Raw genomic sequence first — 69,786 nt, forward strand, 5'->3', positions numbered from 1 at the left:
CCCTCTGGAAATGTGCTCCTGAATCACAAAGGATCCTCACATACCTGCAAAATGGGGTAACACTTCTCAGAACAGAAACAACAGCAAAAAAATAAGGACAATAATCCATTTGAGTTCAGTGTCACAGCTCTGTAATTCAGGATCAAAGCCAGCAAAAGGTATTGTCCTGTCCCTCTGGTTTCTCAGATGCAGAAATCAGAAGTGGAAGAGAACTGGTCTTTAAATGCAGCCCATCAACAGGCACTGGACTGTAACTCCCAGTACAGCACCCCAAAAAGAGAACTTCTCCTTCAAGCCCTTTTAAGAAAGACTTACAAAGGTAGACATACAAGAGTGAATTGCAGCAGAGAACTTCTTTGCAGCATGTTTCTAGAACACCATTTTGGATCTGGTGGAGAAACTTCATTCCAGTAATTTGGAAAGGACTTAAATCCCAACTGTTCTCACTCTACAGAACTGTGTGGGTCTCACCTAAAACACAGCAGAGAAAAACTGATCAAGTCACTGAAACCCTTCACACTCTTTCCAGAGGGCAATAAACTTTTTTTTCCCCCTCCTTACAGAGTTGGTTATTAATAGAAGCAACTCAAGACCTAGAGAGCATCAGAGCTGCCTAAGCTAACTGAATACAAATTGATCTTGCAAGAGAATACAACTTTTGTCTTCTGTTTCTTCAGCAGCAACCTCTCTCTGTTGGTTTCATTTCCTCCTCATGTCTGCATAAAGTAAATCTGGACAGAAAACAATGATCTGAAACCAGCAAGATTCAAAACTAAGGGAGTGCATCATGCCTTTGGAATACTAAGTTGGTGTAGTACCTACTCACTCAGTGTGTCATAAGCATCTGGCACCAAACACTGAGTTAACTTCAGAAGCAAGAAAGGAAAAGACTCCCAAACCTCCTCGTGGATTTCCTGACTCAGGTTTCCATAGCCCAAACAGCCTCCACAAGACAAGGCTCAAAATCCAAAGAGTAAAAAACCCACACCCTAAAATTTGCAGCTTTTTCCCCTCCCTTTTTTCCCCCCTCTAAATATGGAAAACTGAAATTGCAACTCTTCTCATTTATTGCTTACTTGAACTCTGTGTGTGTGTGTGTGTGTGGAGCCTTTAATAATGTGAGTTGGCAAGGACTGAAAATGTGTGGAAACAGGAACAATTCATCATTGCTCTATAAGCTTTTTTTGTTTTGGTAAACAACCCCCTGGTGGGTTAGAAAGTTGGCCTCTGAGGACAATAAACTGCTTGTTTTGTCCAAGCCAGCCTAATAAAAATCTCAGAGGTGTAGAAACAAACAAACAGACCAACCCCCAAGTGCAATGATGCAGACAAGTGTTCATTTCTGTCCAGCTGTAAACTCCCTCTAGAGACTGGGGGAAATGCAGGAGAGATGACAGGGGAAGTGACCAGAGCTGCAAAGGATGTGGCCATGAACTTCAGCTGGGGAAAACCTGCCTTTTGTTCCATGGTTTTCCTCCTAGAGAAAGACAAAGCCATGAGCTACCTGCCAGGCTTGCATGGAGAGGTATCCTCAATTCACTATGTGCCAGGAGACTCTTCCTGACTGTGGTATTTCCACACCTAACCTTAGGTGGGCAAACCTGGAACTTCAGAGGGGCAAACCTGGAACCTTAGAAGGGCAAATTTGGAATCTTAAATGGTAAAATCTAGAACCTTAGAAGGCCAAACCTGGAGCCTTAGAAGGCCAAACCTGGAACCTTAGAAGGCCAAACCTGGAACCATAAATGGTAAAACCTGGAACCTGAGAAGGCCAAACCTGGAATCTCAGAAGGGCAAATGTGGAACCTCACAAGGGTAAACCTGGAACTTAAGATGGTCAAATGTTGAACCTTAGAAGGGCAAACCCAGGACCTCAGAAGGGCAAATCTGCAACCAGGGATGGGCAAATCTGGAAGCTTAGAAAGGCAAACCTGGAACCTCAAAAAGAGTAAATCTGGAACCACAGATGATCAAATCTGGAATCTCAGAAGGGCAAATTTGGGACCTCAGATGGGCAAACCTAGACAAGGCCATCTGCTGAAGCAGTTTCTTAATAGCACTGGAGTATAAGAACGAGGAGTACCTGGCATGCCCTCACTTGGGCTGTCCAAACAGATTCATCTGAGATGAAAAGGGACAATGTGTTTTTCAAACACAGTGTGGCTGTTCATTTCACACATGCTTACCACTTCCAAGCAAAGGGTGACAGTAAGCACTTTGAAAACCAACAGGCACACAGTGTCTTTCTTGGGGGCGGGGGGGAGGGAAGAGGGGGGTCTTTTTTTAATGCAGATTAAAGCCTCCACTCAAAACCATTCGACACTGCTCAACACCGATTCCCAACGCCTCCTTTTGTTGTGTCATTTCCCAAGAGCTTCCCTCTGATTCCTCTCCCTTAACCAGAGGGGCTGCAGAAGCAAGAGAAGGGAAAAAAGCCACCCCTTGAGCTGCTTTAACTGTGGAAGAAGAAGAAGAAGAAGGAGAAGAAGAAGAAGAAGAAGAGAGTTACGTCGGCTGCTCTTCTCGAGAAGCGCGTCACAGCTTCCACGACGTCCTGACAAGATCTTTGTGGGGGTTTTGTGCATTCAGTCTTCAGTATTTTTCACAGAAGTGAGCATTCAGTCACAAAAAATAAGGTAACATCTGTTGCAGTTTCCTCTTTAAAGCGTTAGCTGACGAAGTGGAAAGGGGGGGGAAAAAAAAGAAATCCCTTCCCCCGCTTTCAGGTTTGTTCTTTTCGTTTGTTTGTTGTTGTGGTTTGTTGTTTTTTTTTTTCCTCTTTTTGTTTTTGTTAATAATAATAATTAAAAAAAAAAAATTAAATTAAAATGTACAGGACCAAACACAGGCACTTTCCAAAGAACAGAAAAACCAAAACAAACCCCACCCCCCCCCCCCCCCAACTCCTTCCCCCCCTTCCCCATTAAAAATGCTCAATGCAACCAAACCCACGGATTATTCGATAGTAATAGACGAGAGCTCCGTTTTGGGAGGGTCACCTGCGGCCGCCTCGGCAGCGGTGTTAGTCTTTGGCTGCTCTGGCACATCTTCTTCCTTCTCTGCCAACCCACCCAGAGACCCCAAGGGGAAAGTGCTTTCACAATTCTGAGTTGACGACACCTGTGAAATGACAGGCATTTGGACAGAAGAGTTGCTCTCAAAGCCATGCTCCCCTAGCTCATACTGCCCGAGGGTCTCTTCTTGTTCCTGGTTTAAGTAGTCCGGTACTAGGAAGTCACTAGAAGAGGGGCAAAGGACAGAAGAGAAATGTCATTTCTCACACAAACATCAGTGACAGCAGTTTCATCACACAAACTGTATTGCACAGAGAGACTCATTCCACGTGGCCCTGAAGTTCATCACTGCAACCTGCTTGTGCCGAACGGCACAGGGAATTTATTCCAAGGCATCTCGTTTCACATGGTTGTGCATCCGTATTTCCTACACAGCAACCTCTGATTGTTTTGATTGTTAGCACCTTGATGAGAAGGAAAGTTAATGGCTGGAACATCAGATGGCACTGACAACCTCATTGAAAAAAGGGAACGCTCAGCCTTTATAAATAGACACAAAAATGAGTTCAGCACTGGCAGAGATGTGGGTCTGTGCCAGGCCTGAGATAAAATCCACCCAAAGCACAGCAGCAGCACTCCTGACAGGGTGGACAGGCTGTGAACACAAGTGTGAGGTGAGGGAGCCAGGGCTCTGCTGAAAGCACAGTGGTGTTTGGGGATGCTGACAGGCCTCACGCTACCGTGAAAAGAAAGGAATTGAATTTCCTGCCCATTTCAGTCCATGCCGGACCTTAACTCTTACCGACTGAGGGCTGAGTGGATCCAAACAACATCTACCAAACTCCTCAGCAGCATCAGCCCACAACCCACATCAAATGTCTTGCACATTTGCAGCACCAGACATTTTCAGTTTGCACTTGAGGCGAGCAGGCATAGATCACACACAGGCACGTTTGTGTGCTTTGTGCTAATCCATTTCAAAGCAGCTCCTGGAAGTGACAAGCAGCATTCACTGCCTCAAACCCAAACTCATCACCAACTCGGCTGCTGTTTGAAATTCACACACAAATTCTACAGGCAACTGAAATCACATCCTGTAATTTGACAACTAAATGCTTAGCACAACCATGGCACCATCCCTGAAGAGTTTTCCCTCAAGTTTTGGCACAAACACCAAGAACTTGGTACTACGAACCAATCTCGCCTTGGAAAAGCTGGGACTGGTTTGCCTGCTTTGTTTTGCAGTTTGTTGGTTTATTTATCCTCCCTCCCCCTAGCCTGCATCATTCCTGAGACAACCAAAGAGAAGATGCTGAAATGTTTTGTAAAGGGGAAAGAGCACGATGTCTAGAAATCAGGAGGGATGGGATTGTAGATGCTGGAACATCTACAATACATTGGGTTTTGCTCTGGAGACAGATGATTTGCACCAAGCTGCACCCTCTCTACAGATTTAAGAGCTGGGAGAGCTATCTTCCTCCAATTTCCCTCACCCTTTTTCCTCTTTTTCTAGCTCGAATTCCAATGGTTACAAACATTTCTTTCAGTATGAGAAAACAGCTTTAGCCTCCTGCCTCAGAAGCCTTCTAATAGACCTTTAGTGACATTCATAGAATGGTTTGGGTTGGAAGGGACCTTAAAGATCATCCAGTTCCAACCCCCTGCCATGAGCAGGGACACCTTCTACTAGCCCAGGTTGCTCAAGGCCTCATCCAAGCTGGCCTTGAACACCTCCAGGGAGGGGACATCCAGGACCTCCCTGTTCCAGTGTCTCACCACCCTCACTGTAAAGAACAGAACAGAGAGAGTAAAGAATAAAACAGAGTGTGGCTCAAGAATGAATGAATTTTGAACTGGAATTAGCTGGCAACCTGATGAGAGGCACAGCAGGCTGCCCTGAAAGCAGGAAAAGATGACAAAAAGGAAAAAGAAAGGGGAAAAAAAGAAAGGAAAAAAAGGTGAAAAAAGAGGGGGGAGAGAAGTGGGAAAAAGGAAAAAAAAATAAAGGGAGGAAAGGCAAAAATTAGAAAGGGAAGAAAGTTAAAAAGCAGAAAAAAAGGAAAATAAAGGAAAAAATGAAAAAGGGGAGGAAGGGGCAAAGAAAAAAAAAGGAGGGGGAAAAGAAGTGAAGCAAAAAAAAAAAGGAAAACATAAAAAAGGGAGAAAAGGAAAAAGGGAAAGAGAGGGAAAAAATAAAAGGGAAAGAGGGGGAAAAGGAAAAAGGGAAAGAGGGGGAAAAGGAAAAAGGGAAAGAGAGCGAAAAAATAAAAGGGAAAGAGAGGGGAAAAAGAAAAAGGGAAAGAGAGGGGAAAAAGAAAAAGGGAAAGAGAGGGGGAAAAGAAAAAGGGAAAGAGAGGGGGAAAAGAAAAAGGGAAAGAGAGGGGGAAAAGAAAAGGGAAAGAGAGGGGGAAAAGAAAAGGGAAAGAGAGGGGGAAAAGAAAAGGGAAAGAGAGGGGGAAAAGAAAAGGGAAAGAGAGGGGAAAATAGAAGGGAAAGAGAGGGGAAAATAAAAGGGAAAGAGAGGGAAAAAATAAAAGGGAAAGAGAGGGAAAAAATAAAAGGGAAAGAGAGGGAAAAAATAAAAGGGAAAGAGAGGGGAAAAGAAAAGGGAAAAAGGAAAACCTAGAAGGGAAAAATGGAAAAACCTAAAAGGGAAAATGGAACAAAATAAAAAAAGGGGGGAAAGGGAAAAACAAGCAGGTTTCCCTGGTAGGTTTTTGCTGTGCACCTCACCTGCTCTGGAAGTAGTTTGCTAGCTCTGACGCTTCATGGTTCAAGCTCCTCAGGTGCACGATTAAATTCCCAGAGTTGGTGAACATGGCGCCGCATGTTTTGCACTCGTAAATCCGAGGCTTGCGGATAATGTGCCGGGAAACCCGCATGTGGTGTTTATATTCCCCGAAGGAAGTGAAAGTGGCACTACATATCTGGCATCGGAAACAGCGTTTACCTTCGTGCTTCAGGCGGTGCATCTTGAGGGAGTAAGCTCGGGTGAACTTTTTCCCGCAGCGGTCACACTGAAATGGTTTAATGCCTGCAGGAAAGAGAGCGGGGGGAAAAAAAAAACCAAACCAAAAAAAACCACACACACACACACACAAAAGTAAGATACCACCTCCCCCCCCCACCCACCGCCCCCACCCACCACCCCCAGAAAGAAATGCGACAGGGGTTGCAGTGAGAAGGCAGCGGGGCGATCAGAAACGCCTGCCCGGGTTCTGATGGAGGGAGAGAGGAGGGGTGGGCAGGCAGAGGGAGGCGCTGGGTTAGGAGGGCAGCCCCCGCCGAGGGGTACGGAGGGCAGCCCCGGCCGAGGGCTACGGAGGGCAGCCCCCGCCGAGGGCTACGGAGGGCAGCCCCCGCCGAGGGCTACGGAGGGCAGCCCCCGCCGAGGGCTACGGAGGGCAGCCCCCGCCGAGGGCTACGGAGGGCAGCCCCCGCCGAGGGCTACGGAGGGCAGCCCCCGCCGAGGGCTACGGAGGGCAGCCCCCGCCGAGGGCTACGGAGGGCAGCCCCCGCCGAGGGCTACGGAGGGCAGCCCCCGCCGAGGGGTACGGAGGGCAGCCCCCGCCGAGGGGTACGGAGGGCAGCCCCGGCCGAGGGGTACGGAGGGCAGCCTCGGCCGAGGGGTACGGAGGGCACCCTCCGCCGAGGGGATCCTCTGCCAAGGGCTAGGAGGGGGTCCCCCGCCTAGGGGTAAGGAGGGGATTCTCTGCTTAGCTTTAAAATGGCACAAAAAGAAGCAAGAGAGCTGTTGAGGTTCAGAGAATTGGAGAATGGTTTGGGTTGGAAGGGACCTTAAAGATCATTCAGTTCCAACCCCCACGTCATGGGCAGGGACACCTCCCACCAGCCCAGGTGGGTCATGGACTCATCCAACCTGGCCTTCAACACCTCCAAGGAGGAGGCATCCACAACCTCCCTAGGCAACCTGTCCCAGTGTCTCCCCACCCTCACTGGAAAGAATTTCTTCCTCATCTCCAGTCTAAATCTCCCCTCTTCTAGCTCAAAGCCATTGCCCATCAAGAACTGTTGAGGTTGGGAGAGACCTTTGAGATCATGAAGTTCAACTGCTCACCCATAGCTCACAATTTAGAGCAGGCTGAGGGGAGGCCTCACTGCTCTCTACAACTCCCTGAAAGGAGGTTGGAGTTGGTCTCTTCTCCCTGCTGTCAGGAGGAGAGGAAATAGCCAGAAATTGTGCCAGGGGAGGTTTAGGTTGGAGATAGGAAGAATTTCTTTGCTGCAAGAGTGGTCAGGGATTGGAACAGGCTGTCCAGGGAGGTGGTGGAGTCCCCATCCCTGGAGGTGTTCAAGAAACCTGTGGGCATGGCACTTGGGGAACATGGTTTATTGGCCATGGTGGTGTTATGTTGGACTCCATGATCTCAGGGGGCTTTTCTAGCTGCCCCAATTCTACGACCCCATGATCCCACCGCTACTAAACAATTAGAAGAGCGCTCCACAGAACCGCCTGCCAGCAGATTCCATAACACAACCTGTCTGTAAGGCTTACACATCGTCTCCCCACAGCTTAAAAACCCAGCGCAGGCCTCTGTGGATTACACCGCGGCTTAAGATCCTGAGCCACAGCCAAACAGTATCCAATGCAGCCATGATCTCAACCCATCTTTGAACTCTTTTGATCTCTGCAAATTCTTGTGCCAGACTGCCTCCCAACAATGCAATTATCAGCCTGCCCTTAATTGCAACGTCTTTTGCTGGCTGCCTTTGGCCTCTGAGAAGGGTTCTGGCAGGGGGACTGTGAGCACAAGGACGCCCCTGTAATGCAGCAGGAGTGGTGATAAAAGGGCGAAGCAGCAGCCTTTATATCGCGTGGGAACCTTGCTCTACAAGAATCTTCAGCAGCTCTGCATGGCTGGCAGCTCTCTCAGACACTTTAGCTTCATGCCTCTCATTTCTTCTCTCTTTTTAATTCAAAAATTCACATCCCAGCCCATTTTTTGACTTCTTGCAGGCACTAAAACTCCCTTAAAACACCAACTTTGCAACGTGTTGGAGTGCCTGAGAGTAGGGAGCCACAAAAAACCCCTAAAACACCAACTCTGCAATGTGTTGGAGTGCCTGAGAGTAGGGAGCCACAAAAAACCCCTAAAACACCAACTCTGCAATGTGTTGGAGTGCCTGAGAGTAGGGAGCCACAAAAAACCCTGAAACACCAATTTTGCAACTTGTTGGAGTGGCTAAGAGTAGGGAGCCACAAAAACCCCTTCAAACATTACTTCTGCAGTGTGTTGCAGTGGCTGAGAGTAGGGAATCACCAAAAAAAAGCCTTAAAAACTACCTTTGTAATGTCTTGGGAGTGCCTGAGTGTAGGGAACCACAAACAAACCCTAAACCACCAATTCTGCAATGTGTTGGAGTGCCTGAGAGTAGGGAATCACACAACCCCCTTCAAACACTACTTTTGCAATGTGTTGCAGTGGCTGACAGTAGGGAATCACAAAAAAACCCTGAAACACCAACTTTGCAACATGTTGGAGAGGCTGAGAGTAGGGAATCACACAAACCCCTTCAAACACTACCTCTGCAATGTGTTGGAGTGCCTGAGAGTAGGGAACCACAAAAAAACCCTAAAACACCAACTCTGCAATGTGTTGGAGTGGCTGAGAGTAAGGAATCACACTAACCCCTTCAAACACTACCTCTGCAATGTGTTGGAGTGGCTCAGAGTAGGGAATCACACAAAGCCCTTCAAACACTACCTCTGCAAGGTGTTGGAGTGCCTGAGAGTCTGGAACCACAAAAAAAAAAACCCTAAAACCCCAACTCTGCAATGTGTTGGAGTGGCTGGGAGCAGGGAATCACACCCAAACAGAACTACTCTAGCATAAAATAAGTGACTCACTAAAAAGTTAAGATCTAATAAAAAAGCCTGAGCTGCAGAGAAGTGTGGAAAATCCAAAGGGGAGGCCAAGACTCTGGAATATGGAGCCCCATTCATAAGAGGGCTGTCAGGGGATAAAAAAGAAGGCTTTTTTTTTCCCCTTCCCCCCTAAAGGCTGAATGTTCATCAGCCCAGGCTGTTAATTCCACTCTGCTTTCCTTAAGTTCAAAGCAGGAGCTGAACTTTTAATTGGGGCTTTTATGCAGAGCAAGCTGTAGTTAAGGTGACACCAAAACTCCTCGTTAAGCATGTGAAAACAAGTTAATATCCTGGAATATTGTCTTGGGGAGCTCAGCCTGCTCCTGCTTTTGTGCTGTTCAAGGGCATCTATTTCCTCTGATAGTTTGAGGAAAATCTCTTCAGTCATTTTGCTTATTTGAAAACACTTCCAACATTGACAAGGTTGGGGAGTTTCTTTTGCATGCTAATTACTCCAAACCAGCTATTCAGACCTCTCCCAATTCTGCCCAGGGGTTGCCTGTTGACAGCTTGGCCAGAGCTGCTTCGCTGAAGCCTGTCTGGCTGCTGTCAGTGAAGACTTTAAGCACCAGCTTGGGATCATTTCACACCTGATATGCCCACAAAGTTTGTTGTTTTAAAAGTATTAAACTCATCTTTATGACTGCTGGCCTAAACACATTGTGGTCATTTTGCTTGAAGGGATTTGACAGCGAGGTGCTGACAGTGAAAAAACCAAATGACACCTTGCCAGGTGTGGTCTGCTCTGTCCCAAAATGGTGCAGCAGCTCTGTGCAGGTAAGAGCTGAGCTCAAACCAGGAGATTATAGGATCACAGAATGGCTTAGGTTGGAAGGGATCTCAGAGATCAACTACTCCAACCTCCTTGCCATGGGCAGGGACACCTCTCCACTAGAACTGGTTGCTCAAGGCCTCATCCAACCTGGCCTTCAACACCTCTAGGGAGAGGGCATCCACAACCTCCCTGGGCAAACCATTCCAGGGTCTCACCATCCTAACACTGAAGAGCTTCTGCCAAAGATCCAGTCTAACACTACTCTCCCTCAGCTTCAAACCATTCCCCCTTGTCCTGTTGCTAGACACCCTTATGGAAAGTCCCTCTCCAGCCTTCCTGTAGGACCCCCTCAGGAAGGCAGCTCTAAAGTTCCCCTGGAGTTTTCTCTAGGCTGAACACCCCCAGCTCCCTCATCCTATCCTCACAGCAGAGGTGCTCCAGCCCTTGGATCATCTTTGTGACCCTCCTCTAGACTCGCTTCAACAGTTCTATGTCCTTCTTATGCCAAACCATCAGGCAAACCAGGAGTTGTTGAAGCATCAGGCAAGTGATCAACCTTTTAATATTCCCCTCACTCACTAAAATGTCAATGCTGGGCCAGATAATGCTGACAAGTCTTGATAAATACTGACAGCAAAGACATTAGGAGTTCATTCTTTGGTCAGAAATCAAAATGAATGCAATGATTTGGGGATGAAGTCTCAGAGGAGGCATTTGCATAAACCTTTTGCTACCTGTGGTACCTAAATTGATTATCAAAGCAATTCAGTTGTCCTGCCATCCCTCCTGAAATGGAGATCCAAAGGCATGTAACATTCTTCCATGCAAGGACAGAAGATAGAGCACAGCCTCTGATGGCTGCAAGCCTCTAAAACACAGCAGACAACTACAACAGGTGAGAGGAAGGATTTCAGTCTACCCCACTTCTTCAGCACAATAACAAAGCAGAGCAGACTTGACTTCATCTCAAATCTTTCTCCTGCAAATGAATTATTCTGATGAGCTCTAGGCAATCAGCTATTTTGCAGTCCACACAAACCCTAATCATCCATGAGCAGAGCTATCAGTCAGGTTTGATGTATCAAAACAAGCCTTCAGTGAGACACAGCTCTAACCCAAGCTTTCTGAAATCAATTCTCAAGTGCTTGGCAGGTGATTAAGAAACAGAACTGCATTATTCTAGCTGCTGCACAGCGAGCTGGGAGCCTATGGAGGAGTTAATTCCTGGAAGGAGGACTGGCTCTTACCTGAGTGGATAAGCATGTGTTGTTTTAGGTTCTGAATGCGAGTGAAGCGGACCCCGCAGGTTGGACACTGAAAAGGTCTGTCTGGACCGTTTGGGCTGGGTCTCTCTGTGCTGCTGGTAGAAGGAGCAATGTAGAGTTGGTAGGGATACTGAACGTTCTCCAAACTACAAAGAAAAGATTCACTGATTTACAAGCAAGCTAGAGGGAACCAAAAGCACCAAGCCTTGTCCGTGGAAACCTCAACCCTGAGCACTTTGGTATCAAACCTGCTGCGTCCCGTGAGCTCTGCTTCAGCTCGGCCTCCAGAGCAGCGCCCCTGGCCTGGCATCTGGAGGCTCCTAGTCACTGACATTGCACAGAACCAGAGAATAACAGAGTCACAGACTGCACTGGACTGGAAAGGACCCTCAAAGGTCACCTTGTCCAACCCTGCTGCAGTCAGCAGGGACATATCCAACTGGATCAAGCTGCCCAGGGCCCCATCGAGTCTGATCCTGAATGTCTCCAGGGACTTCTGGTTCTGTGGGCAACAAGTAATAGAATCCTAGAACCATTTTGGTTGGAAAAGACTTTTAAGACCATCATGCTAAACCACTCTCTAGCTCTGCCAAGGCTGTTGCTAAACCATGTCCCTCAGCACCACATCTCTGCCTCTTTCGAGCACCTGCATGGATGAAGATTCAACCACCTCCCTGGGCAGCCTGTGCCAGGTCTGAGCACAGCAGCTGCAGAGCACAGGCATTTTCTCAAGCCCAGCAATGATTTACAACCAGCAAACAGCCCCTTGAGGAAAGATTTAGAGAACTGAGCAAATTGGAAAGGAAAGGAAAGGAGCATTTTGCAGCTTCAGTGGTATTTAGAGACGAAATTAAAGCTGATTCATTTTCATTTCAACCCAGGTTCCATGAACAAACATCAGGCTCCACAATTACATATTTCCACATTTAAAGTATTAATCTAATTACTCAGTATTTGCTCCTTGTCTGAGCCAGTCACCTCGATGAGAACAGCTGTGTTCAAAAGCAGCACACAGCCTGTAATAAAGGAACAATTTAACTTCCAAAGTGATTTATTTTCAAGTGACTAATTGCTCCTCCATAGCCTCTAGCTGCAAAGTCTTTAAGGGAACCACAGTGTTATAATCCAAGTCCTCTGGCAAGGAACTCACTTCACTAAAGGGCACAGTGAAAGAAAAACAAATCTGCTGGTACAAACATAACAACAGCAGGAGTTTGGTCTCACCTGGGGTTTCCCTTCCCTCAGCATTAAGGGCTGTATCTTGGGTTGAAATAAGACATTTCAGCTTGCTCACAGCCTGATGGCAGATCAGCCCTCACTGGCAGCAGGGAACTGCTCTGACCCTGAACACTCCACAGCCAGGACAATGCAACTTCAGTTCTGCCAAACTGTCACGTCTGAGATGCGTTGAAAAATAAAGCACAACAATGGCTCCTGCTGCAGACAGGCAGGAAGCCTCCTGAACAAATCCTGCTGCAAGTCTGCTTCTACCTTCAGCCCACATTGCTGGTTTCAAGGTTAGGCTGAGTCTGTGGGCTTCAAAGATTCCCTTGAAACAAGCACTCTGCACTAATTCACTTGCCTATGCATCACACAAACATCCAGAGCACAGGAGGTCAAGAACTAGGACCATCTCCTTAACTCTGATACCTTAACTGTCTTGATCTGCCCTGGAAATGGGTGTCAGTACAACTGTGAGAACTGAGTACCTGAATGCTGAGGGCCTTGCTGGCCCAAGTCCCACTTGTAAGATGTATCTGGAGAGAAAGCACCAGGTATCCCTCAACAGACATAAGATACAGGAGTTCCCTGCAGGAGTTTAGCATCACTCTGCCTCCAAAACACAGAATGATTTCTGGTCTCACATGGAACTGCAATAATACTTGCTCTAAGGAAGAAATTTTATTGTCCTTCACATCTTTTTATACACAGTGGGGTCCCAGAGAGCTGTGGAAAAAATCAGATGCAGACAGGCTTGTTGATCTTTGCTGAAGGGAATATTTGCAAGAGGGAAGTTATCAGCTCATATCCTGGCCCTGGCAGTTCACTGCCATTTATGGGTCTAAAAAAGCCATGAGCTGGCTCACCAAATGCACTTGAAATAAACAAAGGTGCTTTTAAAGGCAAGTGCTGATCTGTCTAACCAAATTTCTGCCAGTCTCTGGCACTCCTGTTCCTCTTTCTGAGCAGAGAAAGAACAGATTTTTGGCCTAGCTGGATGTGGAAACTCTTGTGGTGTTGCCTCTGGAGGTGGTGTGACCATAACACTTTCCACTTCACCACTGAAAACTCCATCAACAGAGACTAACAGCTGGGGCTGTTAGCCAACACATAAATAAATGTAGATGGCCATAAAGACACAAACATGGTGTGCTCAAACAAGGAGGACATTTGGGGGTTGCAACATTTAACTTGCTCTATGGAGAACTTCCCCTTATTCATAGATTCATAGGATGGAGTGGGTTGGAAGGGACCTTGAAGATCATCTAGCTCCAACCCCCCTGCCATGGACAGGGACACCTCCCACCAGCTCAGGTTGCTCAAGGCCTCATCCAAGCTGGCCTTGAACACCTCCAGGGAGGAGGCAGCCACAACCTCCTTGGGCAACCTGTTCCAGTCTTCCCACCCTCACTGTAGAGAATTTCTTTCCAAGAATCTTCTGGCAACACACTTCTTAAGTCCTTCCTCCCTCATTCCTGCATTAAGAGACTGTAAAGAGGCAAAAGTGCATTGTGCTCCTAGAACTGTCTAAGGAGACACAGAAACTAGGGGAGAAATGTGGAGCCACAGCTCTCCTTTTGTTTCCAGCTGTCTCAGGCCAGCTCATCCTCAAAGGCTTTCCTGGTGAAAGCTTCTCTGAAGCTGCAACAGAAAGAAGTGTGCTGGGGACAACCTTCCTAGAAGAAATTGGGTTTGTTTTTCCCCTACATAAAATCTTCATGATGAGAAAGGCTGCTTAGAGCAAATGAAAAGGAGATCAAGAGCTCTCCAGCTTCAGGTGTCTACCCTGGTTTTCTCCATCCTTCCAGCACAAGCAAGCTGAAATACCTATTGGTGACATAACTGTGTGGCCCTGAGTACAGGGAGGAAATCCCATTTGAAACACAATCCTATTTTCTCTGCCCTGCTTCCTTTTTCCCCCCCTCACACACACTTTGTTTTTCATGACTTGCAGTTTGGGCTAAATGTGGCATTTAACAGTTGAGATTTGTCTAACATCTCAGGGAATTTCTCTAACAGCCAGATAAAGAGAGAGGTTTAAAATGTTTTCACAGGAGCACTGAAACATTCTCCTTGCAATTTTCCCTTCTTTTCATCATGATTATATGCACAGTTAACTGTGCAGAACTGAACTGACAAATGGGGATGCCAGACTGCTCAGTTTTGTTCTCTCTTTGTAAATAACTATTGTTTTAGAAAGGGGGATCAGAGAGATCTTTTACAGCAGAGCCTTTACTGCTCCTTTTCTTTTTTAGTGCAGCCACAAACTGAGCCATGGCTGAATTACAGATCTGGGCTACAAAACTGTGCTCCAGCCCAAGTGTGAAACAGCAGAGAAAAGAGAGATCAGGCTTTGCTCTGAAGCAGTACTTTTAACCCTCAACAGATTCCTGGGGGCCTATTAAGCTGACAAAAATTACACACAACCTGCTGGTTATGAAGCACTGATTATGGAGAAGGACAAAAGGAATGATTTATAGATTCATAGAATGGTTTGGGTTGGAAGGGACCTTAAAGATCAGCCAGTTCCAACCCCCCTGGGCAGGGACACCTTCCACTAGCCCAGGTTGCTCAAGACCCTGAGCACCTCCAGGGAGGGGGCATCCACAACCTCCCTGGGCAACCTGTTGTAGTGTCTTATGTCTTAATGCTTCATTTGATTAAGAATAGAATGGGGATGGGGATGGGGATGGGGATGGGGATGGGGATGGGGATGGAATAGAATGGAATGGAATGGAATAGAATGGAATGGAATGGAATGGAATGGACCGGACCAGGTTGGAAGAGACCTTCAAGATCATCGTGTCCAACCTATCATCCAAAACCTACCACCCAAACCCTGTATGCCCCCAGTGAGTGACAAGCCATATTTACTTGCTGAAGTGCCCAGCTTGTGCTGGAAATGAGGATTTAAAACTTCAGGGCTTGAAGGGCTGTCAGAGCATGTCAGAACTGTCCCATCCTGACAGGCACACACACATCAAGCGTGTCAAAGGCAACTTCTCAGCACTTGCAAGCACCATTTGATACAAGGAAGCGATTCAGGCAGCCTTGGCACTTTCATTTGAATTGATAAATCACTTGGTAGAAAATTTTAGTTCTGGAAGCCTAGAACTGTCATAAATTCCCCTACCTGTCAGCTCCCTTATTGCTATATAAACAAATGTGCAAATTCTGTTACTCTGAGACCAATTATTTTCCAACCTGAGCACAAACTAAGGCAAATTCTTTCCTTCTGTACATGGGGGAGAGCTTTTGATGGGAGGTTTCAGTGTGTTTAATGGATTTCTCTATGTCTTGAAGCTTCCCTGCTGCAGCTGGTGCTGGAGCTCTGCACTTCTTGCCGTGCTTCACTGCTGAAAATATGAATGCCACTCGATTTTAGAGCTACCCCTTTAAAAACCTGGGCTGGTTCTAACGTGCTCCTACTGCCAACTCACACCTGAAGGGCTGGGTCATTATTTTTATACTGAGGTTTGTTAACAGAAAGAGCAAATATTCTGCTGTCATACCAGGGGGGGGAAAAAAAAGGTAAAAGTTTTATCTAGGTAGTTATTTTCCCTTCAGATTTAATCCTACAACAGGGCAGGTTTGAGATGGAAATGGCAGGGAAGATTTTGTGAGCTATCAAGAGTGCAGCTCTCCACAGTTATCTCCATAGGGGATTTTCACTTGACACAGTTTCTGGAGCAACTCCCAAAGGCTCCCACTTCTCCTTGGACCCACTTGTCTGACAAAAAGCTGTGCAAAAAGTGACCTTGTCAATACTTACAGACACCACAAAAGCAAAGAAATCAAAGTCAGCCCAGCTCTGTGCACCCTCCTGTGCCACTTGCAGGTAGGGTGCTTTGCTCTAACAGAACTGCAATGTGCCTTTGACCAAACAGACCCATTTTAGCTCAGCCTTCTCCTCCAGCCTTCCCTTATAAGGGATTCTCTTAATAAATCACTCATCTCAGCACAGTAAAAGGCTGCTAAATATTTACAGGAAGAAACACACAGCATCTTGGTAATAAGCTACACACAGAAGGTTTGGGAGAAAAGATTTAAGGCTGCTGGGTGCTTTATGGCAATAGCAAGGTCTGGTGAAGCCAAGACCAGGCACTTGTTTTCATTCTGTTGCTTTTCATAGGTTCATAGAATGGTTTGGGGTTGGAAAGGACCTTAAAGGTCATCAAATTCCGACCCCCTGTCACATGCAGGGACACTTCCCACTAGATCAGGTTGCTCAAGGCCTCATCTAACCTGGCCTTGAACACCTCCAGGGAGGGGGCAGCCACAGCCTCCCTGAGCAACCCGTTCCAGTGTCTCCCCACCCTCACTGGAAAGAATTTTTTTGGGTGGCTTTAGGTGAACTTTAGCATGCATGCAACCCCCACACCTGCTTCACAGCAGAGATTTTTATTATTATTTACTAAAGAGCAGTGATGAAGAAACAGCAAAACCAGGAGCAGCTTTCTTCACCAGCGCTACCTGGCAATCGACAGGAAAGAAACAGCAACAAGTAAGCAAATTCTGACTTTTCATCACCTACATTCTTCTGGAGCATCTGAGCCTTCAGGCACTGGCTGTACTTTGATCAAGGCAGGGAAGGAGATGTACAGAGAGCTAAACATTCAGGCATTAAGGCTGGGTGGGCTAATTGCAGCCCAGCACTTGCTGCAGTGGTACATACCGATCATCATCATCTGCATGAGCGTTAGCGCCAGAGGTACTCTGGAGTGTGGGCAATCCCTCCGTAACTCCCTCATCTATAGAGCCTAGGCAAAGAGAAAAAGGGCAATTTAGTGTGAATGGATGATCATCAAGGCTGCAGAGGGGACAGGCAACGACACAGAAAGCTTGCTTCCCCAAATCTCTGAGAGCTGCTGCTTTCTGGCTGCCAAGACACTGCGATTGTCTCGAGGAAATGGTTGGGAGAAGCCAGAAGTGCTCCAACTCAGCTTCTCCTCTGCACAGATTAGCTGCTAAATGGACAACAACTCAGTACAGGCTGAATTGGCACACCTGGAAAATGGAGAGAATCTGTTAAATGCAAGCAGAGCTTTGAACAGGCACCCAGTACTAACACAGTAAATATTACCTTTGCCTAAAGGGACTGGTTCAGCCATTTTCCACACTTCTCCAGCAACAAACACTTAAATCCTGCCACACTACATTGCTTCTGTGCTCCACATCTTTCATATCCATCTATCTACCTATATTTGTTGATAATGTCTTCATAAGATGCTGAGACAGGAAGTGCCCTCTGAGAAATCAGAAATGCAACAGGAAAGAGACACAGAAAACCATGCAGAGCTCTGCTCAGCGTGTCAGCATTTAAACAAACACAGCTCGAGTGGGGTTTGGAGAGAGAGTTTCAGGTGAATGCAGCACTAAACCAAAGCTACAACCTCCATCACCTGCTGTGGCTGCTGCTCAGATGGGTTTCCTTAATCACTGCTTGCAGTTTGGTGTTCAGCTCTTGTACAGGTGTCTCAAGCAAAGCTATTCTGGCCAGATGTCACCACAACAGGGAGGGAATTTGGCAGTGCAGGATTAAAACAGAAGTGATGCCCACACCCTGCCAGCCATACCCCTTGATGAAAAAATCCTCTGGTTTGGTTAGGTGTGAGCCTTTAGATAAACAACTTTTTGTTCCCTCTTTAAGCTGAGGGCAGAGGTCAACCTGGATCACCTCACACTCCCTCCTCCTCTGATGGGAGATGATAAGAATTGATGACTAAACTCTGCCCAGTTTCATAGATTCATAGAATGGGTTGGGTTGGAAGGGACCTTCAAGATCATTCAGTTCCAACCCCTCTGCCAGGGGCAGGGACACCTTCCACTAGACCAGGATGCTCAAGGCCTCATCCAATCTGGCCTTGAACACCTCCAGGGGTCATTCACAACCACCCTAGGCAGCCTGTTCCAGTGGTAAGGAATTTCTTCCTGATCTCCAGTCCCAATCTGCCCTCTTCCAGCTCAAAGCCACTGCCCCTTGTCCTATCACTACAAGCCCTTGTATAAAAACCCTCCCCAGCTCTTCTGTAGGTACACTCTTTAGGTACTGCAAGGCTGCTCTAAGGTCTTCCTGAAGCTTTCTCTTCTCCAGGCTGAACAGCCCCAACTTTCTCAGCCTGTCCCCATAGAGGAGGTTCTCCAGCCCTCTGATCATCTTCATGGCCTCCTCTGGACCCACTCTACCAGGTCCATGGCCTTCCTGTGCTGAGGGCTCGGGAGCTGGATGCAGTGCTCCAGGTGAGGTCTCACCAGAGTAAAATGGCACAATGAGAACCTGTCTTCACAAAAAGAACACCCATAAAGGCTGTCCCTGTAAAGAACAAACCTCAGTGAAATGCAAGACTGTCTTAACATGACTATGTTAAGGGGCCAGGGATGGGAGGGAACTTGCACCTCCAGCAGTTTCAAAATACCACTAGAGAATCCACTCTTTTCCCCCATTTTATTCCAAGATAACAAACTCAGTTTGGAAAATCCAGCAACCCTGCCATCTCCCAGATCACCAGAGCTCATCCCATCTGGATGCAGCAGGAAATACTCCACTGAAAGCTAACTGAAAAATAAGCCTCATCCCTGGAAGTTTAAAGCCCCATCCCTGAGGGTTTTTAAGGCCAGGCTGGATGTGGCTCTGGGCAACCTGATCTAGTGTGAGGTGTCCCTGGCCATGGCAGGGGGGGTGGAAATGGATGATCCTTGAATCATAGAATCAGTAAGGTTGGAAAAGACCTCAAAGATCATCAAGTCCAACCTGTCACCCAACACCTCATGACTACTAAACCATGGCACCAAGTGCCACATCCAATCCCCTTGTGAACACCTCCAGGGATGGGGACTCCACCACCTCCCTGGGCAGCACATCCCAATGGCTAACAACTCTCTCTGGGAAGAACTTTCTCCTCACCTCCAGCCTAAACTTGCCCTGGTGCAGCTTGAGACTGTGTCCTCTTGTTCTGGTGCTGGCTGCCCTTCCAACCCTAACAATTCTATGATCCTAAGCCCAGCTGCTCTTAGGTTTAATTTTCTGCCTTCACCCCTCAAATGGAAGCAGTGTTAATGAGTTATGAAAATCTCCTCTCAGACACAGCTATTGTTGTAACCCTAATGACTTATTTATCGAGGCCCTGCCTCATGTCTCCTTCTGCAGCACAAAGTGCTTCCAAATATAATAAATTGCAAATGAACAATTCCTGAAATTGCCCAAAGAGTGAATAAGAGCTTTTGCAGGATCAGAGAGAGAGGCAGGAATGCTTTTACACAGGGACTATAAAACACTGAGATAAATATATGCAATTATAGGAGGAAAATACGTTCAGGGAAGAGAAAGCTGTGCTTGAACATATTTTGCTGTCTCCACTTACTGTTCTTCCATGACTACACAAGGAAATCCATCTTTGGGAGGCAAAAAGTGCTTTCTAGCTCCAGGAGTGTGCCTTGTCATATATTAGGTAGATGTGAGCTGTGCTGAAGCAACCAACAACCAAGAGCACTGCTTCTCTTCATAGCAAAGTGTGACTCCAAATGACTCTGAGGCCAGTTAAAGTTGTGCAAAGGCAACTCCACATGAATCCAGAGCCAAAGAACAGATTGGTACTTTGAAGACTTTGGCCTGGCACATTTTGTCTTCTCTCTGTTTTAAGGCTTCATGGGTTCACAGAATGGTTTAGGCTGGAAGGGACCTTAAAGATCATCTCATTCCAACCCCCCTGCCACGGGCAGGGACCCAGTTTGCTCTTTTAAGCTGCTTGGGGATGATATTTATAGCAGGCAAAACTTCCTCCTTTCCCTTGCCATGCTATTTTAAACTCCCCCTAATCATTATTTCTACTTCTATTTTGCCTGTGATGGTACAACTATGATGAGGAAAGAATCTGCATCTCTGGTCACATGGTTGTGGTGAGACCTTCCTGAAGCTCCTACTACAATGAGATTAAACCTGAGTCAGACTCAACCTGGTGTTGAACAAGGGCCACTTGGGGAAGCTGCCCAGCAAGCAAATGATATCTGTGAGTTTTTTAAACTATGCCTTAGTTTGGTAAACTATGTTTAAAGATTTATATTTCCACTTGGAGTCTGCTTCTCAGGGAAGGTAAACAGCCTCCTCTTCAGTAAACAAAAGATCTTCATACCATCTAAGTGCCAGCTGCTGTACTTTGGCCACAACAACCCCAGGCAGTGCTACAGGCTGGGGTCAGAGTGGCTGGAGAGCAGCCAGGCAGAAAGAGACCTGGGGGTGCTGGTTGATAGTAGGCTGACCATGAGCCAGCAGTGTGACCAGCTGGCCAAGAAGACCAATGGCATCCTGGCCTGCATCAGGAACAGTGTGGCCAGCAGGAGCAGGGAAGTCATTGTGCCCTGTGCTCAGCACTGCTTAGGCCACACCTTGAGTCCTGTGTCCAGTTCTGGGCTCCTCAGTTTAGGAAAGATGTTGTGATGCTGGAAGGTGTCCAGAGAAGGGCAACAAAGCTGGGGAGGGGTCTGGAGCACAGCCCTGGGAGGAGATGCTGAGGGAGCTTGAGGTTGCTTAACCTGGAGAAGAGGAGGCTCAGGGGAGACCTTCTTGCTCTCTCCAACTCCCTGAAGGGAGGTTGTAGCCAGGTGGGGGTTGGTGTCACTGGCAAGCTTACTGAGGGTGCCTCAATCCCTTCATCCAGACTGCTGATAAAGATACTCAAGAGAACTGGTCCCAGCACTGAGCCCTGGGGAACACCACTTGAGACTGGCTGCTATCTGAAGCGATCTTCACTCCCCACCACTCTTTGGGCCTGGCCATTCAGGCAGTTTTTTTTACCCAAAGGCCCAGCCTTAGGCTGACCAAACCAAACAACTAATGCAGGCTGCTGGGCTCCAAGTATTTACTTTATTGCAGTTTATTTAATTAACTGAAGCACGCAGCATTTGAATGAAGGAGAGCAGGACATTTGCCACTCTTCCCATCCTCAAACAAAACAGGCTTTATTAACTATCTTTCAGTAAATAAACTCTGCTGAGTGCAGGTCAAGCCACTTAACTGAAAGAGAAATAGCTAAATAGCTGACTGAGGGAAAATGTTGGTAATTGAAGTGGAAATCCTGCAAAACTTCTATCTTCTGACTTACTAAAAGCCACTCAATGCAGCCTGGGCAAAGAGGATTGTTATAGTAACCTTTAGGTGTTACCTATGCACAAACAAGAGCCTGCTAGAAGAACCCAAAAACTGGCTTCAAATTGTCTTGCATGGAAAAGTAAAAGGTTTCTCTCAGCAACTGGCAGCACTTGAAGAAGCAACTTGAGAACCAAATCCCACAGACACGGAAAGATTCTCAGTAAGATGACTGTGTGGTTTTCCTTTCGTCTGGGGCATTAAGATGAGCAGTGCTCCACCACTCATTTGGACCATCTCACAAAGGCTCTCTGTCATGATTGCACAAGGTTTTATGTCTGATGCAAAGCACCATTCCACCCCTCTGTGGCTTTCAGATCTGTGGTTGCTGCTCAGCTCTGGTCATGCCTTTCGACTAATAAAGACAGAATTATTCTCCCCAGTCAAGAAAGCAGAGGTAGAAGGGGGCTCACGTATTCATAGAATGGTTTGGGTTGGGAGGGACCTTAAAGATCATCCAATTACAATTCCCCTGCCATGGGCAGGGACACCTCCCACCAGCCCTGGTTGCTCAAGGCTCGGGCTTGAACTCAAGGCCCTGTCTCACCCGGTTGTCCAGGGAGGTTGTGGATGTCCCCTCCCTGGAGGTGTTCGAGGCCAGGTTGGATGAGGCCCTGAACACCTGCAGAGAGAAGGCATCCATAAACTCCCTGGGCAATCTGTTAGAGTGTCTCACAACCCTCACTCTAAAGAATTTCTTCCTCATCTCCAGTCTCAACCTCCCCTCTTCCAGCTCAAAGCCATTGTCCTCCATCCTATCACTTATGAACCCTTGTCAAATGTCCCTCCCCAGCTCTCCTGGAACCCCCTTGATGTACTGGAAGGCTGCTCTAAGGTCTCCCTGGAGCCTTCTCTTCCCCAGGCTGAACAGCCCAAACTCTCTCAGCCTGTTCCCACAGGGGAGGAGGTGCTCCAGCCCTCTGATCATCTTCATGACCCTTCTCTGGACCTGGTCCAGCAGCTCAGTATCTTAGAATACATAGAATAAACCAGGTTGGAAGAGACCTTCAAGATCATTGCATCCAACCCATCAACCAATCCAACTCACCTAAACAACTAACCCATGGCACCAAGCACCCCATCAAGTCTCCTCCTGAACACCTTCAATGATGGCGACTCCACCACCTCCCATCTTTCTCATGTCAGGGGCACTGCTGAATAAGGAGATTCCCCAACCTCTCTGAGTTACTTTAAGAGCTCTAATTTCTATCCCCAAACCGAGGTTATCATGTAACATTTCGTAGAAGAGGGTGAAAACGAAGACCATTTCCTAAAGCAAAGCACAAAACCCCACCAAGCAGATCTCCCTCAGTGCACACAAGCCTCTTCTGCAGAGGTACCAAACCCCAGCCACGGACCTACCTATAGAGGAAGACTGTGGGCTGATCAGGAGATCTTCCTGCACTTGCTCACTTCCTGGGACCGTCTGCTGGTCGCTCAGCGAGCTCTGGGAGGCGCTGACGGGCTGGGACACCTCCTCGTGCACCTCCTCGTCGCTCAGCCTCTCCACCTTGACGCGCACGTCCTCTTCCATGACGAGGGGAGAGCTGTCCTTGGTGCTCTCACACGCCACGTAGTCTGCGATTCTTCGGCCGGACTCGGAGGGCCCAGGCATTTCCAACGTCCTAGAGTTCTCCGCCTGCTTCACCTTCTCCGACTGCAGCCTTCGGTCGATGCCGAAAGGAAAAGTCCAGGGGAAAGCTAAGGACGAGTCCACGGGCTGATTTCTGGACTCTGGGTACGAAGCCGCAGGATTCAGCACCTGGGGGGAGCTGGTTTGCGTGTTGCACTTGAGGGGGCTCTCGGGGGACATGACGATGTAGCTTTTGCGCTTGCGGCGCGACTCGCGGCACACGGGGATGGCTCTCTCCACCACGCTGCACTCGGAGGAGACCGGAGAAAGGCTGCCGTCTCGAGAGGTGAAGTTGCAGTTGGCACTGTTCTCCTGCCCGGCCTCCAGCACCTTCTCCTGCTGGCTGTTGGGGGTATTCCATAAAATGCTGGACTTCATGAACTCCGAGCAGGTGCTGGCCACGCTGAACATCTGCATGTAGCTGGCCGCAGCCAAGACGTCGATGATGTTCTCGGTGTTGATGGACAGCGTGGCCGTGTAGGCGTACTCCAGGAGAGGGATGAACCCCGTCACCGTCACGTGGTGGAGGTCTAACACGCTCTTGCCCTCATCTTCCGCTTGGCCAACGAGTTTGGAGCGGAAGAAGTCACTGCAAGCTGCCAAAACCACCTTGTGCGCCCTGAAGATCTTGTCCTGGACGCGGATGGTGATGTCGCAGAAGTGGCCGTCGTTGCGGAGCATGTTCAGCTTCCCCAGCATCTCCTGACTGTGGGCAGGGGAGTTATGAGTGAAGGTTTTAACACCCATCTTTTCACCTTTCTGCTAGCGTTCTTCCCACAGACGAGAGATCACAGGGAGCCTGGAACAAAGAGCAACACTGTCATTGGCATCTCTGAAAGCCAAACCCGCGTGGCTGCACGGCTGCACGTCTCCGTACGCACAAAATCCAGCTGAATTCTCAAGGGCCAGGATGTTCTAGGATCCAGCCTGGGCCAGGCACTAACTCCAGAGAGGTGCAATGACCTACTTGTAGTTTTCATTACACAGATCAAATTCTCTGCCCTCTATCACCAATGTCTTCCACATCGCTGCTACTGCTCGCTCCAACCCGATTCCTAAGGCGGCTTAGAGCAACCCCAATGCCTGCAGTACTCCAAAGCAAGCAGGTTCGAAACCATCACCTGTATTTTTATTTTCTGGGGTCAGGAAACTATTGCTTCCAGTTCTAAAACCTCACAGACTTTGTTGAATGTTTCTTCTAAATGGGAAAGACATTAGCTTGGGTTCACTTACACATGTGCAGGAACAAGTAAATCTCCCAGAGAAAGGATTTAATACCAGAAAAGCCTTGGAGAAACTACAGCATGGATTTTCAGAGAACAGAGTTCAAGCTAGTGAACAGAAACCACCAGTTGCCAATAGTTCTGCAGGTACTGATTGCCTAAAGCTGCTTTTAATAAACAGCTTTGGACTAGGATGAGAAGTTCCTGGAAATCCCTTCAAAAACACAATGGATTGCGAAGCTCAAAGGAAAAGTTTAGATTTATATCCAAGAGAGGCAAATTGATGTTGTAGATGTGATAAGGAAGGCAACTTTTGCCTTCTGGAAGCAAACCTGTCATCTTGGAGACTGGCTGTCTCCCATGTGTGGAGCAAAGGGATGGGTTTGGTGCAAGGTCCCGAGGGAGAAGGCCTCACTCCAATTACTTCTGAATGATTTCACTGTAAAGGGAACACCAGGCACCATGTTTGGCCTTCCCCACCTCAAGCTCCTGTGGAAAGTCTTCTGTGATCCACATGACTCACACAATGAACAGAATCTACCAACACCACCTGGGTGAAGCTGATGGTTTAACATCAACTGCATCACTGGGTTTGGTTATGTCCTGGAGTCGGCTTCTTCACATCATCCCTCTCCTCTCCCTTACATGTGCACAAACACAGCACGCTGGGCTGTGCAAGCTGGTCATCTGGAGCCATCCAGATACAATGAGCACTGCACATCTGCAACAACTCTCCACCTGCCATATGAAGAAAGGCTGAGAGAGCTAGGTTTGGTCAGCCTTGAGAGAAGGCAGCTGAGGGGAGACCTTATCACCATGGACCAGTACAGAAAGAGTGGCAGCAGGAGGATGGAGACTCCCTTTTTACAAGGAGTCCCATGGAAAAGGCAAGGGGTGATGGGGACAAGAAGAGGAGGCTCAGGGGAGACCTTATTGCTGTCTACAACTCCCTGAAGGGAGGTGGTAGCCAGGTGGGGGTTGGTCTCTTCTCCCAGGCAAGCAGCACCAGAACAAGAGGACACAGTCTCAAGTTGTGACAGGGGAAGGTGAGGCTGGAGGTGAGGAGAAAGTTCTTCCCAGAGAGAGCTGTTAGGCGTTGGAATGTGCTGCCCAGGGAGGTGGTGGAGTCCCCATCCCTGGAGGTGTTCAAGAGGGGATTGGATGTGGCACTTGGTGCCATGGTTTAGTAGTCATGAGGTGTTGGGTGACAGGTTGGACTTGGATGTCTTGAGGTCTTTTCCAACCTTGTTGATTCTATGATTTTAAGTTACTGCTGGGGAGATTCCCTTTGGACTCTGGAAGACATGTTTTTCCCTCCATGAGAACAGTCAGACACTGGAATCATCTCCCAAGGGAAGCAGTGGGGTCCCCTCCTTTGGATAGTTTTAAGACTCAGCTTGCCAGGGTGCTGGGCCAGCTCATTTCAACTCCACTATCACCTAGAAAGGTTTGAGGAGACAGATCCTTGGGGTCTCTTCCAACCTGGCATTCTGTGAGTCTGTGAAAGCTCAGCAGTCTTAGCACTGTTTAAATGGCAGCTGTCAGAGCCCACCTGGTTCCACAGACATTTACACTCAGCTTCTTTTTTTCCCAAGTCCTTCACTTCTGATACCGCAAAACCCTTGCAGACAGAGGGGAAATATCTGAGGGAAGAGATTAACTAACACTTACCAATATACATCTGAAGTCTGAGTGAAACTGTAAGGGCCACTTGGATCTAAAATGAAATTTCACACTACTGCAGAGGAAGAAGTGAAGCAGAAGCAAAACACTCCCTTCAGTGAAAGAAAAACACATCGACCTCGAGAGGCATCTGAAGATCCAGACTGTTTGTTCTCCAGCATCAATCTAATGAAAAGCATATTTAATTGATCTCAGACCAAAAATCCACACTAAAAGCTTGTAACAGCATATTCAAAAATGGCCTTGGGATACCCTTCCTGCTGAATTCCCAGTCGAGGCAGCAGCTCCTTGGCACATCAGAAGACCAGAGCGCTTCTGTTCGGCAACCGCCTGCAGAAGGGGCTCTGCGCTTGCAAGGACTGTCAGCAGTGGGTTTGGTGTTTAGAAACAGTACCAATGCATGGCTAGAAACAAGGAAAAAAATGTAGGCAAGCAGCCCCTTCAGTTCTTGGACACTCCAAAGACTGGGGGACTTGAACATCTCTCCTATGAAGAAAGACTGGGACCTGGGGCTGCTCAGAGCAGGCTGAGAGGGGATCTTGTGGATGGCTATAAATATCTGAGGAGGGAGTATCAAGAAGAAGGGGCCAGGCTCTTTTTGGTGGTGTCCTGTGATAGGACAAGGAACAAGAGGTACAAGTTAGAACACAGGAGATCCCAGCTGAACATATGGAGACACTTCCTTACTGTGAGGGTGCTGGAGCCCTGGAGCAGGCTGCCCAAGTTGGTTGTGGAGTCTCTTTCCCTGGAGACTTTCAAAACCCTTCTGGATATGTTCCTGCGTGACCAGCCCTAGGTGATCCTGCTTTGGCAGTGGAGTTTGGACTCGGTGATCTCTAGAGGTCCCTTCCAACCCCCACCACTCTGTGACTAACCCATTTTTCCTTCTTTACTCATCTGAAGAGTAGAACTCATCCCTCCAGTCCCTAAGCGCCAGAGCTCTGCTCACCACTTTCAAACCGTGCTCTGAACCATTCCTTGCCCTGCTTCCCCCTTCCTGCCTGCCTCTCCCCTTCTCCTGGCCTCCTTTCCCCTTTCATCTTTTGCTTCCTTGACCTTGATCTGGTTGCAGAATGTACAATCAAACAGCGGAAGGCAGCGATGTGCAATAAATGGATTGAAATTTATTACAGCAGCAGCAGCGTGCCTGCCACGAACGTGAGCTGCTGCTCTGCTGAGTGCCTTCTGTCAAAGGCCCTTCCCCTCTCCTTGCACTGACACCACCATTCCAACAAGTGGCTCCTACCCACACAAAGGGCCTATGCACATGCCTGCTCCTTTCAGAAGGATCAGCAGGGGTGGGCTGAGGAAGGGGGGCAACAACATCACTGCCTTCCAGTTAATGAGGCTGTAAAAACATCAAATATTTTTAGAAGGTAATTTAAACAATATGAGAATATTTTCCACATGAAAAGATGAGAGTGCTAAAGCTCAGCCAGGTTATAAAACGGTTCAGCTCTCTTTGCTAAGTGGCACAGGGCACTTTTATGGCTGGCACTAAGTCACAGCGAGGCAAAGGGGGTAAAGGGCTGCAAAATTACAACCTCACCTCGACTCTAAGGTCTTTGGAGCACCACTGTTTCTAAAGGGCATCTTGGCGTGCCTCAGTGATTAGCTGATAGCCCAGGCCAACAGTCATTGGCCTGTGAGGTACAGGGCATATGCTCAGGAGTGATTAAAGAACCATAAATTACAACTGAGCAGACCTGGTCCCTTGGCACTGTTTGGGATAGGGAGATCACGATGCACACATAAAGTAAGATTGTAAGTGGGTTGGAGCTGGAAGAGTTGTTCAGTTGTTGTCCAGTACCTGAAGAGAGCTACAAGAAGGCTGGGGAGAGGCTTTTTACAAGGCCTTGTAGTGATAGGATGAGAGGAGCTTCAGTCACCAGCCCTGGAGGTGTTCAAGAAGCTGTAGATGTGGTGCTTCAGGACACAGTTTAGTGGTCAGGGCAGCTGGGTTACAGTTGGACTTGATGATCTTAAAAGATCTTTTCCAACATGAATGATTCTATGACCTGGATCACCTTAGCCCTATGCTACACAGGCATCAGCACTCCTTTGTCCCTCCAAATGCTCATCTTGTTAATATAATGAAATTCATGATTGCATTGGAACTGCTCTTAGGCCTGTACTTAACTTCATCTTTGCTGTTTCTCTTTCAGACTTGAAACATGTGAATATCTAAATGGGGATCTGTTTGCCCCTACAGCAGCTGGCCTAATAAAAGGTCCTACCTCCAGCTATAAATCTTCACTTGCATCACTTGACTGAACTGCTGGCTGCAGCTGCCAAACTGTCCTCCTTTCAACAGCACCTTCTAAACTTTGTTTAAGAGGGTATTTTAAGTCAGGCCAGTAAACCTAGCCTGAACTCAGCCCACCCCTGCCAAGCCTGATGGTGTTTATGAAAAAGGGAGGGCAAACACAAGGGTTCTGTGCTCACAATGACGTCAAAGTGCAGCAGCTCTCTTTGGTGGACTGGAATCTGTGGAATGCAAACCTGTAACCTTTAGCTGCAGTGGGGGAATGGCCCAGGGAAATGAGCCATCCAGATAAAACAGGCAGAGTTTCAGCACTTCCATTTCCTCTAGGACAGCAGGCTACGAACTGCAAGTGCACAAAGGAGCCAGTGTCAAGCGAGCTGCCGCACGGAGGCTGCTATGGCCAAACCTGAAATAGACGCTGAGCTGCAGTCTATAAACAGAGGCTGATGTGATGCTAAGCCCACAGAAAAAACCCAGCAGAGCTTTCAGTGCTGGAGCTAACCTGGTTCAGGACCCAAACTTTTATTCTCCAAACCACTCCCACTGAAATTGCTGAGCCCCTTTCCTCCCAGCTTCACGGAAAAGGACAATTTTCAGTCGTTTTCTGTTTGAAGGAGTTTGGAGGGGGAGTTTTGTCCTTGGACAGGGCTCTGGGAAGACCTCTGTCTGCCCCAAAAGAATCACTGACAGCAAGATAAGTAGGCCTGGAGAACTCCACTTGGGAGCTTTAATGGCAGAGCAATTTCACCAAGCAAGATGAAGACCCAAACTCCTACAATCCATCTCTTTATTGTTAGCAGTAATATTCCCTCTCGCAGTAGAAGGCTCATAAAAGAGTGTGCTGAGCTTTTCCTGTGCACTCCAGAAGCACTGTGTTTGACAAGCTAAGGCCATTTATTTTGTAAAAACTGGGGGTTTGGCACACCACCCTTGACAAGTTCACATGCCAAAGCTTTTGAGGCCATTGACTTCATCTGCCATCAGCACGGCTCACAAAAAGCAGTTGTTAGCTTCTTTGTACTCCGCATCCTGCGGTGGCAAATTGTTTCACCAGCAGCCAACCCTTCCCCCGTGAAAAATACCTGGCAAAGAGACTTTTCAAAAGCAGATCTTCCCAAATTTTAGGTCCAGCCCAGCAGGAGCTGCTGCAGAAGGCTGGCAGGCAGATCCTCATAGATCTCTTCACTTTCCCCCAAATTAAATCCCCCAATAGTAATAATAAAAACGCAAGAGCTTTAAATATAACATGCCAGGGTATGAAGGATGATGTGTGAGGGCACAGCAAAGTCCTGGATGGCAGTTCCAGCACTGACTCACATCATCATTGCTAGTGAGAAGGATTAATCTTTCCTGTGGACAGCAAGAGGACTCAGATGATGGAAAAGTGGATCTGCGTGACGCAAATCTGCCAGATGCATTTTAATTCTCAGAGCTGGTGGCAAGCAAGGGGACAGCAGTGGGGGGCCAAAGCCAGCAATTTGTGGGCCAAAATGGGTTTACTGTGAATTGAAGTGACAGGTGAGCACTACAGAGCCTTTCTGAAAGGGTGACATTAGAAAAGAGAAGAGGCTCAGAGGAGACCTTATTGCTCTCTACAACTACCTGAAGGGAGGTTGGAGCCAGGTGGGGGTTGGTCTCTTCTCCCAGGCAAGCAGCACCAGAACAAGAGGACACAGTCTCAAGCTGCTCCAGGGGAGGTTTAGGCTGGATGTTAGGAAGAAGTTCTTCCCAGAAAGAGAGATTGGCCATTGGAATGTGCTGCCCAGGGAGGTGGTGGAGTCACCATCCCTGGAGGTGATTAGGAAGAGACTGGACGGGGTGCTTGGTGCCATGGTTTAGTTGATTAGATGGGGCTGGGTGATAGGTTGGACTTGATGATCTCAAAGGTCTTTTCCAACCTGGTCTATTCTATTCTATTCACATTTCAAGGGGAAGTTCAGGCTGTGATTTTTACAGCAGCAACAACAACAGGCTCACAGCAAGATCCAGACTGTCTTAAACTGGTTTGCATGACTGGACCTTCAGCTGAGAGTTGAATTTAGAGGGAGGTGATACTCCTCCTCTTTGAGACGCTGTGGCTCCCAGCCACTTCTCTCCCCTGCAATTCATCTTTCAAAACTTAGGGACTGGTTTTGGCAACTGAGCTTCTTGAAGGGCATTCTGACACACAGATATCCAAAGATTCACCTCTTCTGGCTTTCAGTTTTTACTGTTATTAGCATCAAAGTGTAGGATAGACCAGGTTGGAAAAGACCTTTGAGATCATCAAGCTTTGGTCAGCAAGGGAATGGCTTTAAGCTTGAAGAGGAGAGATTGAGACTGAAGATTAGGAAGAAATACTTGAGAGTGAGGGTGGGGAGACTCTGGCACAGCTTGCCCAGGGAGACTGTGGCTACCTCCTCCCTGGAGGTGTTGAAGGCCAGGCTGGATGAGGCCTTGAGCAACCTGGGCTAGTGGGAGGTGTCCCTGCCCATGGCAGGGATGCTGGAACTAGATGATCCTCAAGGTCCCTTCCAACCTATACCATTCTATGAATCAGAATGAAGAGGAGGTACATTTAAGTTCAAACCCAACCACTTCATAATAGTGGATAAATGACAATGTGGACAGTTCTGTGAATCTATAAAACCAATGCCTCTGCTGAACACAGCAAACTCCAGCTCTCCACATGCCAGAACAAGTGCTTTACTCAGTGGAGAGGAACCTAATATGCACCAGGTATGAGGCTAGTGAAACAGCTCCCCATTTCCCTGCAAATACCAAAAAACCAGTCACAACCTTTCTCAGCTTTCTCCTTGGCTTTCAGCATGATGAGCCCAGGGCCTGGCTTGTCAACCTCTCTCATGGTTTTGCAGAGCACTTTTTTGTACACTATGGATATCAAGCCCAAACAGCACAACCCCTGCTGTTAGAACAAGGCAGACCAAGAGCAGCTCAGCAATATTTGTTTAGCTCCAAACACCTCCACTGGATTGGTTCTAAACTAGAAAGCTCCAGGTAAAAAGTGTACAACATGCAGAGCTACCCAAGCTTCCTTGTGCTACAAACTGCCTCAGAAAAGGAAAGCAAGATGATTTTTCTTTTTGCTGGATACATGGAGAAACCAAACATCTACTGCAAGGGGAAAAAAGAAAGACCATGTCTACTACCTGTATTTTAGGCTATTATAACCAACATGAACCAGATCACAGAGCTGCTGTTCTTGCAGCATGAGGTCATAAGACAGGGAAAGCTGTAAATCATTAGTTAAACCATCACTGGGTTTCAGGAGTTGCTGTTCCTACACAGAACATGAAGCACAACGTGTCTCAGGGATTTTTTTTTTCTCCTTGCTTTGTTTTCCTGATTAGTCATTTGCATGGAAATGAAGAAGTTGGCTGTCAGAACTCAGCAGTCATGTTCTGACAGCGTGGCAAGAGATGGGAGATAAAGAGAACCTGGCTGCAGGCTGAAAGGATGAAGCAGCACAGCCTACAGAGGAGCTTAAGAGCACAGCACAGAGGGGAGATTTAGGCTGGGTGTTAGAAATTCTTTATGGTGAGGGTGGTGAGACACTGGAACTGGCTACCCAGGGAGGTCATGGATGTCTGCTTTCTGGAGGTGTTCAAGGCCAGGTTGGATGAGGCCTTGAGCAACCTGGGCGAGTGGGAGTGTCCCTGCCCATAGCAGGGGAGATTGGAACTAGAGGATCTTTGAAGGTCCCTTGCAACCCAAACCATTCTATGAAACCATGAAAGGAGTGCACCTGGATCTGTCCATACCAAAGCCTCCATAAACCTCCAAAAAACTTCCCAGTGGTGGAATACAACAAGACACAGGACCTATCTATTTGGCCCCACACACCTTCCAGCATGTCCTTTACAGACGATCTGTTTGAACCCCTCAGCTGTGTCCTGGAACTCAGAAAGGAGCTCTCCCAAGCCCTGCATCTGGCAGAATGAAGAAGTCATCTGCCTGTCTGTAATAGATCACAGATGCCAAGGCCACATTCATTAACTTCATCAGCAGACACATCCTTGCAGCACACTCTGGCTTATCATTTCCTTGTGCAAATGACACTTCTAGATTGATTCTTGTCCCTTATCAACTCATATACATACAATCATGGCCTACAGGAAGCAGCCTGTGGGACTTTCTTCTGACTGATCTCAAGCCTGTAAAAGGATTTAATCCTACTGTAAACCTCTCTTAATTGCTGTGGCAGGACCTGCACACCTCTCCCATCTTGGGCAAACAAGAGACAAATGAGGGTTGTGGTCTCGGTCGTGGATGAACTCAGAGCTGTCATGAGGCAGCTCTGTGGCAGATCACCCAATACACAGCCAAATCACTGAATCATTAACTGTGGAAGTGTCACAGAGCTGGAATTCAAATCAGAGCAAAATTCATCCTGCTAAACTGTCCCACTGGCTTCTGGGCAACGAAAGCTGGTCTGTACAACAACATAAACCACCACGGCCAACAGCAGACCCTCCTGAGCGGCAGGAGGGGCTGAGAGCTGACAACAGCTTGCAGCCAAAACTGCTTGGGAGCCACTGACAGACACACCAGGAGGTGTGTGTGCAGGCACCAAGCATGCTAGATGAAGGCAGCAAGAAGATGAAAGCATAGCTACAGCTCCTTGCCTAGATAAAACCTGGAGATTAAAGATCATGGTGTAGGTGTGCACAACACATTCCCACTCCTCTCATTAGAAGCCCAATCTAGAAGTGTTTCCATGAAGACACTGCTGTGACTGCAAACATGCCAAGTGGGACTTTCATCCTTGAGGAAAAATTTCTGGAGGAGCAGGAGCTGATGCAGGACTGCTCAAAGGTTGTCTCATGTGGGTCCTTCAGGAGGAGATTGGACATGGCACTTGGTGCCATGGTCTAGTCATGAGGTCTGTCGAGACAGGTTGGACTTGATGATCCTTGGGGTGTCTTCCAACCTTAGTTATACTGTGACACTGTGATCAGTCCTGGGACCAGGCTTGCTCAGCATCTTTGAGGGTGCCATGGACAGTGGCATTGAGTGCACCCTCAGCAGGTTTGCTGATGACACCAAGCTGTGTGGGGCAGCAGACAGTTGGAGGGAAGTCATGCCATCCAGAGGGACCTGGACAGGCTAGAGAGGTGGGCACAAGCCAACCTCAGGAGGTTCAACAAGACCAAGTGCAGGGTCCTGCAGCTGGGTGGAGGCAATCCCAGGCACAAATCCAGGCTGGGCAGGGACTGGCTGGAAAGCAGCCCTGAGGAGAGAGACTTGGGGGTGCTAGAGGAGAAGCTCACCAGGAGCTCTCAGTGTGCACTTGCAGCCCGGAAAGCCAACCAGATCCCGGGCTGCAGCAAGAGAAGTGTGGCCAGCAGGGCAAGGGAGGGGATTCTCCCCCTCTGCTCAGCTCTGGGGAGACCCCACCTGGAGTACTGCATCCAGTTCTGGAGCCCCTATTCCAAGAGGGATCTGGAGGTGCTGGAAGGTGTCCAGAGAAGGGCCATGAGGATGAGCAGAGGGCTGGAGCACCTCTCCTATGAGGACAGATTGAAGGAGTTGAGGCTGTTCAGTCTGGAGAAGAGAAGGCTCCCAGGTGACCTCATTGTGGCCTTCCAGTATCTGAAGGGGGCTACAAGAAGGCTGGGGAGGGACTGCTCAGGATCTCAGGTAGTGATAGGACTAGGGGGAATGGAATGAAGCTGGAGGTGGGGAGATTCAGGCTGGAGGTGAGGAGGAAGTTCTTCCCCATGAGAGTGGTGAAGCCCTGGAATGGGTTGTCCAGGGAGGTGGTTGGGGCCCCATCCCTGGAGGTGTGTAAGAGCAGGCTGGATGAGGCTCTGGCCAGCCTGATCTAGTGTGGGGTGTCCCTGCCCATGGCAGGGGGGTTGGAACTAGCTGATCCTTGTGGTCCCTTCCAACCCTGACTGATACTATGTGGTGGAGCACACCTGCCTGAACGCCTGGCAACGCTGACACGGGGTGGAGTTTGTTGCTGCAACGTTTAGCGCAGAAGGCTCGGCTGATTTGAAAACACAAGAGGTGTTTGGGTCTCTCAAAAGATAACATGATTAGAGGTGTTTGTACACATTTGCAGGAATCTGCCTGAATGAAAACAATCTGAGGAAGAAGAATAAGAAAACAAACAGAAAATGGGGCAGACAGCACCTGTGTTTACTGAAGCTTAAGGCTGGCAAACTGACTGGAGAATGCGAGAGAGGAAATGAGAACTTCATTAAAGTGTTTGACTAACATGCCACATGGAGTTAGGAGTGAAAAGGAGGAGATGAATAGCCAGGCTGCACCCAAGGAGCTGGCTGAAAAGAAGTAATTTATGTACTTGAAGTAACAGGTTAAAGAATTTACCTGTGAAGTGCCACTGGGACTTGTTGCAGCAACGAGCTTTGAGTGTTTCCCTAGAGACACTGGCTCCAAAAACGCTGATGAAAAGGTGAGGGTGTTTCGTCAGCACCACACATGGAAAAAAAGGCAAATGACTGAGAACTGGAGCCCTGGGAAGAACCAAAGCCATGGGAAACCCAGCAGTGTGAAATGAAACCTCTGGCATGATGCTAGGGAGCCAGTAACAGGCTGGAGCTCTAATCTGGGAGCTCATTAGTTAAGAGGGACTTTGGAGTGGGATCTCCACCCTCTTCAATTCAATTGAACAGCAAACTGCTAGGCCCACAGAACAACCAGGCTCTTAATACCTCATTTTTTGGTCATCTGCTTGTCAGTAGCTATTTCAACCTCATGCAAGCTTCTCAAGAGGGCTTTCTGGTGTGTTTTTCTGGGGGTGTGCTTTTCCTCTCTGTGTAGCTCTGTCCATAAAGTAAACTCTGCTTAAATCTTTCAGAGCATCTGTCTGCCCCAGCCATCCTTGCAGCTAAAAAAAACATGTAGCAGCTAGAAGTGAAAGGGCACACATTAAGTGCAGTGATCAGCAAGGCAGCTCTTAATCTCAGGATCTAATTAAAAGAAGAGATTACAACAATCAGGGCAGTACAGTAGTCCATGCTGTATGGAAATGGTTGAGTTGACGCCACTGACTGCTTTCATGCAAGGCCAGAAGATGTTTCTTGAAGTCATTTATATATAGAGGAAGAGAGATCTCATGGTCTCCAAAGGCTCTGTGCCTTTCCACCTAACTGGCTCCACCAAACTCCTTCAGCTGAACACTGAAGATCCAGTACCTGGAGTGGGCTGCAGAAAAGCTGGGGAGGGACTTTTCCCAAGGGCTTGCAGTGATAGGATGAGGGGCAATGGCTTTAAGATGGAAGAGGGGAGACTGAGACTGGAGATTAGGAAGAAATTCTTTACAGTGAGGGTGGGGAGACACTGGAATAGGTTGCCCAGGTAGTTTGGGGATGTCCCCTGCATGGAGGTGTTCAAGGGCAGGTTGGGTGAGGTTTTGAGCAGGCTGGTCTAGGGGAAGGTATCCCTACCCATGACAGGGCAGGTGGAACTAGATGATCTTTAAGGCCCTTTCCAACCCAAACCATTCTATGAATCTGCCTGGAGAGAATTTCATCCAGCACCTTTGCACCATTCCAGCAAAGAACTTCAGGAACACAGTCAGGTACAACAGTCTGGCTACTCTTTGCTCCTCACAACAAGCAAGCAACTCCACTCATTTTCACAGCCTGCATTTTGTTCCCCCCCCACCTCAAGTCTTGTTTTCCCCTCCTCACCACAGAGTCCTTCAAGTTTTGCTGTGACCATTTAAGTCTCAGCTCTGTCAGAGGACTGAATGCTACCAGTCACTAACTAACTTCAAAGTACCCAGATTTAACTTGTTGCCTTTTTGAAGCTGCAGTGCACAGCATAAACTTGATGTGCCCAATATAGCTTCTGCATGGTTGAATGAGCGAACCAGAGGCAGGCTGCCTTCCCCAGCCTCCAGCACTTTGAACTTTTCACTGCTGGAATCTTAGGTTGGTGCTCCACAGAACTGCAAATCCTCTGACAGTGCTTAAAAGTGAGGCTCATTTAACAATATGAGCAGCCAACTGCTAAAAGGTCTTCTTCTATTGAGTTACAGTTATGCTCCCAATAAAAATTAACGTGTGGACTTCAGCAGGCAGAGGGGATTGAGATGTTTCTCAACACATTCACTGCCCTGCCATTTCTGTTTTCCACCATGTGCTCTGAAAAAGCACATGACTGCACAATGAGCCAGCCAGCTGAACAGTGGTTTGCTCTGAAAGCACAACCTAGAGATGCTTGTGAGGAGGACAGCGAGGCTGGGGAGAGGCCTCGAGCACAAGCCCTGTGAGGAGAGGTTGAAGGTTGCTCAGCCTGGAGAAGAGGAGGCTCAGGGGAGACCTTATTGCTGTCTACAACTACCTGAAGGGAGGTTGTAGCCAGGTGGGGGTTGGTCTCTTCTCCCAGGCAAGCAGCACCAGAACAAGAGGACACAGACTCAAGCTGTGCCAGGGGAGGTTCAGGCTGGAAGTTAGGAAGAAATTCTTCATAGAGAGAGTGATTGCCCACTGGAATGTGCTGCCCAGGGAGGCGGTGGAGTCACCATCACTGGAGGTGTTTAGGAGAAGACTTGATGGGGTGCTTGGTGCCATGGTTTAGTTGATGAGATGGTGTTGGATGATGGGTTGGACTCCATGATCTTGAAGGTCTCTTCCAACCTGGTTTATTCTATTCTATCTCCCCTCACCCCCCTGCTATCACCCCCAAGCTGCACCTCCCACTGTATTGTGCACCAGGCTCTAATTTTTGTCACTGTCTCCTCATCTTCCAGAAACAAAGGCCTGTAACAGCATCTCACAATCACTAGGCCTGTGACAGCCAAATTTGGCTAAGTGCTAGTTGTCACCAGTTGGGCACAAAGCTTACCTGTCAACCCAGCTGCTGCTGGAAGGGCTCAGGTCGGCTACCACAAATCAGAGCTTTCCTTCCCTTATTTTTGTTTTATTATGTTTTTTAATCACAGATTAGCTACACCTTAATGAAATGCACATTAACCACTGGAAGGGGTGAAAAGGCAGATCCAGACAGCATGGACTGGGGCCAGCTAGTCAAGGTGTCACAGACACATAAACAAGCAGCCACCTTTCCAAAGGAAGCAGCTCTGAAGAATCCTGAACAAGTTTAAGCAGAGCAGGAATGTGCTTGTGTCATCACCCTTTGAGCTCTCTGTGTACCCTTTATTTTCCTAATGACTCACTGATGCAGATAAATGCCTAAAAGGAGTTCTTCTTGGCCCCCAAAATCTCAAAATCCTTCTGTTTACCCACAAGTCACGTTATCAGGTGAGCAGGAACTACTGAGGCTTCCTAACTCTCTGCCTTTGCACAGCCAAGCCTGGACTGGCAGAATCAGATCCATGGCTCAGGCTGGGGAAAAGGAGAGTTCTGAGGTTTTCAAGCCTTTAGCATCTTGACTAACACTGCACAGGAACTCCTTGGGGTAGCTCTTTCTTAGCAGGGACATTGATCCACTTAAACCCAAAACACTGAAAGAAAACTGCAGGAGCTGCCAGGCCTGAAGAGCTGCAACGCTGTGTAAATATCTGCCCAGGTGAGACCAGCTTGCCCCTTAACCCATCAGCTCTTCCCAAACCCACCCAATGATTTCCAGGCCTCTTGGGTCTCCTTCATTAATAGAACCATAGAAAGGTTTGGGTTGGAAGGGCCCTCCAAAGGTCATCTATTTCAATCCCTCTGCAATCAGCAGGGGCATCCTCCACTAGAGCAGGTTGCTCAGCGCCTGGCTGAGCTTAACCTTGAGTGTCTCCACAGATGGGACCTCAACTACATCCCTGGGCAACCTGTGTCAGTGGAAGGAAACCATGGCATCTTCATGCTTCCAAAAGGCTTAACTGTAGCAAGCACAATAATTTAGTGTTACCAAGTGCTCTTGGTAATAGCCAAATGCAAACTGCCATTCTCAGCTACCATCTGTAGCTAGATTTATAACCCAAGATTGTCTTCTCTGTAGCTCACTAAAATAGCTCTCACTACAACTTCTATGTTCATTTGTACTGCAAATATCACCTGTTACACACAAGAAGTGTTTGTAATGCTCTCACAGATGAGCTGCAAGTTGTCCCTTCATTAGAAAGGCCTCTGGATGCTCTGAGAAACCTGCCCCTTACTCAGCCTTGAGGAAAGCAAACAAATTATGTGGTCAGATCACCTCAAAACAATGCAGCAGAGTTCAAAGGGGATAAAGAAAGTGAGGATGAACAGCCTGAGGAGACAGATGCACTAAATAGCCTGAGAAAGGGGGGGGGGGGGAATGAAGAGAGAAAACTGAGAACAGAGAGATCTATAAAATTGCAAATGAGATGGTGACTGGAAAGAGAGGCTCGGTTCTTTCTCATACTACAAAACAACCAGGAGGCACTCAATGAAATTACCGTTTGTTGGGTGAAAAAACCCATAAATAATCCCAAATCCAGGAATTCTTTTGGCCCCAGCTGTGGGAGTCGTAGCACAGCACAGCGCAGAAGCTACAGCTCAAAGCTGTTCAAAGGGCCTGGGCACATCCCTAGGCAACAGGTCCACCAGGCACTGTCAAATACATCTGTCAGCACAAAGCCTCCAGCTCAGGCCACCTCCAAACCCTCCCTGCTGGGAGATGTGTGGAGGAATGATCAGTGTGCTCGCTGTCCACATCTGCTCTTCCTCTTTCCCCTAATGATTTACTTCTGGCCACTGTCACAGCCCACATGCTGAGCCCAACAGACATTTTGCAGTCCTTATTATCCCATCCTTCACATCCTCTGATAAACCTGTTCATGTGAAATAATTATTCCCTGGCTCGAAAGTGGAATACATTAAAGGCAGGCTATCCACAAATAATGCACAGTTTGAGTCACTTCCTTAACTTGATTAAATGGAATGTAAGGACTAAATGAAATGCTGAGCCTCTCCAATTCCTCTCCTTCCAATCTGCACAGAGGAATGCCATTTGATGGGGCTGGCAGTTCATCCCCCTTACCACCACCATTTCATTCAGGTGCGTCGCACAAAGCAGGGACCAGACATTTGTTTTCATCCGGTGACACCATTAGAAGAATCAATTTGATCTTCAAGGCAAGTTAAGGGTAATGGAGCCCTGTGTTTACTCAGCAATAAGCACACAACTATTTAATTAAATCTAGATGCACCTTTCAAAGCAGCAGCAGCAGCAGCAGCTGCAATGAGCCAGGCGTCTCAACTTCTTACACCAATCAATGGTTTCAGTTTGCTTTTCCCCCTGCCTCAGAGGGGCTGCACAACACAAAGGTGCTGCAGGCAGAGGCACATCTCCCACCCAGCTCTGCTCCTGCAACCTCACCCAAGGCTGGGGGTTTTTTCTCTTGCTGCAGGAACAAGCAGTTCTGTGGCTGCCCCTTTCCAGCCCCCCGCGATTCCAAGGCTGATGTCATCTTTCAGGCGACAGACTGTGAAGGAACGCGCTCTGCAGCCGGAGCATTGCATTTAGGAGTCAGCACTTGACACGTTGAAGCATTTGGAATTCCTGAAGTCTGGCTGTCTGCACAGTTGCATAATTTGAGCAGGGATAACCTACTTATAAGCGGGCAAGAGAGAAGAATGTCAACAGACAATCCCTGCTACGTCAAGGGACATCTCCTGCCTCGTCACGTGCGAGAGCATCGCTGCTGGCACGGCGCGACTGGCTTCTCCTTGAAGCTAGTGGGTAACCGTGCCTTCAAGGGGTGAGGTTACACCTAGCACCAGATCTGCTCACAGGAACACCCACACACCTTCTCCAAGCCCATTGAAAAAGGAGCTGACCAGATGTCACAGACAACGCCAGCAAAACACCAGAGGTGGAGCAACCAACACGAGCCCAAAGCACCCAAACCTTTCTCCCCGTCAGTCCCACGAGCACTGATCACCTCACTGCTCTGGCCACCCACAAGGAGGACACCAAAATGAAAAGCCTCCTTCAAGCAAGTCCCAGGATGCAACTGAAGAGAACGTTGGGAGGCTTGTTTAACTTCACACAGGATGGGGGAAGCTGTGTTTGCTTTTGATCCTCTCTGCAAACAGCTGACCAGACCCTCCTAACAGCAGACATTTGCTGCAGACACCACAGAAGGAAACCACCCCTTTTAAAAGTTGCCAGAGTTTATGATTAACCTCCTGTTGCAACAAACATGGCAAGGATTCAGTTTCACTCCCTGACTACTTCTCTTACGTACTGCAGAACAAATACATAAGGACACTCCTCCCCCCCCCCCCCCCCCCCCCCCCCCCCCCCCAGCACTCCAAACCTCCCGGTCACAAGAGGAATTCTCTCGCCCTGTCAACAAAACCAGCACCAAAACTTCAGTGTGGGAAAGGCAGCACGCTCCTCCCTCCTGACCAGTCAGCATCCACCTGGGGAAGCTAAAGCAGGGCTGGAAATTCCCTTCCTCTGGAAAGGGACCGCTTGGAGTGTTCACACCAATTAAAGTTTCGGATTAAACCCAGCTGTTTAAATAGAAGTAGTCCCCCGGGAGGGACACTTGCAGCATTGTAACTGCTCTCTGGTATAAACAGTTTTACATCAATGGAGGCATTTATACTGGCAGAGCTGTAAGCCAGCAGGTTAACACTTGTTCAGCCCCATCTCCTTAAATAGATGCACTTAAACCCAGGCAAGGTCTCCAGGTGCATGGCACCTCGGAGCTGCTTTAGATGCAGACGTCAAGCTGCTGTAAGAGGCCTCGACGGCAGAGGAAAAGCACAACACACTCAAAACCACCTAAAAACCTCCTGAATGCCAGTTTGGGACCCAAAAGCCATTCCCACAGGGTGTCACCACGCAGGGCCTGCAGGCATACCCCACGCATGACAAACAACACGTCAGCTCGTTGATGAAAACACGCAGCTAGGCACCAGGAATCACCTCAGGAGGTGAATTAGGTGACCTCCACCTCAGGAAAAACTCAGTGTACTGGGCAGCCAAAGGATTAACAAAATACAGGTGTAAAAAGGGGAAAAGGAAAAGCTTCCTGTCAGGCAGAAGCACAGGGAGAAAGCAGGAGTAAACACAACAGAGATATTCCTCACACGGCAATAGCAAACCAAGGACCCCATGTGAGGGAAATAATGAAAGCAAGAGACTTCTAGAAGCATTAGAATAGATCTTGGGCTGGCCAAATTATGTGTACAACTGCAAAAAGAGAGATTAAATGCAGTTTAAAGCAGTGGTTTCCAACGTGAGACCTGCACACACCTAGGAAGTACACAGACTGCTTCTTTTGGACTCTGGTGGACTCTCAGCAAAGCAAACTCAAAAGGCAGAGCAAAAACCAAGGTAGGCTTAACCTGACCGTATCAGCAGGCCACAGGAAGAAAAAGGGTTGAAAGTCTCAGTCATGAAAGATGTAACAGGCAGGAAGAAATAAGAAATGGGTAAGAAGAGGTGACCTCTGTGGCACGTGCAGCAAGGAAACACCACGGGCTGGGGGCAGGCACCGAGACAGCTGCCACTGGGCGTCTGTGGGAACATGCAAGAAATGAAAGGACAAAGAGTGAAAGCCTGCTCCCTGCCAAGGGGTAGGAGCAATGCCTGTCTGCCTCTCAAAAGCCACCAGTGAACTGCTGTCTGAGCCTGTCCTGAGGTGTGCAAACAAGCACAATGTGGCACGCACCAGCTTTTGGTGGGCAGGCAGTAGGCTAATCCTGGTCTGTGCATACAGAGATGTAGGAGGAAAGGCACTCAATCCTCATCAGCGGGCAGGAGATGAATGAGAGCTTGGGTGAAAGGTATCTGCATCTCTATTTGGGCAGGGAAAAAGCCTCACATTTTGCAGCTTTTGAGCTAGGAGAAAGCCTCCTGGGGTGCATTTAACAGGCCACGGTGGTCAAGCAGGGAGCTATTTCCCAGCAGACCTGCGTGTGGAACGAAGCGCAGCGGATCTGGGAAGGCTGTGGTACCCTCACCCTGTGTGTACGAAAGGAAGCGATAGGCTCTTGGCAAGCAAGAAGTAGACCAGACCCACCTTCCCTCCAGCATCTGCCAATGTTTATGTTTGCACCTAGGAAAATAACCCCGAATATATGGAAAGGGAGCAGAAAACCAGGCAGCAGCTCCTGGCAGATGAGCGCTACGCTATTCGCATCATGTGTGGCCATGGGTGCGAGCAGAGGCACGGCAGACCCTGGCAGATGGGCAGGGAAGAATAAGCAGAACGGGGTGTTGCATGGGGGGGAAAAAAACAACGCACCAAAAAACCACCACCAAAACCACCACAACAAAGGGCCAGCAAGCCTTGCCTAACAGCTACTGGGAATCCCGCTTTTCCTCCCATCAGCCCGCAGTGGAAAAGGGAGGCAGCAGGTATCCCGCTGGGATGCAGGAGACAACACAACTCTCCCCCTCCTCCTCTTCTCCTGCCTCGAAACTACACGTTTGCGTGTGCCCAGACAGCCGAGTGCACCCACGGGCTCCAACCGGCAACGCAGCTCCCTCGGGGTGCGCGTAAACATCGCGTACAACGGGCAGCACGACCCCAGGGGAGGGAAGCAAGGCAAACCTCTCCCCACGCCTCCACACTGGCCCGGGGAACCCACCCGGGGGACCCGGCCCCCCACAACGGGCTTCAGCCGGCATCGCAGCTCCCTCGGGATGCGCGTACAACGGGGAAGGAGGGCAACCCCCCCACCCCCGTCACAAACACAGCCCCGGAAACCCACCCGGGAGGCACGGGGGTGAGCCGGTCCCTCATGGGAGGGGGACACACGCTCAGCGGGGACGGGGGGCGGGGGGGGGAGAAGAAGGGGGACGGACCCGCGGGGTGCAGCACTCAAAGCCCTCCCCCAGGGTGGGCGCCCGCCCCTGAAGGGAAGGTGGGGGGGAAGCCAACGGCCCCACCGCCACCATACACACCCAGCCCCCTCCCAGCCTCAAGCGTCACCTCGGGCCGCGCTCTCCCGTTACCTGCGGTCGGTGGGGCCGGCTGGGCCCGGCGTGCGCGGGAGGCCGAGGGCCCCCCCCCTCTTATCTGGGACCGCGCCGGGGTCCTGTTTGGGCCATCACGGTGGACCGGGAGAAGGAAACGGCGGAGGATGATAATGATGATAATGATGGTGATGATGATGAGGCCGAGGAAGAGACCACCGCCACCTCCCCCTCAGGCAGAGGCAGAGAGGAGGGGGGGTGGGGGGGGCCGCGGGCGAGCCCCCCCGCGAGCGGCGTGCACGCGGCGGCGCGCGGGAGGGGCGTGGCGGAAGTGGCGGAAAAAAGACGGGGGGGGGGGAAGGGGGGAAACCGGGAAGGGGAAGGGGGAGGGGGGGAAATTCCCGGGTGTCCGAGCTCCCGCGCGCCGCGCCGCCCGGCCGGGCACTTTGTTTGTGTCCCACAATGCACCGCGGCGGGGGCGGGGCCCGCCGGCGGCGGCGGGAGGGGGGGAAACACACACAGACACAACCCGGGGTGTGCGCATGCGCACTGCGCAGCGGCGGGACCGGCCGAAACGGGCACCCCGCGGAGGGCAGCGCCCGCGATGGGGCGTTCCGGGGTGGGCACGGTCCTACCTGCCAGCCTCGCTCGGGATCGGTCTTCTTCAGCGTGGGTATTCCAACCCCGGTGCATGCGGCCGGAGCTCAGGGCCGTGCCACCGTGCATCTCGGCTCCCCCGGTGCTTCCGTGCATAGCCCGGGGCTCAGGGCCGTGCCACCGTGCATCTCGGCTCCCCCGGTGCTTCCGTGCATAGCCCGGGGCTCAGGGCCGTGCCACCGTGCATCTCGGCTCCCCCGGTGCTTCCGTGCATAGCCCGGGGCTCAGGGCCGTGCCACCGTGCATCCCGGCTCCCCCGGTGCTTCCGTGCATAGCCCGGGGCTCAGTGCCGTGCACACTGTGCATCCCAGCTCCCCCGGTGCTTCCGTGCATAGCCCGGGGCTCAGGGCCGTGCACACAGTGCATCCCAGCTCCCCCGGTGCTTCCGTGCATAGCCCGGGGCTCAGGGCCGTGCCACCGTGCATCCCGGCTCCCCCGGTGCTTCCGTGCATAGCCCGGGGCTCAGGGCCGTGCCACCGTGCATCCCGGCTCCCCCGGTGCTTCCGTGCGTAGCCCGGGGCTCAGGGCCGTGCACACTGTGCATCCCGGCTCCCCCGGTGCTTCCGTGCATAGCCCGGGGCTCAGGGCCGTGCCACCGTGCATCCCAGCTCCCCCGGTGCTTCCGTGCATAGCCCGGGGCTCAGGGCCGTGCACACTGTGCATCCCAGCTCCCCCGGTTCTTCCGTGCATAGCCCGGGGCTCAGGGCCGTGCCACCGTGCATCCCGGCTCCCCCGGTGCTTCCGTGCATAGCCCGGGGCTCAGGGCCGTGCACGCTGTGCATCCCAGCTCCCCGGGTGCTTCGGTGCATACACTAGCGGGACCCAGGATCGTGCGTATCGTGGATAACGTGCATCCCAACCACGCCGGTGGTCCGGTGCATGGACAACGGTGATCAGCAAGATGCACACCGTGCATCCCAATCCTCCTGGTGCTCCGGTGCATACACCCCTGGGATTTAAAATCCCTCCCTCGGCGATCCGGTGCATACCCCGGAGCTCAGGACCATACGCACCGTGCATCCCAATCCACCCAGTGCTCCGGCGCATGGACCCCCGGGGCCCTCCCGGCCAACACCGTGCACATTATGCATCCTAGGTGACTCTTCCTGCACAGCCTTCCTTCCTCTTGCCTCCCTGACCTTGCACTTCCAGAGAGAAAACCTCTTTGCTCACACCCTCGAAGGCTCGCTACCTTCTCCTTATTTTATCGTCCATGTGCAGGAGCTGCCTCCTCTCCATCCTCCTGCCTGTAGTGGTCTCCAGGGTTCGGTTAATTTGCTGTAGCTCAATCCTGCTGACTCTTCTCTTTGGCAACCCCTGTTTTGCTGTTTTATTTTCTCCTGGCATCGGTAGCCTCCAGACCTAGAAGCACTTTGTCTGGTCCTCAGCAAGTGCAGTCCCATGGGTTATCAGGAGAGGACGTCGGAGAAGGTAATTTAGGAGAGGAGCTGCCCTGAATCACAACATCACATTTGAAATGCCATTGCCCAGGAGCTCTAGCAACCAGACCAGGATTTGACTGGTATCTGTGTGGAGAAAGGCAGACAGGGAAGAGCAGAGGGGTTGTAAGACCAGGATGGATGAGCTGAGCAGAGAGTAAAGGCAGAAAAGGGACATCACAGAATCTCAGCACCATTTTGGTTAGAAAAGACAAACCTTTCAGATCAGCGTGTCCAATCACTATCTAATTCTACCAAGTGTGGTGCTAATTACTGCCCTGAGGCATGTCAGGAGGAACATTTCCATCCAGATTCATGGCTGGAGCACCAGATGCTGGTGAGATCTTGTTGGTTGTTTCTGTTCTGGGATAATAAATTCAGCCCAGAGCTGTGGAGGGTGTTTTACGAGCTAAGCTTACAGAGCTTGGCTTGTGAAGTGTAGCAAAAATGAGGCTGGAAGAGGGTACAGGTCCTGTCTACAAAGACATGGGAGGTATGAAGCAAGGGGAGAGGAAAGGTGGTAAATCAAAGAACACCACTAGTGCAAGGACAAGGGGGAGCAACTATCCAGCAATAACAAGCTGGAGATCAGGAGAGCTTGAAGGGAGGAGGTTTAGGAACAAAGGAGCAAACCACCATTTCGACATGTGCCTGGTGGTGTTCACCCATGAAGGAACAAGCCTGTGGCATCCTACACCCTCTGGAGTGCCTTATAAGAAGAAATACACTGATAAAACATAATTACCTCTGACTGGGGGGCAGCAGAGTGCTGCTAAGGATTGACCTTAATGATTTCCTTTTATGAGGCTAGAGAAAAGTATCTCTTTACCCACAGGTCCCCATTGTCTCTAGGGTACCATTGTGGATACAGTGGCAGGATGACTCCCAGAAGGGTTTTTTTTCCCCTTATCCTACTGTTCTATCCTCCCCCCCCCCCCCTTTCTTTTTTTTAAGTTAAATGATGAAGGTAAAGCAGCTATGATTAATTAAGGGCTTTCTCCTACCCACTAATATGCCCCAAACCTTTGGCATTGCTTGAAATTCCAATTATCCAACTCCAGCCCAGCAACGATAACAAAACCGCTCGAAAGGAAGGTGGGGGGGAAAAGCCAGGGCAAGCTACTGCCTTAATGAGCTGAAGCCCAGGACCTGGCTGTATGAGTGCCAGGAGAAGTCATCGAAAATGAATGTCACACCTGGTTATAAATAGGGTGGCATGTGTTGCTGTGCCCATTAACAGAGTGACACGTCCCACAGCGATGGCTTAACCCTTTCCCCTGCCCTCCCATGGCTGCCTCATTTCCTAGCTCCATCAATTGGCTGGAAACCCCCAGTGGAGAGAAAATAAATCTGTTCATTATCAGGCTCTGCATTCACCCAGGCTGTTTCCTTGACCATGGCAGAGGGGAGGTTGGAGCTAGGTGATCTTTAAGGTCCCTTCCAACCCAAACTATTCTAGGAATTTATGATTCTGTGGTTCTAGGATTCGATGTTTAGCAGCTCAGCCTCTTGGTCCCATGCTAAGAGATCCAGATTACCTTGTGATGAGCCCATGATTATTCCAATGGGATAGCTCCAAAGTCTTCATTGCTCTACACCATATTTCAGCCACCCTGTGCTTGAGGACATCACAGAGAGAGAGAGAGAGAGAGAGCATCAAGTTCCTGTTATCTTTGGTTATTATATAGTTAAGTGAAGGAGGCAGCATCCAGGAAGGCTGGAGAGGGGCTTTTCATGAGGGTGTCTAGCAACAGGACAAGGGGGAATGGTTTTAAGCTGAGGGAGAGTAGAGTTAGACTGGATCTTAGGAAGAAGTTCTTCAGTGCAAGGGTGGTGAGACTCTGGAATAGGTTGCCCAAGGAAGTCGTGGATGCCTCCTCGCTGGGGGTGTTCAGAGCCAGGCTGGATGAGGCTTTGGGCAGCCAAATCTAGTTGAGAGGTGTCCCTGCCCATGGAAGAGAGGTTGGAGTAGGTGATCTCTGAGGTCCCTTCCAAACTAAGCCATTATCTGATTTTAGCCTATTTTGGCTCCTGATAAACTGCAGAATTCTCTCACAATCTATAGGTTTTTATTTAAAGAGAGGAGCTTGGTGCTCCTAAGCAATCTGCAAAACAGAGACCATAGAATAATAGAATTGTTTGGGTTGGAAAAGACCTCTAAGACCATCGAGCCCAACCACTAACCCAACACCCCCACAGTGATCCAGAATTTCTGGGGAGTAATCTCTGCTCCTTGGGTTTTTGCCTGTTCTGTCCTCTAATGTTGTGGTTTCAGCATCTGAAAATTGAATTAGCCATTCATTTATAGCTATGAAAACTGGAGATTTAAAGTAGTGCTCTGGGGATGGGGATTAAAAACATATTGCATAGCCTGAGAGAAGGGCAAACAGAGAGACACAAAAAGGTAAGAGGCAGGAAATCCTTTATTGAAGGGGTGAAGAAGGCAGAGTCACAGACTGGTTTCAGAATTAAGAACAAATACAAACAAAAAGCTAAAACCCCCCAAAAAAATACATTTCCCCCCTCCTCCCCTCATACAATGAAAGTCCAAAGCTTAATTTGGGTCGGGTTTGTTATGCTTACACAGCTCAGTTGGCAACTGCAGCCTGGTTTGGGGAGGGGTACCAGGAACAGGGGGGAGACACCAGTCACAAACCAGAGTGGTTAAAGGACGAGCAGAGACATCCCTTTTTGGAGTGGGGATGTGGGAGCAGCATGTTAAAACACAGTTTTGGTTTGGTTTCTTAACTTATTATTTCTTCTTTCTTTCTTCCTGACCTTTTCTTTTCCTCCCCCTCTCCTTTCCAGTCAGCTACTGTACAAAAGCAAACAGAAATCTGTAATAAATACCTAACACAAGAGGCTCAGTACATTGCTACAATCCTTCACTGAAGGGAAACATATACATATATTTATATATATATATATACACACACAGAGATATATCCTAGATATATAACCTCTTAAATCAGCATAAAGGCTACGTGGTTCTACAGGAAGGCTAGAGCAGGAATCCCACTGACCAGCACCCAGGCCCCACACCTCACCCCAGCCTTGCCATCCTCCTGATGCTGGAAAAGCAGCCCGTGGCAGGGAGGTTTTGCATATAGGAAGGGAAGCTTTGCATCTAGGAAAGGAGGTTTAGCATCTAGGAAGGGTTTGTTTAGGGAGTTTTGCACCTAGGGAAAGGGAGTTTTGCACCTAGGAAGGGTCTCTTTGGGGGCTTTTTGCACCTAGGAAGGGTCTCTTTGGGGGCTTTTTGCACCTAGGGAAAGGAAGGTTTTGCACCTAGGGAAAGGAAGGTTTTGCATGTGGGAAGGGAGTTTTTGCACCTAGGAAGGGTCTCCTTGGGGGCTTTTTGCACCTAGGGAAAGGAAGGTTTTGCACCTAGGGAAGGGAGTTTTTTGACCTAGGAAGGGAAGTTTTGCACCTAGGAAGGGAAGTTTTGCACCTAGGAAGGGTTTATCTGGGGGCTTTTTTGCACCTAGGAAAAGAAGTTTTGCTTCTAGGAAGGGAGTTTCTGCATCTGGGATTGGAGGTTTTGCATCTAGGAAGGATTTCTTTGGGGGCTTTTTTCACCTAGGAAAAGAAGTTCTGTATCTAGGAAGGGAGGCTCTGCATCTAGGAAGGGGGTTTTTTATATGTAAGAAAGGAATTTTTGCATTTAGGAAGGGGTCTTTGCATCTGGAAAGGGAGGTTTTGCAATTAGAAAGGGAAACTTTGCACCTAGGAAGGGAAGGTTTGCATCTAGAAAGGAAGTTATGCATGTGGGAAGGGATCTTTTGCCTCCAGGAAAGGAGGTTTTGCCTCTAGGAAGGGAAGCTTTGCCTCCAGGAAAGGAGGTTTTGCATCTAGGAAGGGTTTGTTTGGTTTGGGGTGGGGTTTTTTTTTTTCACCTAGGAAAGGAAGTTTTGTATCTAGGAAGGGAAGCTTTGCATCTTGGAAGGGGTTTCTGCATCGTTCTGCATTGGAGCTTTTGCATTTAGGAAGCTGGGTTTTTTTCATTGAAGAAAGGAGCTCTTCCATCTGGGAAGGAAGATCTTGCATCTGGGAAGGGAAGCTTGAACTTAGGAAGCATTTTTGCATCCAGGAAGGGAAGCTTGAACCTAGGAAGCATTTTTGCATCCAGGAAGGGAAGCTTGAACCTAGGAAGCATTTTTGCATCCAGGAAGGGAGTTTTTGCATCTAGGAAGGAAAGGTTGAACCTAGGAAGCATTTTTGCATCGAGGAAGGGAAGCTTGAACCTAGGAAGCATTTTTGCATCCAGGAAGGGAAGCTTGAACCTAGGAAGCATTTTTGCATCCAGGAAGGGAAGCTTGAACCTAGGAAGCATTTTTGCATCCAGGAAGGGAAGCTTGAACCTAGGAAGCATTTTTGCATCCAGGAAGGGAGTTTTTGCATCTAGGAAGGAAAGCTTGAACCTAGGAAGCATTTTTGCATCCAGAAAGGGAGTTTTTGCATCTAGGAAGTGAAGCTTGAACATAGGAAGCATTTTTGCATCCAGGAAGGGAGTTTTTGCATCTAGGAAGTGAAGCTTGAACCTAGGAAGCATTTTTGCATCCAGGAAGAGATATTTTTTTGCATCTAGGAAGGAAAGCTTGAACCTAGGAAGCATTTTTGCCTCTAGGAAAGGAGGTTTTTGCAACTAGGAAGCTCCAGCTAAGCGACCACACAGTGAATATGAAAAACTGGGAGAGACCCTTGGCCTGCAGGACTCCTGTGTGACAAATGCAGACATTTTCTTTGGCATGGTCTCAGGTTGAAAGTTTCTGACCCATCCTAAATGCTGGTTGTGACAGCAGAGAGAAAACCCATGCCGGCCTCTGAGTGAAAACCCTCGCTAGGCTCAAAGGGGAGAAAGAAAATAACCCTGCAAGGCAACATGACTTTAGCATCCAGCTATTTGTTAGAGCCAGAGAGGGCTGAAATTCCTGGAGATTAATTAGCAGACGAAGAACATTGCCCCAAGGTAGGTATGAACACAACCCAAACAGCTCCGCATCCAAACTCTGCAGCTGGCCTCTATTGTTTTTCGTTTGGAGTCAAGCCCTCAGTACCCTCAGTCCTTGGCTGTAGCCCCCTTGGTTTCATTAGGAATCACCTACAGGGGATAGAAAAATTAATATCTTGGGTTTTCACATCAGTATTAGGGGTTTTGGCACAGCTTTTGGGAAGCAGCTCACCCCACAGTCCCACCCCAAAGCTGTCTGGCCAGGGAGATAAAGGAGCTTAGTTCAGGCAGAAGGGACAGGAAAAAGGCTTCACCCCACAACTGCAAATGAGGAAGCTCAGGCATTGTAAAATCAATTCATCTTCCTCTAGTTCTTCTCCCGTGCCCATGAGGAAAAAGCTTTTCCCACTGGCAAGTCAGCATTTTGCTGCCAAAAGGGGAGCCAAGGCATGGTGCAGGTATCTGCAGGCAAGCAGCAAGGGGCATTGAGAGAGCAGCCTGGAGATACTGAATTGTTCATCAAAAAACCTTCCCAAATTCCATCCCTGCTCCCCAGGCAGCAGCTGCTGCCAGCACATGGATGGAGATCACTTTGGAAAGGGGAAAGTTCAGAGGCTGGGCAGCCAGCTGCAGCCGGGCTGGGGACAGGGGGTCTGGCTGTTCCCAGTCAAGAAGGAACAGCTCCAGCCTTGCCAGGCTCGGTTCTACACTGCAATTGTTCAAGCAGTGCTGGAGCCTGACACCAGATCCAAGCATCTCCCTGGATCCCAGGAGAGCAGAGGTGAGGAGCAGGCACCACGGTGGGGTGGGGAGAGGCTCAGCAGCTGCAGTTCCTGGGCTCACCCCTGCTGCAAGCCAAATTCTTTCCAAAATCTAAACAAAGCTATGAAAATGAGCATGCAAGGGACTGAGAGCTGAGGATGGGAGAGGAAAGGCTGGCACACCCAAGTGTGCAGAGTGGGGGATGGAGTGTGACAACAGGCACATCACAGTCCAAGCACTGCAGAGCTGGTAATGAGTTAATCCTCATGGTAGGGCTGAAAGCCAGACCGGGTGGAATTAAGCCTTGGTTTTATAGCTGGGGAAGTTGAGGCATGGGGCTGCAGCTCTAGGAATAGCTCTGCAGATGCTGAGGGGAGGGTGGGGGGGATGGAGGGGGAGGGGGTTGGAGGCAGAGGTTTGCCCCCTTGTAGGTTGTAAATTCGGTAGAAGCAACCACGACCATCTCTTCTGTCCTCCTGCCTAATGTGTGGCAGGATGTGGCCCTCCTGCTCCCAGCCAAACAAGTGAGTTATCTCCCAAGCTAAACCCACAGCTGATAAAACACTCCTCGTGCTCCAGAACACCCACACCACTGCAGGGAGGAGGCAGCAACCCGACCCAAGCCTTTTGCAAAGGGATTCCCAATTGTATCAGCAAAGCCACCCACCCTGGACCTCCTCGTCCTGCAGCTGGGATGGGACAAGGTCAAAGCCAGGCTCTGCTTCTCCAGCAGAGCTTCCAAACAGAGTCTGCACAGCCATGTTGGACAACTTGCCAGCCAGAGAGGAAGAAGGAAAGGAAGGGGGAAAGGACGGGTGGATGGGGGGAAAAGGAAGGGGAAGGAAGGAAGGGGGGGAAGGAAGGAAGGAGGGAAAGGAGGGGGAAGGAAGGAAGAGGGGAAAGGAGGGGGAAGGAAGGAAGAGGGGAAAGGAGGGGGAAGGAAGGAAGGGGGGAAAGGAGGGGGAAGGAAGGAAGGGGAGAAAGGAGGGGGAAGGAAGGAAGAAAGGGGGGAAAGGAGGGGGAAGGAAGGAAGAAAGGGGGGAAAGGAGGGGGAAGGAAGAAAGGGGGGAAAGGAGGGGGAAGGAAGGAAGGGGAGAAAGGAGGGGGAAGGAAGGAAGAAAGGGGGGAAAGGAGGGGGAAGGAAGGAAGCAAGGGGGGAAAGGAGGGGGAAGGAAGGAAGGGGGGACAGGAGGGGGAAGGAAGAAAGGGGGGAAAGGAGGGGGAAGGAAGAAAGGGGGGAAAGGAGGGGGAAGGAAGGAAGAAAGGGGGGAAAGGAGGGGGAAGGAAGGAAGTGGGGAAAAGAAAGAAGTGATCCCTCGATTCCTCCTTATTTTGCTGCTGTTATTCCCCCCTCTGAGGTAGACATCGCTGGGGTGGGGATGAGGCACTGGAGAGTGGTTGTCTGTCTGGTGAACAAGCCCGCGGCACCCTGGCCATCCTGTCCCGGCGTGGCACGGCTCAGCACTGCCGGAGCAGGCAGGGGGAGGTGGCTGGCGGCGGCCCTGGGGAGCTGCACTTCCCCGGGGCGGTGAGCTGCCCGGTGTAATCGATGCAGGAGGCGCTGCGCGTCCGCACGCCCTCGCCGCACGTCTGGGAGCAGGGGGACCAGGGCCCCAGGCGCCAGAGCGGGCAGGGGACGTCTCCGCAGGGCTTGATGTCCTCAGGCTTGAGGGCTCGGTCGCAGGTGGAGGAGGTTTGACCCTCCACATCCCGGCAGTCCACCGTCCGCCTCTGCCAGCCGGAGCCACAGGTCTTGGAGCACTCGGACCAGTCGCCCAGCACCCACTGGGAGGTCAGCATGGGGCGGATGACGTTGGCTGACTTCTTCTCTTTGCCTTTTGGCTTGCTGAAAGGGACATCCTTGGGGATGAAGAAGGTGTACTTGACTTTGGGGGGGAAGACCTCACTGGCGATGGTCAGCAGCTGGACGGTCAGGGGCTCTGGGAGCTGCTGGAAGCTCTGCAGCCTCTCCAGGGTCGTCATGGAGCCGCTGTATTTCAGGATGGTCCCCTTGATGGGGATGTCCTGCTCCATGGCCAAGATGGAGAAGTTGCCATTCAGCAGGTACTTGCCCTCGAGGGTCCTCAGGGCCAGGTAGTTCCCGTCGTGTCGGACCCCTCGGTGGCTGCGCTGCTTGATGTCGATGTTGGTTGCCCCAGCAGGGATGGTGACGATGTCGTTGTAGCCATATCTGCAGGAAGCAAAGGGACATGGTTGTTGTACAGGACTTAGGAGGAGATCCATGCAGGGGAAGGCACTTGGTGAGTGGGATCATGGCTCTGAAGCAGTTCCTCTGTAACCCAGAGCACTCAGGAGCTGGAAGAGAAAATGCCCCCCTGGTGTGCTCCAGGCCATGTGGCCAGCAGGATCATTTCCCACACATCCCCGTGGCTGATGCTGTGGTCAGTAATTAGGTTCAGAGTGTTTTGGAACAAAACCTTCAGGTCAAACCCTGCTCTCAATCACCCTGGCCTCCTTAACCCCGATCTTAATGGGATCTCTTCTTGGCTGTAGCTCCCATGCTAATCTCTCTTTAGTCAACCACAAATAATTCATAGGAGAGTGGAAGCCCCATTTCAGCTGGCTCCCTGGAAGGAAACAATTTAGGAAATCTAATTTGGCTGCATGAGTCACCTCCCTGCATGGAACTGGACATGTTGGGCTTTTGTTCCCATCTTTTCAACAAAAGCCTGAAATTCAACTCCTTGGCAAAGCAACGGAGATCTTGGGTGAGGGAAGTGGTTGCCTCGGTGTCCCAGGATTGAAATTCACCCCTGAACCCAGGGAAAAGTTATTGAGCTTCTTCTATCCCACATCAGCCCTCAAAATGTGTGCCCAGCTCACTGCACCAGGGTGAGCTGCACACTGTAAACTCCTCAGGCTAGCAGATTTATTCACACTGATGGCTTGAGCCCATCCTGGTGTCTCCACCAGGGAATAAACTGTTTGGCTTGTAAAATGCTGCCCTGGAAACCACCTGAGCTCCAGAGTCTGGGTAGGAGACCAGGCTGCTGCAAGGCATTTGCATGGCTGCAAACCTTGGTTAATGAGAGAACCATTTTGGTTGGAAAAAGGCCTTTCAGAACATTGAGTCCCACCTAACTTTGCCAAAGCTGGTGCTAAACCATGTCCCCCAGCACCACATCTCTGCCTCTCTTAATCTCCTCCAAGGATGGGGATTTAATCACCTTCCAGGGAGCCTGTCTCAGTGTTTGAGAACCCTTTCTGGGAAGAAAGGTCTCTTCCAACCTGGTCTGGTATATCCTATTCTATTCTATGGTGTCTCCACCACCCACCTGGGCAGCCTGTTCCAATGCCTGACCAGCTTTGCACAGGTGGAACGAAGAAAGAAGGAAGGAGAAAGATGGGAATAGAATAGAATAGAATAGAATAGAATAGAATAGAATAGAATAGAATAGAATAGAATAGAATAGAATAGAATAGACCAGACCAGAGCAGGTTGGAAAAGACCTTCAAGATCATCAAGTCCAACCTATCACCCAACACCATCTAATCAACTAAACCATGGCACCAAGCACCCCATCAAGTCTCTTCCTAAACACCTCCTAAACACCTCCAGTGATGGTGACTCCACCACCTCCCTGGGCAGCACATTCCAATGGGAAATCACTCTGTCTGTGAAGAATTTCTTCCTAACATCCAGTCTAAACCTCCCCTGGCACAGCTTGAGACTGTGTCCTCTTGTTCTGGTGCTGCTTGCCTGGGAGAAGAGACCAATCCCCACCTGGCTACAACCTCCCTTCAGGGAGTTGCAGAGAGCAAGAAGGTCTCCCCTGAGCCTCCCTTCTCCAGGCTAAGCAACCCCAGCTCCCTCAGCCTCTCCTCACAGGGCTGTGCTCCCAACCCCTCCCCAGCTTTGTTGCCCTTCTCTGGACAAGTCAACATCTTCTCCTCCCCTAGCCCATCCCTGCAGCCCCCTTCTCCCCTTACTTGGATCGGTTGAGCGAGCCAGATATTTTCCTGCACGTGGAGCCATTGCCACCACACACCCCACACTTGTCCAGCTTCTTGGAGGACCCAACAATGTGATCACAGCCAGCCTTGATGCACTGCCCATGGACGCAGATGGAGAGGGTCTCTGGTCCACACAACGTGCCGTCGATCACCTAGGAGAGAGGGGCCAGGGAGGAGCAATTAGGGGCATGGTTGGCTGCGTGGGTTGGGTCTGAGATGGGGTAATGAGGGAGGATATTAATGACCACCATCAGGTGTCTTACTTTGGCCTCAAAGACTTTAAATTCACTCCTTCCTCTGGCTTGGCAAAAGAGCTTGCATCGATCTCGGGGTGACACTCCTGCATACTTGGGGACCCACTCCAGGAGGTTCCCTTCCAGGTCCGTGAAGTTGTAGCTGTTGTACTTCTCACACTGCTGCTCCCGAAAGCTCTTGCCTGGAAGGAAAGCCTAAACGTGGCCCAAAAGCTCCAAAAAACTGGTGAGAACCACTGCCCTTGGCCATAGTTGGTCACCTTAGTTTCTTGTCCCCAGTTACAAGGTGTAGGACAAGAGGAAATAGCCTCAGGTTGCACCAGGGGAGGCTTAGGTTGGCCATCAGAAGAATGAAACCCGAAAGGTTGCTCTACCACTGGACTGCTCAGGGGAGTGGTTGAATCCTCATCCCCAGAGGTGTTCCAAAGCCACAGAGATGTGGTGCTGAGGGATATGTCTTAGCACAGAGAGAATGGTTGGACTCAATGATCTGAAAGGTCCTTTCCAACCAAAATGCTTCCAGGATTCTGTGATGGAGATGTGGTGGCAAGCCAAGGACAGCAGGAGCACGTGGTGAGGGTGCAAGCACAGGGGGGATGCCACAGCACTTCCCACCCAAGCAGAGGGGAGCAGAACCCCCAGCAAAAAGCTCTCCAAACCCAAGATGAATATTCAAGGGAGAGCAGAGCAATCCCTGGTGGTGGGTCCTGGAGAGAGCGGGCTGGGAGGTGAACACACCTTTGGGAATGGCACCCCTTTGGTGTGTGGATGGGTGGCTCTGCAGAGCTGGGCTTACCATCTGGTGGGCACTCCTCAGTGTGGCAGGACTGGTACTTGGCACGCTGGCCCTCGCAGTACCTGCCACCGTGCTGGGGCTTGGGGCTGTCACAGTGCCGGTAGGAGAACTGCACACCACCTCCACAGGTCCGGGAGCAGGAGCCCCAGGGGCTCCATGGGCCCCAGCCACCATCCACCACGGGCTGCAAGAGACCATGAGAAGCTGCCAGATCCATTCCTCAGCCCATCCATCCCTGAGCCCATCCATCCCTGGCTGCTCACCCCTAGGGTGACCAAAGGTCTGGAGCAGAGCTAAATTCTACCCCCAGCTCCTCTCACAGTATCACAGAATGGGAGGGGTTGGAAGGGACCTCTGGAGATCACCGAGTCCAAGCCCCCTGCCAAGGCAGGGTCACCTACAAGTCACACAGGAACACATCCAAGCAGGTTTTGAATGACTCCAGAGATAAAGACTCCACCACCTCTCTGGGCAGCCTGTTCCAGTGCTCTGCCACCCTCAAAGTTCCTCCTCATGCTCTGATGGAACTTCCTAAGTAATGGTTTAAGGGCAGAGCTGTGGCTGCCTGCTCTGGATCAGACCAGCCCAAGCCCTGGTGAAAGGCACAGCAGGGTTTTATCTATGAGCTGGGCTTGCCACTGATAAAAATTCATGAAAAGAGCTGCTGAAGGAGACAGACATCTAAATGTGCTGCTGAGGGGCATGGTGGACTTGGCAGTGCTGGAGAAGGATCTAGAGAACAGGTCTTGTGAGGAGAAGCTGAGGGAACTGGGATTGTTTAGCCTGGAGGAGGCTGAGGGGAGAGCTTCTGGCTCCCTGGAAGGAGGTTGGAATGAGGTGGAGGTTGGTCTCTTCTCCCTAGTATCAGGTGATAGGACAAGAGGAAATGGCCTGAGATTATGCCAGGGGAGGTTTAGGTTGGAGATTAGGAAGAATTTCTTTGCTGCAAGAGTGGTCAGGCATTGGAACAGGTTGCCCAGGGAGTCAGCATCCCTGAAGGTGTCCAAGAAACGTGTGGATAGGGCTCTTTGGGACACGGTTTAATGGCCGTGGTGGACTTAGGTTGAAGGTTGGACTGGATCCTCTTGGAGGTCTTTTCCAAGCAAAGCAATTCTGTGATAGCCAACAAACAGATCAGCCAGTCCCAAAGCTGATTCAGATGGCAGGACTGTGGTCAGAGGTCTGGGAATCCCAAAAGATCAACCCCTAGCCCATCTGTCCCCAATCCCTCCTCATTACCTGGGGCTGCAGGGCATCCTGTGGCAGGCAGCGTCCATCCCAGCACAGCCCACTGGTTTTGCAGGGGGTGCCATCAGCCCATGGCAAGCTGCCATTCTTGGTGTGGCAAAGGGGCTCCCCACTGCCTGTCCTGCACCAGAGCTGGGCACAGATGTCCTCCTCCGTGGTGTTGGGGCAGTGCTGGAAGTCCTTGCCAAAGATCTGCTGGCATTGCTGGTCCAGGCTGTACAGGGCTCCCTGGCCAGGCAGCTCAGCAGGGAGGGAGAGAGGATCAGCTGGAGCATCGAGCAAGCAGTCACCTGGGCAGGACAGAGATGTATCAAGGCTGGATGCCATGGGTTGCACCAAGCAGGACACCCCAAACCTCTGTCTGGGCTCTGATTTGAGGAGTGCTTCACCCCAGACATCCCTCCAGGCACTGCAAAGAGCCTGAGGAGCTAAGGAAAAGGCTGTGCTGAGGCTCCTTACCGTGCCCTCCATCCAGGAACTCGGTGAGGTACATGGCACTGCAAGGAGACCAGGGCTGGGTCTTGTTCAAGTGGATGAAGAGAGGAGCCATCATATGGTGCTTCCCAAGGGGCCCAAAGAGCCGCTCACAGGTCTTGGAATCATCGTGGGGCATGCTGAGTACGTGACCTGGGGAGCAGAAAGCCTTGTGAGCTCCAGCCTCCCAGCCCCTGCTCTGCTGCAGGTGATGTGGGGGCAGATGGGAACAGCTAGAAGCTGCCAGGCAGCTGCTGCAGAAGCTCTTTGCTTTGCTAAGTCAGAAGCCATGACCAAAACGGTGCTTGCCCTGCCTCAAAGGTGCAACCTGCTGCATGCAGGGCAAAGCAGCCCAGATGAGCCAGCACAGCTCTAGGAGTGGCCAGCCAAGGGGGAGAGGTGCTTGGCCTCAGGTCTTGGCTCATCACACTTTTACACCAACTTAGGAACTTCAGAAAGGAGGTTGGTCTGGTCTCTCCTTTCCAGTCTCAGGTGATAGGATGAGAGGAAATGGCCTGAAATTGTGCCAAGGGAGGGTTAGGCTGGAGATTAGGAGCAATTCCTTTGCTGCAGGAGTGGTCAGGGATTGGAACAGGCTGCCCAGGGAGGTGGTGGAGTCACCATCCCTGGAAGTGTTCAAGAAACCTGTGGCCATGGCAGCTGGGGACATGGTTTAATGGCCATGGTGGTCTTAGGTTGATGGTTGGACTCAATGGTCTTAGAAGTCATTTCCAACCAAGACTATTCTATGATTCTGCCAGTGCCAGAACCTCCCCAGTGCTGCCCAGGCCTTGGCAGGTGGTACCCAGCCAGGAGATGCTGATGCTGGGCTGTGCTACATCACCCCCCAGCAGCAGGGCTGGAAGAGCAGAAAGCCTGGTGGGAGAGGGATGCCTTACCCAGTTCATGAGCCAGGGTGTAGGCTGCCTGCAAGCCCTCGTCCTCAATCACCGAGCAGCTCTTGTTGCGGTCGCACATGGTGCCAATATCTGCCACTCCCAGCGTGTCACAGCTCTGGTGGCCACAGAAGTCCTGTTTGGTGGCAGCACCAAGGAGGGATAAGGTGAGATGAAGAGGTCCAACACTCAGCACCCCCGGTGTCTCAAAGCAGCAACCCAGTGGTGCTCTGCAGCCCAAGCACAACCACCTCCCCTGTGGCTTTGCCCCAAGCCCCATCCTTTGCAGAGTGGGAAGCATCTCTTCTCTCCCTCCAAGGAGACCTCAAGCCTTTTCCCCTCCCCAGAGCATCCCCAAGGGACCCTTCAGACCTGTCTGGTCAGCAGGATGGCAGTGTCATAGTGCTCTGGGTGGCGGTCGCTCGGGGGGTTGAACTTTTGCTGCCAGCTGCAGAAGTTGCGCAGGGTGAGGCCACCATTGTCAGACACCTCCGGCCCCGCTGCCGCCTCATCTACCACCAGCACCTTCACCACCACCAGGTTGATGGAGTTCTTCAGGCTGGGATGTTTGTAGATGCGAGCAGCCATGGACATCAGGGTCAGGACGTGGTTCTGCAGGGAAGGAGAGGGGCAGGCAAAGCCTGGGTGAAACGTTTGCCACAGGGCTCTCAGAAGACAGGAGAAGAAAGGAGAAATCAACCTGCTTTAGGTAGCCAACCATGTCCAGCCCAGCTCAGGCAGCCACCTGGGCTGATGGACAAGTGCTGCCCTTTCTGTACTTGATGCTTTACACCTCGTGCCAGCAGGAAGGGCAGGCAGGACATACCCAACCCCTCGTCACCTTTTTCACCTGCCGTGAACCTTTTGCACCCAGAAACCCTTTGGGACAAGCTCACAAGTCTCTGCAAGTGCTCTTGCATATTCCCAAATCATTAACTCTGCCCTGGCTGCCCTGGGGCAAGAACAGTTTATTCATAGATGCATAGAATGGTTTGGGTTGAAAAGGACCCTAAAGATCACCTAGTTCCAACCCCCTCCACCTTCCACCAGCCCAGGTTGCTCAAGGTCTCATCCAAGCTGGCCTTGAACACCTCCAGGGAGGAGGCATCCACAACCTCCCTGTGCAACCTGTTTCCCTCACTGGAAAGAATTTCTTCCTAATCTCCAGACTAAATCTTGCCCTTTCCCAGCTTTAATCCATTCCCCCTCATCCTGTCACTCCCAGCCCTTGTCAAAAGTCCTTCCCTAGCTTTCTCGTAGCCCCCTTCAGGTACTGGAAGGCTGCTCTAAGGTCTCCCTGGAGCCTTCTCTTCTCCAGGCTGAGCTGCCCCAAACTCTGGCAGCCCTATCATCCAGCTTCCTGCACAAACACCTCCCCGGTGCAAAACCACCCCTTGCATTGCTGTGCATGTCCTGCCCGTGCTGGTTGGCAGGGTTTGAACCCACACTGTCCTCAGCAGGAACAAAGCACTTTGATGGATGAGTCTTCACCCGGCAGCATGCAGTGCTGGGACGCCCAGAGATGACTTAATATGTCAAACGCGCCAGCGATGTTTAGGCTGATGTAAACATCTTATCTGAGCATCAAAATTCCTCTTCTGCTTGGCACTCACTCCCAGCCCCACAGTCAGGAGAGAAAAATGCAGCTATTACACAATAAAGTATTGGGAAAGAGAAAGTGGCTTCTCTCCTCCCCAGACAAATTACACCCCACGGTCTCGCTCCAGCCATGCTAATTAAGCTGCAAGGGCTCAGGAAAGACCTCTCTGAGGGCTCAGTTTCTTTCCCCCCCCCTTCCTCCTTGGAATAATCCCTGGTTCCTGGGTGGAGCTGGCTTTTCAGGCTCATCCATGGTGCTGCTGCTGGGGTTTATGCACAAAATGGCCTTTTCTTGGCAAATGAGGGAGATGTTTAGGGAGATGTTTAGGGAGATGCGCCCCCTCCGCCCTAGCAGCGATGGCACCAAGAGCTGCTTGCCCAGGGCACCTGGGGCTCTTTGCAGTCCCTCTGTCACATTTCATCCCAGCACTGGCAGCTCCATGTAAACAGCTGTTTTCCTTCAGTGAGTTGTAGCCCAAGTACTCCCCAGCTCATTATCCAAGGGCAGGCCCCAGTTAGGGTGATGGGAGCACTGAGTAGCCTGGTTTATTTAGACTGGCCAGCCACGACTCATGGCCCAGCCCAAAGCATGTCAGAAATGTCACAGAGAAGCCACCACCAAGGCAAGAGTCCCAGGTGAGATCCCCATGGGGCATTGTTTACCCCCTGGGGAAAATCCATTGGGAATCATCCTAAAAATGCCACAAAGCCTTCCTGAAATGACACACACGAAGACCTGGAAGGGCTCTGCTGGCACTTCAGGACATGGGCATGGTGATGTTGGGTTGATGATCTCAGAGGTCTTTTCCAACCTTGATGATCCTATGGGATCATCCATCTTTTACAAGGAAGCAACTCCTGCCCCACCCTTTTCTATCCCATTGCAAGTTTCTCTTCATCCTGGTAGCTGGGAGCTCTAGGTCCCTACCACAAATCCCACAGGATGCCAACCCTCACATTCCCAGGGTTCCATCCAGCCCAGAAGCTCATTCAGGAGCAGGAACAGAGGGACTCAAGAAACATCCATGCACTTTCCCTGCATCTGGAAGGTGAAGATGGAACAGGAACTGAACAAACAGCTATTTAGTGCAGATTAAAAGGTCAACTTCACTTGTTCCACCATCTGGTGTCTATTTATACCCATCCCTGCACTGTGCTGGAGTTGGTTGGGGTTTGGATGGACCCTGGCTGGAGAGCAGCAATCCACCTGCACCTCCTTGGCTCAGACACAGGTTTGGAACTGGGGCCAAAAGCAAATTAAGCGATCTCCAGGGCTCAGGAGAGGCTGAATGAGCACTTCTGGCTTTGGACAAGCTAAATCTCTCCTGTCCCATCTTCCCCATGCCTTTGCAAGCAGGTTCTGGCTTCATGAACCACCAAGGAGGGAATGTAGTCTTCTCCAAGGTTTCCTTCTCAGCATCAAGGCCGAGGACTGGGATCAAATGTGGGGCAGCCACGGGGTCATGTTTAGGGAGCCCAGTGGTGCAGATGGTTTGGTTTCTGCCTCCTTGCAGAGCCCTGCAATGAGTGCAAGGAGCTTCCCTGCCATTTCCAAGCACCATCCCAGGAGAGCTTGGTAGGATGTCTGTCCAGCTGGTAAATACAGCTGGAAAAAATCACCCCATTACTTGCTCTGGAGGGAAGAGGACACCAGCTCAAGCCTAAGAGGATTGCAGGAGCACCCCTCCTCTGCCTCCTGTGCTGCTTTTACGGCCAGGTATGAGCATCACAGCCTGGTGATGAACCTCTTTTTAAAACCCTGGCTGCAATCCCTTTCTTTACTCTTTAGATGATTAAAATCCACCCATTTTCCCCTCATAATGAAAGGAGATGCTTTTTGATCCAAGACCTCTACATCACAACAGCTCTGACACGCCTCCTGCCACAGCATCACTGCTTGGGAGAGAGCCCCAAGCCAGGCACGCAGGTACCACCAGCACTGCCCAGCATGAGGCTGCCAGCAGCAAAGGGCACGTTTGGGAAAGAAAAGAATAAAGAGGAATGAGAGCAAGGGGAGCTGCAAGGGTTGGTTTTAACCTGCTCAAGTTGGATTTCACCTCCTGATACTGACTTGCAAAATGTCTGCTGGCATTCTCCTCCGTGGGAACCACTCAGAAGCTGATTTCTGCAGAGATCCACAAACTAGGGAGGGTGTGGGGGGGGGTTGGGGGCATTTTTTGCCTTTCCTTTAACTATTATTATTGTTCTGGAGGAGGAGAAGCTGCTCTTCCACAGACATTAACTATGACTGTGGTATGCACACAATGATCTAATAGCCCCAGACCCACCCAGTGCAGACGGCTGGCCGGGGAGCACCCGCGCGGCACCCCAGCCGAGCTCATTTCCCTCCGACACGCTCCACGGAGGTTAAAGCTCAGCTCAACCTGGGGCTGTAGCTTGGTTTGGTTGTTGGTAGGGTTGCTGGGGTATTTTTTTGTTGGTGGTGGGTTTTTTTATCCCTCCTTCTCCTTTCTCCCTAATAGCCAGAAGCTGGGAGGAGAGAAAAAACCTCCCCGACCAAGCTAAGGAGGCTGCAGTTTGTGGAGCGCAGGCAGATGGAAGGAAGCGAAACACAAGGTCAGATGCGAGGGCTGCCCGGCTCTAAATAAAAGAAAACAACTGGTAAAAACAGATCCCAGCTTGTCTCACTCCCCCAAAGCCATGGCTGCATGCTAGCCTCCCCCCTCCCCCCCCAGCTGGGATACCCACAGCGGCCAGTGGCCACCCTGCCAACCTCCCTCTGCGGTTTGAAGCCCGCGCCAAGAATTTCCTTCCACAAACGTCAGCAGCAGCCAAGGAAGATGGGGGGCAAGCTGGAGGTGAAGGGGACACCCATCCAGCCTGCCTGGCTGCCCTCCTCCCTTCCCATCTCACTACCTCAACCCTTTTCCTCTTTGCCACATGATTTTTTCCCTCCCCCATCTCGTAATTTCTGTTGGCTACTCAGGTTACCCTTTTCCAGGGTAGGGGAAACTGAGGCACGCAGAGGATGGGCACCACTTCTTTGCAGACATGGCTGAACCCCCCCCCCAGTCCTGAGAGCATCCCAGGGATAGGAAGACTGCAGTGTGCTGCCGGGTTGTGTCGGTGGGAGCCGGTTCCCTTCGCGCTGAGCCTTTCATTCCGAAGCCCTGGCTAATGGGCGGTCACAGCGCCAGCGGCGGGGCTGGAACGCAGCAGCTGGGGGACATTATGGGGTGACGTGAGGAAGCCAAGTGCAGCGGCCAGGGGAACATGTCAGGAGGCTGCCTGCTCCTCCAAGCCCTCGCAGCAAAACGGATGCAGGCCCAGGGTCACACCCTGGGGACGGATCCCAGAGGAAAGGCAGCAGCGGTGCCGGAGCAGAGAAGCACAGAACTGCTTCGGGTGGAAAAACCCTCGGAGAGCATCCAGCCCAACCCTCACCCAGCACCACCACTGAGAGCATCCAGCCCAACCCTCACCCAGCACCACCACAGCCTGAGAGCATCCAGCCCAACCCTCACCCAGCACCACCACAGCCTGAGAGCATCCAGCCCAACCCTCACCCAGCACCACCACAGCCTGAGAGCATCCAGCCCAACCTTCACCCAGCACCACCACAGCCTGAGAGCATCCAGCCCAACCCTCACCCAGCACCACCACAGCGAGCATCCAGCCCAACCCTCACCCAGCACCACCACAGCCTGAGAGCATCCAGCCCAACCCTCACCCAGCACCACCACAGCCTGAGAGCATCCAGCCCAACCTTCACCCAGCACCACCACAGCCTGAGAGCATCCAGCCCAACCTTCACCCAGCACCACCACAGCCTGAGAGCATCCAGCCCAACCCTCACCCAGCACCACCACTGAGAGCATCCAGCCCAACCCTCACCCAGCACCACCACAGCCTGAGAGCATCCAGCCCAACTTTCACCCAGCACCACCATGGCCACTAAACCATATTCCCAAGTGCCAGGTCCACACATTTAAATACCTCCAGGTCTGGGGACTCCACCACCTCCCTGGGCAGCCTGTTCCAATGCCTGACCACTCGTATAGGAAGGATGTTTATCCTCATCTCCAACCTAAACCTCCCCTGGCACAATTTCAGGCCATTTCCTCTCCTTCTGTCACCTGAGACTAGGGAGAAGAGCCCAACCCCCACCTCACTGCAACCTCCTTTCAGGGAGTTGTAGGGAGTAATGAGGTCTCCTCTCAGCCACCTCCTCTTGGGCAGTGGCATCAATTCTGGTTCCCTTTTCCTCTGCAAAGATCCCCTTTAATCCCACCCTGGGTGCCTTTGGGATGGGCTCAGGCTCCTTTTGTTAAAGGATTAAGCAAACTCACCAACTCAAGCTGCAAAACATCCTAAAGTGAGCCTAGGAGCCGGATGCGAGGGGACCTGAGGCTGCAGGGTGCCTTTGGCTTTACCTCCAAGCTCACTTTGATGGTCAGGCAGGGTGTGGGAGAGCAGGCAGAGGGACACCAGCAGCAGCCTGTGCCACACACTCCTGCATTCATCTGGTTTTAGAGGGAAAGGATTCCAACAGTGCTCCTAAAACCTCATAAATCTGCCTGGAATGAGCACAGAAGCCAAGTGAGGAATCCTGGCTTAATCAGATGGATCAGATTCTGCCCTGCTCCTCAGTCATTCCCAGTTCCTGGAGTCAAGGGTTGCAGTTGCCTCACTCACAAGAGCAAGAGGGAAAGAGAAGGGGATCGTAGCCATCATGTTTGCAGAGGAAACCCTGGAAACTTGTCTCATCTGCACCCAAGAGGCTGGAGAAATCCCACCACAGGAATGCAATTCTGCTGCCAACTGGCTGGGAATGCTGTGGATGGGTTTGGTAACCACTTGAGGTGTCTCAGCAGACATCCCTTGAGACTTGCAGGGCATCCCTGCAAGTGCAGCCTTTGCTGCAGGTGCTCAGCCCAACTGCTCTTTCTCCTCCATGTCAGAGGGATCAGGCCCTTCACTACCCCCTGCCTCAGTTTCCCCTACTCAACCCCCCAACTTAACTCTCTTAGTGATGCTCAGCCTCCTTCTCTTCCCCCTCCCCAGGCATTTTGGATTCTCCTCAGGAAAAACAAAGGGTAACTTGTCCAGCCTGCATACTCACACTCATCCAGTGCCTGAAGTGGGCTACAAGAAAGCTGGGGAGGGACTTTTTACAACTGCTTGTGGTGACAGGGTGAGGAGCAGTGGCTTTGAGCTGGAAGAAGGGAGACTGAAACTGGAGATAGAAAGAAACTCTTTCCAGTGAGGGTAGAGAGACACTGGAAGAGGTTGCCCAGGGAGGTTGTGGCTGGCCCTTTCCTGGAGGTGTTGAAGAGCAGCTTGGATGAGGCTTTGAGCAACCTGGGCTAGTGGGAGGTGTCCCTGTCCATGGCAGGGGGTTTGGAACTGGATGATCCTTAAGGTGCCTTCCAACCCAAACCATTTTGTGATTCTAGGCTCTTCCTAATCACTGCAGGTCCCATCCTGCCAAGTCCTCCATGACCTACTAGCTGCTCACAGCTCTTACTGCTCACCACCCTAAACACCCCATCTCCAGCAAGCATCAAGCCAGAAGAATAATTAAACCCCCCAAATTTCAGGTCTGCCTCTGCTCTCACTCCATCATTTCCCCCTCCTGCTCTCACTGCATCATATTCCTCCATCAATACTTGCCTGAGTATCAATGGAGGCAGAGTTTAGCTCTTGTTATCTAAATGAGGTTAACAGCTGAGCTATAAGGCTTGGATTGATTAGGAATAAATCATTAACAGCATTCAGCATGACACTGATTACAGCTTGCAGTGCTTGAACACATCTTCTGGTGACTTCTTCTTGAGCTCTTTACAGCTTATGCAAGAAACTAGCTGGGAATACAAACAATGCTCGTGACCTTTAATAGCTATTTGGTAATTAAAGTGTGGTTCTGGGAAGAAAAGTCACTATATAAATATGATTCCTTCTAACTCAACATTTCTGCTCCCTGGGCATCTCCTAAGTCAGCTCTCTTAAGACCTCAGCAGCTCCAGCAAGCCATCACTCTATCTAGTTAGTTATTTATTCATGTGGGTTTTCTTTGGCCCACAAAATGCCCAGGGAGAAGTGAGATGGGGATTTGGTCTCCTGAGCTAGCAGCTTCTCCCTGCTTTTTGGGTTTCTCTTTTCTTGTGGCTGAGAACAAAAGGCACAGAAGCACAGCAGGTGGCTTTCCCCCTCCTCCCCCCCCCCCCCCCCCCCCCCCTTCACTGCTACACCACAGCTAGCAGAAATTTGCTCCCAAATACTTCAATCCCTGATTGCCCTCTTCATGCAAACCTAGAGCTTTAAAGCTTTCCTTCCCATCAGCAGGAAACACCCTGAGAGGTGATGCAGAGACACTGCTCTTGGGCACAAAGAGGTAGTAAAACGGCAACTAAGCAGATTGGAAACTTCCTGCTAACTGCTGTCATGGACCTACCAGGCAGCATCACTCACCCACCCACCCCCCCACCCCCCCGGGGGGTGTAGCAGCCAAACCAAGGCAGGGTCCCAGGATTTCAGACCCTTGGTTGCTGCTCAGCAGCCTCCTGAGAGCTGCCCCACAGCACAGATTTGCCCAGAGGGTTGTTGATTTTTTTCCCCTAGCTCAAGCTGAGCAGCATCAGGATTTCTCCTAAAATATATTCCCTTGTTTGAGCAGGAGGCAGACCCCTGGGTGTTGCTTTCCAGCCACTGGGTTCCAGAAGATGCACTGCACTATTTTTCCTCTCCTCCTGGGGAATCAAAACCCAGCTTCACACCATGGGGAGAGCCTTTTCCATCCCCATTGATATGTTTGTTGCTTGAATATTCAGATCAGTCCACTGCAAACTGGGTTTTGACTGCTGTGAGCTGTGATGGTGTTGTCTCCAAGGGCAGAATTCATCACTCCTCAACCCTCTGTCTGCTCCTGCCAGCCTGGTTTGGTGGTATGCAAGTAAAACCGAGCAAGGAGAGAAACCTGAGTGATGCTGAGCAGCTGAACTCAGCTGGAGCTTCAAGATTTGGCATTTCTCAAGGTCCAGCCCTGCTCAGAATTAAACCACTGGAGAATATGCAGTGGAGAAGCTGGATGAAGCCCTGAAGGGAAGGGTAAAGAGGACAGAAACAGCAAAGCCCCTGGGTTCAGCTGCCCAACTGCCCCTTGCTGAGCTCAGACTCCTCTAGCAGCCCCATACCCAACCAGGATGAGCAGCTTTGGTGCAAAGACCAACCCACGGTGGTGGGGAGCTGGCTTTGCAAGAAGCATAAAAACCAACTTGCTGCCAGCTGGTCAACAGCCCCTGGAGACAGATACAGAGGTGGAGAGACCTTGATCTCCACTCCCAGAGTGTACATGAAACCTGGCTGTGGGTAGGAGCTCCACAGCTGGAGCATGCTGAAGGAGAGGGAGAGTTTCTCGTGGTAGTGGCTGGGGGAAAGCTTGTGGCTGCATCTGCTCAGCTGCTAACAGGTGGCTCAGGAGCAGGACTGCACTCAGCCCCTGGTTTACTTGCTCTGTGGCCAGAGCTGCTCGTGGGTAGGGAGCTAAGCTCGTCACTTTGCAGCACAGCTCTTTCCCCACAGCAAGAAAGGCATTAACCCCCCTGCCCCTCAGCTTTGGGTATACCAGACTGATGGGACATCACCATGGCCAGCCTGTGCAGAGAAAGGGTCCTCAAAATACTGACTGAACCCCAAACAGATCAACCCTGCAGCCTTTTTACAGCCCTTACACAGCAAGGAAAGGTGGGGACATAGCACCCTGTCCCCAGCTCTCTATTTGGTCACCAAGAAGGTCCCTGGCATTGCAGGTCTGTGGGCAACCCTGGCTGTGGGCAACTCGGGGGTGTCAGGAAATTCAGAGAGCTGGGGTTGTGAGTGGGACAGGAAGGGATGAAGGGGTGGAGATGGGAGATGATGGCCATAGGGGTAGGAGAGGAGAGAGGATGGGGGGTTGAAGGGGATGCAGGAGACAGAGAGGTGAAGGGAAGGAGATGGAAGGGTCAGAGAGGACAGAGAAGTGAAAGAGTGATGGGGATGGAGGGGACCTGCAGGATGAAGTGCTAGAGTGTCATTGAGGACAGGGATGGAGGGACAGAGCAGATGAAGGGGATCGAGGGATAAAGGGGCAGTGAGGACAGAAGGACAGAGAGATGGAAAGATGAAGGGGATAGAGGGGATGGAGGGGACAGAGCAGATGAAGGGGATCGAGGGATAAAGGGGCAGTGAGGACAGAAGGACAGAGAGATGGAAAGATGAAGGGGATAGAGGGGATGGAGGGGACAGAGGGAACTGCAGGAGAAAGAGGTGGACAGTCATCCAGAACAGGGATGGAGCAGAGAAAGGGACAGAGGGATGAAAGGGCAGAGGAAGAGGACAGAGTGGCATATAGAGGGGACAGGGAAGGGGATGGAGGGGCCAGAAAACATGGAGAGGTGAAGGAGTGACAGGGACGGAGGGAACTGCAGAATGAAGAGATGGAGAGCCACCGAGGACAGGGTTGGAGGGACGAGGGGTCAGCGGACAGCAGCAGCTCTTACCTCCACCTCCTCCCCGTAGAAGTGCACCATGGATGCATCAGCCACCAGCAGCGTCTCCACGAACCGCGCCTGGGACACGAAGCGCTTGGCTCTGCGGAGCGGCTCCCCGGGGCCGATCCCGGTGGCCTCGGCAGCAGCAGCGGGGCTGGGGGTGCCCGGCGGGGCGGCTCGGCGCCGGAGGCGGTGCAGGCGTCTCCAGGGAGGGCTGCTCGAGGGCTGCCCTAGGGGCTGCAGCTCATAGGAGACCCCATCGAGGAGAAAAGCGGCTCGGAAACCTCCCCCCGCCTCGCAGCGACTGAGCACGGCGGGGGAATCGGGGCTCCCCTCGACGCTTCCCGAATAGAAGCAGCCCCGGCGCGGCGGGCTCCGACCCGGGGAACGGCGACCCCCTAAGCGCTGGAAACGGAGCCGGGGTGCCAAGAAAGCGGCGTCGGGGCGGAGGCGGAGCACGACGGAGCGGCCGAAAGCGGCCAGCCTGAGGGCGAGCTGGCCCGGGGGTGCGGGCAGGCGGGCGGGCAGCAGCGGCTGAGCCTCCCGGGGGGGCGGCGGCGGCGGCAGCGCCCAGGCGTGACACAGCAGCAGCAAATGGAGCGGAGCCCGGCCCCCCAGCAACCCCCCCCGCCGCCCCATCGCCCCCGCCGGGCTCCCCCGCAGCCTCCGTGCCGACTCCCCAACCTCGCCGTATTTATACTTTCTGCACACCCCCACCCCCCCTTCCCCGGCTTTGACATAAGAGGGTTATTTTTGATCTCTCTGCTGGTCCCGTCCCCCCCACCCGCCTCCCCTTCCACACACACACACACACACACACTCTCCCCTCCCCTGCCAGCCAGAGCCTGGGGGAGGAGAAGTGTAAGAGGGGAAAAAAAAAAAGTCAGCGGGAGGGAAAAAAAAAAAAAAATCAGCGGGAAGGAAAAAAAAAAAAAAGAGGCAAAGAAAAAAAAAAAAAGAGGAGAAATAAAAAGGGAAAAAAAAAAAAAAGGAAGGGAGAAAAAGGCCAAAAATAAAGAGTAAAAAAAAGGGGCAAAAAAAAAAGTGGAAGATAAAAAAGTCCAAGAGGAATTAAGAAAGGAAAGAAAAAAAAAAAGAGAGGAAACAAAAAGTTTTCAAAAAGGCAGAAGAGAAAAAGTAAAGCAAAAAAGAAGGAGAAGAGATAAAAGTCAAAGAGTAGAAAAAATGGGGGGGGGGGGGGAAGGAGGAAAAAGGAGAGAAAAAAAAAGATTTATGAAAAAAAGGAGGGAAAAAAGACAACTTATTAAAAAAAAACCCCAATAATTAAAACCAACCCACTTTGGGATGTGA

The 69,786-nt window shown here is 50.6% G+C and overlaps 2 protein-coding genes across 6 annotated transcripts; both read right to left on the reverse strand.

Moving 5' to 3' along the window:
* Window positions 1-2,924: 2,924 nt before the first annotated feature.
* Window positions 2,925-43,269, reverse strand: ZBTB44 (zinc finger and BTB domain containing 44). 5 transcript variants are annotated; one of them, XM_054175970.1, is made up of 6 exons: window positions 42,975-43,269; window positions 22,667-23,736; window positions 16,838-16,922; window positions 10,924-11,033; window positions 5,748-6,048; window positions 2,925-3,238 (listed from the first exon to the last, which is right to left on the reverse strand). In XM_054175970.1, exons 2-6 carry the CDS (start codon window positions 23,682-23,684, stop codon window positions 2,956-2,958), a joined length of 1,797 nt encoding a protein of 598 aa, XP_054031945.1. In that variant the 5' UTR covers window positions 23,685-23,736; window positions 42,975-43,269; the 3' UTR covers window positions 2,925-2,955. The 5 variants fall into 5 exon arrangements, with proteins under 5 accessions (XP_054031945.1, XP_054031944.1, XP_054031943.1 ...); XM_054175969.1 differs by having other exon boundaries at window positions 10,924-11,036; XM_054175968.1 differs by having other exon boundaries at window positions 10,924-11,087.
* An 8,815-nt stretch (window positions 43,270-52,084) lies between these two features.
* Window positions 52,085-69,114, reverse strand: ADAMTS8 (ADAM metallopeptidase with thrombospondin type 1 motif 8). The gene is made up of 9 exons (XM_009906488.2): window positions 68,485-69,114; window positions 58,760-58,999; window positions 58,391-58,523; window positions 57,477-57,644; window positions 57,009-57,307; window positions 55,770-55,953; window positions 54,983-55,155; window positions 54,696-54,871; window positions 52,085-52,935 (listed from the first exon to the last, which is right to left on the reverse strand). Exons 1-9 carry the CDS (start codon window positions 69,112-69,114, stop codon window positions 52,203-52,205), a joined length of 2,736 nt encoding a protein of 911 aa, XP_009904790.2. The 3' UTR covers window positions 52,085-52,202.
* Between the last annotated feature and the right edge of the window lie 672 nt (window positions 69,115-69,786).

Source organism: Dryobates pubescens, chromosome 34 (genome assembly GCF_014839835.1).
Source record: "Dryobates pubescens isolate bDryPub1 chromosome 34, bDryPub1.pri, whole genome shotgun sequence".
Classification (NCBI taxonomy): domain Eukaryota; kingdom Metazoa; phylum Chordata; class Aves; order Piciformes; family Picidae; genus Dryobates; species Dryobates pubescens.

What these genes read in the sequence shown, in the direction of transcription:
- ZBTB44 (XM_054175968.1), bottom strand. Translation starts at nt 23,684, where the DNA reads ATGGGTGTTAAAACCTTCACTCATAACTCCCCTGCCCACAGTCAGGAG. An exon ending in CCCACAGTCTTCCTCTATAG is followed by an intron (nt 16,923 to 22,666) that starts GTAGGTCCGTGG and finishes CTCTTTGCCTAG; the next exon opens with GCTCTATAGATGAGGGAGTT. An exon ending in ACACATGCTTATCCACTCAG is followed by an intron (nt 6,049 to 10,923) that starts GTAAGAGCCAGT and finishes TCTTTCCTGCAG; the next exon opens with GCATTAAACCATTTCAGTGT.
- ADAMTS8 (XM_009906488.2), bottom strand. Translation starts at nt 69,114, where the DNA reads ATGGGGCGGCGGGGGGGGTTGCTGGGGGGCCGGGCTCCGCTCCATTTG. An exon ending in CCATCCTGCTGACCAGACAG is followed by an intron (nt 58,524 to 58,759) that starts GTCTGAAGGGTC and finishes GCCACCAAACAG; the next exon opens with GACTTCTGTGGCCACCAGAG. An exon ending in TTAAAGTCTTTGAGGCCAAA is followed by an intron (nt 54,872 to 54,982) that starts GTAAGACACCTG and finishes CCTCTCTCCTAG; the next exon opens with GTGATCGACGGCACGTTGTG.